Here is a 72089-nt window from a genome sequence, read left to right as displayed (position 1 = left end):
GATAGCATTTTATCTATCAAGAATCTTGGTATTTTAGTAGTTTGCCATTGAAAAGCAAGAAAACAACTGTAGTCTTTAGTTGTTTCTCCTGCACTTTGTGTGCAGCTTATCTGAGGCTGTAATCTTTGCAGGCCAAGAACTGTCTTTCTGTAAGTGAAGATTATTTTGATTGCTACCAGAATTTGAGGAATTAGCAATAATAAAGTTCAACTCTTCAGAAAAATTTGCTTTCACATTCTGTTTCCTAGGACTTCTGGCTTCTGTTAAAAATATCTGAGCTGATAGCTGCTGCACGTATTAAAAAAAATAATAAATAAATATGCACCATATTGAGAAAATCACACCGTGTCACAAAAATTTTCTTCACACTGTACACCAAAATGTGTCTAAGCTTTTACAGGGAAATGTGCTATGTTCACCTCTTCATAAATGTAATATCATTCCAAAGTTTCACTTTCCACAAAGAATGTCAAACTCCTTTGGACAGCAGCAGTTCATTCAGTCTTTGCAGGCTGCAGATACCAGCTGTTTTGCTGAACCATTTTAGGATTAATGAGCTTTGTAAAACTGTACAGAAGTGAGATTTAAGGGCAACTTAATTTGCTATAGTTTTCACTGTACAATTGGGCTTGTTTCAGTTTTTGTGATGTGTTGGAGCCATCAAAATGTTGCTTCACTCTGATGACTGCTGTTTTGGTTAGTACTGATCTAGTAGAACATTACTGAGGTCACAAACATATCGTGAAGAATACACCATTAAAATAAATATATCTCTCCCCTTGCACAACAGGAACCATATTTACATCATTCATTTTGCAAATGCTGCTTTGTAAATCAGAATCATAGGAAAATCTTGCTTGGGGGATATCTGGGCGGCACATAGTGCAGCACCCTGCTCAGCACAGGGCTAAGTGCAAAGTCAGGTCAGGTTGTCCAGGGACTTATCTTGTGAAATCTCCAAGGATGCAGAACCATGGCCTGTCTCTTCACCTTTCTCCAGTTCTCATTGTGAAGGATTTATTTTGATGTACTTTGTAGTAGCATACAGATAAACTGCACAGCTTTCTGTTGAATTCAAGCAGTTTTACATCATGTAAATGAACTGGCAGCAGGACAACATTTCATGTGTAGGCAAATGATCAGTCCTCCAGTCACCTGGATGGCAGAGTTGAGAGATCTGGCAGGCAAAGCAGAGGAGACTGTCTTCACTGCAAGAACACAAGCTGCAGCTTCCTTTGATTTCAACGGAGTTCTTCATATTCATCAGGAACGTGACAGTGAGTAACGGCTCATGTAACCCATCTTTGAAGTTGGATCAAGCTGCTATGCATGTACTCTTCCAGTGAAGCACAGAAGTCAAGGTGCTGATATTAGTTTATTTTCTTCAGTCGTCAGATGTATGTTCCCTTAAGGGAATCTTAAAACAGGAAACGAAGGAAACCTTTCATCCCCGTAATTTTGTATCATCCCAAAGGCCTATGCTTAGTGCTGCCTGGAGCTATAAAAAAAAAAAAAAAAAAAAAAGGTCAAAAGATTAAAATCTTCTGTACACACACAAAAAAGTGCATCTTTTTGAAGGTTTTGTTTCTGAAGTGCAATCAAGTTTCTACATTTGAGGTAAAAAGAGTTTAGGGGATTAAATCTCCACAAAATCCCACTGACTGAAGGCCTTTCAAAGTGATGACATGCATGCAATTAGAGACTTTATGTTTACAGAGTCAGGGAAGGTCCCTCCATCACCCTTAATTACAGGTTATGCTAGAATATGGTTATAAACATTCATCTTTATCCAGACACTTCCCAAATCCCAAGGCCCTATTGCTAAAATATCCTTGGTTTGATAATTGTGATGTTGTACTTGCATGTGATGATGTGACAGGATCACTGCTGAGGCTGTGCTTTTTTGGAGATCGCAGAAGCTGCACAGCAATTCCCAAATGTGTAAACACGCTCTGTGCCACTTCTCAGCTTGATACTCAGCTTCATTTGTAATATAAGCAGAACTGTTATTCTTCTCCAATAAATATCATCTTTTGTACTCCTGTATATCTGAATTTACCACATCCTGCATGAAACAGCTTAAAAATAATATAAGAACTTCTTGTGGTTCTAGTACATTGAGACAAAAATAGCAGTAGCATGAATGAAAGTACTAAGTACACCTCTATATGGCTGAAATGGCACATGAGATTGCAATGGGCTATTAGCAATACTGGGCACTGCTTAAATAGTTCAAGAATTTTACCCAGTGATAATTTACAAGAATATTCTCTGGCTTGAATGTCTATAAACATCTGTTCTTGATTACAGTGTCATCTGAGAGCTGCTAAATCTTGTTGTTTTATTCTGGTCAAATATATGTTTAGGATTTCTGGATCGAACAAAAACTACCTCACAGACGTAGTTTGGATGAACACTGTAATTTGAAAACAGTTAAACTACTCTGGTGCAAGCTTTTCATTTAGCTGATCTAATATCAAAGTTATTCTGTAATTTACCAAACTTTCTAATTTATTGTTTATAGAAAGGTTTTGTGGCATATCTTCAGTGAAAGAGCTTTTTCCGTTATGATCTCTTCCTTGATTTTGTGCCTGAGAAAAATACTAGATATTTTCAGATCAACCTTTTTTCTTTCTATTTCACACATTTTGTCCTGATTTTGTCCTGAAGAATGAAGGTTGTGGGGGTTTGTTTGATTTTTTTTTTTTTTAAGACAATATCATAGAAATATTTTCAGGTGTTCAGTTTTCATTCCTGGCTCAACTTTCACAAAGAAGTTTTGGTAGATTTACAAAATATTTTATATTGGGTATGAGGAAGAATTGTGAAAATCCAGAGTTATTCTGTAATTTTCACTTGTTTTCTTTAATCTAGTTTTCATTAGGAATGCCTGTATTATCTAAAAAATCATCTTTTGTCAAGACATTTTATACTACTGTACTTTACCTTGTTCCTTTAACTTTGAAGTTATCTTGTAACTTTACATGGTAAAATGCTCATTTTAACTTCTCCCTTTAATCTTTGTCTCTTCAGATAAGGTTTCTGTGACTTCATTTGTGATATAATAGTTTTCTAATAGAACTTTTTCCACATTATTTCCATTGTTTTATAATGCCACTCTCAGTATAATGCCCCTCACTTTATTCCACTTCTTCCCAAGTGAACATCTGCATTTTCTCCCAACTGAGAATCTGGTACAAAAGGTCTTACCTTGTAAGACCTTCAGAAAGGCTTTTTCAGTCAGGAAGGAGCAGAGTGCTGTTCTCCATCCCTGTTCCATGGCTGTGTCCTCACTTACTGCTCAGCAGTAGTTTGGCACCCCTAGGTCTTTAATGCATCTTGCCTTGTTACAGGCTAGCACAGAATGGAAATTCCCCTGTAGCACTTTTGTAAGTGGCAATGAATTTTTTGACTGCTGCATGATTGTTTGCTGGAAGGGACTTCAGTTTGGGTTGTTTGCCAAGAAAGAGATTCTTATAAGAACATTTAACTGTGTTTTTATTTCCCTACAATTTCTTTTTACTTTTTTTTTTTTTCATTTTAAAGGAGTTATTGAATTTTATTTATTAACTATATATAGTTTATAAGATGGCAACTAGCTGGAACTCCTCTCTCTCTAGTGAAGTAATCTTTATTATGTTAATCACAGATGTTTAACTGTCCCTTATCATCTTGTTTTCTAGGTATTTTTTTTCTTTCTATGTTAATATAAACTAAGAGCTGTGAACCTACCAAGGAGAGGTAAGGTTTCTGCTGCTCCTGTAAGATAGAGGGAGATTGTTATGACAAAGTTGATTTACACAGATGATAATTATATTTTGTTCAATGTTTTAAGTATCACTAGGATCTTCTGTTGGTTCTGTTTTGAGATGATTATTATGGACAAAAAATAAAATGTTTGTGAGAAGTAAAATTGAGGGAGGAGAGGGGGGGAGTAATGTAAGGTATAGGGGAGCTTGGTTGGATAAAGAATTCAAAGGCAACAAGCCCCAAAGGACATCACTGAGCCATTTTATTTTGAGTTTGTCATTTAGTGACTGATTGTGTTGGAGGAAACTGGAATAGCAGCAGATCTGATGATACAGGATCAGGGATGGGTCTTAACAAATAGGACTCCATTCAGAGAGATGTATGTCATGCACCTGAAGGCCAGAGCAGTATGTTAAGAAGGAAAAGATCTACTCTTGAGTCAACTTCCAAATAGGTGAGGTATGACTTTGTCTTTTAAAACATGTGCCTATGTCCAAATATAAACAAACAAACAAACAAGCTAAAAAACAAAAACAGTAAGCCACTGGGGCCATCTCTCTCACACATGCTATTTTTGTGTGAACATATGCTCACAGTGGTTTTCCCCAGCAAAGCTTCTGTGACTCCATTTTCCTGAACAGTTTTATGTGCTAGAAAAGTGAGAGGTATTTGATTGTGAAAGGCATTAGCTTTTGAGGCATTTGTAAAATTGGAGGTATTCACAAAAAGTAGGAACAGCTTAGGCATTCAATGTCTATGTTTTCTTTTAGAATTTTTCCTCCAAGATTTGTATCAGAGGTATTTTTATTTCCCATCACACGAAAATAATGTACTAATTTAGTCCTGTTAATTCTTCAGTATCTGCTTAACTTTTAAGGTGAATTGTACTAGAGGTTCTCGCGAAGTTTTCTTTTACAAGAGAGCTGTGCATATGCATATGCATGGTGATTTTACTCATCTGGGCAGTTGAACATCACCACAACTGCTTTATCACTCTCCCTTCTCAAATGGAAAGGGGGAAAGTGGATCAAGGGTTGAGATCAGGACAGGGCGATCACTCAACAATTATTGTCCTGGACAAAAGAGACTCAGCATAGGGAGACTGATTTATTACCTATTACTAACAAGTTAGAGCAGTGAGAAACTAAAAGTAAACCATAAACGCCTTTCCCCATACACTCTTTTCCACCTCCTCCCCCCAAGTGGTGCAGAAGAACAGGGAACGGGGGCTGCAGTCAGTCCCCAACGCTTTGTCTCCACTCCTTCACGGTCACTCTCTGCCCCCTGCTCCACGCGGGGTCCCTCCCACGGGATGCCGTCCTTCCCAAAATGAGCCTGCGGGGGCTGCCCACAGGCAGCAGCTCTTCAACAACTGCTCCCACATGGCTCCGTACCACGGGGTCCATCCCCCAGGAGCAAACTGCTCCAGCACGGGTCCCCCACGGGCGGCAGCTCCCCCCAGACCCCTGCTCCTGCGTGGGCTCCTCTCCACGGGCTGCAGCTCCGGCCCAGGGCCTGCTCCTGCGGGGGCTCTCCACGGGCCGCAGCCTCCTCCAGGCCACATCCACCTGCTCCACCGGGGGCTCCTCCACGGGCTGCAGCGTGGAGATCTGCTCCGTGTGGGACCCGTGGGCTGCAGGGGGACAGCCTGCTCCACCAGGGGCCTCTCCACAGGCCGCAGGGGAACTGCTGCTGCCTGCCTGGAGCACCTCCTGCCCTCCTGCTGCACTGACCTGGGGGGCTGCAGGGCTGTTTCTCACTCCTTTCTCCCAGCTGCTGTAGCGCAACAGCGCAGGGCCTCCCTGAGGCTCAACCAACTTCACTCTCTGGCTCATCTCTGGCCAGCAGCAGGTCCCTTTTGGAGCCAGCTGGAGCTGGCTCTGCTCTGACATGGGGCAGCTGCTGGGCTCTGCTTACAGAGGCCAGCCCTGCTGTCCCCCACTACTAAAACCTTGCCACGTAAATCCAATACAATATGCAATTTCAAAATCCCTGTTAACAGATGGGGAATAATTTGTTGGACCTAAATTATTGATTAATGCTTCTAAGCACTATAATGATATAAAGATGTACTTACTACTTGGAAGGGACCTTCAAAGATCATGTAGTCCTACTGCCTGACCAGTTCAGGGCTAACCAAAAGTTAAGGAATAGAGACCAATGCATATCTGAGCCTCCTCTTCTAGAGACTGGACAACCCAGTTGTCCTCAGCTTCTCCTCACAGGACATGCCTTCCAGCATTGTTATGAATGTTGTTGCCCTCCTCTGGACACTTTCAAGGACCTTAACATTCTTTCTGTATTGTGGAGTCCAGAACTGCACACAATATTCAAGGTGAGGCTGTACCAGCACTAAACATAATTGAGAGAATCACTTTGTTTGACCAGAAGACTACGCTGTGTTTAATGAATCCCCAAATACAGTTTGCCTTCTTGGCTGCCAGGTCGCAATGCTGTCTTGCGATGAGAATGCTGTTGACCAGCACCCCCAGATCCCTTTCTGTTGAGCTGCTCCCTAGCCAATTGTCTCCCAGACAGTACCTGTGTCTGGCATTGCTCTGTACCAGATTTAGCACCTAGCATTTTCCTTTGTTGAACTTCATGCTGTTGATGACTGCCCAAACCTCCAATCTAGATCCCTCTGCAAGGCCTCTCATCATTCCAGCAAGTCAACAGCAACTCCCAGTTTAGTACCACCAAAAAACTTTCTGATGATGCATTTAATTCCTGCTCCAGATCATTAATAAAAATGTTGAACAGGACTGGCCCTAGATTTTATCCCTGGGGAACACAGCTAGTGACTGGCCACCAGTCAGGTGTAGCCCCATTCACTATGACACTTTGAGCTCTACCATTGAGTAAGGTCATCACCCAATGTAGCATGAACCTGTTTATTTCACAGTTGGTCCATTTATCCAGAAGGATGCCATGAGGGACAGTATCAAAGGCCTTACTAAAATCCAGAATGATTACATCCACTGCCTTCCCTTCATCCACCAAACGTGAAACCTTATAGAAGCAGATAAATTACTAAGACAGGACTTTCACTTGGTGAACCCATATAGACTATGCCTGATAATAGCTTTGTTCTTTATCTGATTTTCAGTAAGACTCAAGATAATATTTTCTATAACTTTTCCAGGGACTGAGGTTATACTGATAGGTCTGTAGTTTCCTGGGTCTTCTCTCATTCCCTTTTTGTAGATGAGTAGTTCTCTTTGCTTTTGGTCTTCATTAATTCCTAGACACATTTCAATTTCCAATAGTACATTTTGTCATTACTGCAAATAGCCTGTAGAAAATATTAGATCCTTGTATAATTTGATTGTTTTATTTATCTTATTAGCCACCTCTCCTCTTTGCTCTCCATTATCATTTCCAGTCACAGAATCACACAATCACAGAATGGCTGAGGTTGGAAGGGACCTCTGAAGATCATCTGATCCAACCCCCTGCCAAGCAGGATCACTTAGAGCACATTGCACAGGATGGCATTCAAGCAGGTTTTGAATATCTCCAGAGAAGGAGACTCTGGAGACAGCCTCTCTGGGCAGCCTGTTCCAGTGTTCTGTCACCCTCACAGTAAAGAATTGCCCTCTCATATTCAGATGGAACCTCCTGTGCTTCAGTTTTTGCCCATTGCCTCTTGTCCTGTCACTGGGCACAAATGAAAAGAGACCGGCTCCATCCTCTTGACACCCTCCCCTGAGATATTTATACACATTGATGAAGTCTCCCCTCAGTCTTCTCTTTTCCAGGCTAAACAGGCTCAGTTCTCTCAGCCTGTCCTCATACGACAGGTGTGCCAATCCTCTCATCACCTTCGTAGTCCTCCTCTGGACTCACTCCAGTAGCTCCATGTTCCTCTTGTACTGGGGAACCCAGAAGTGGAAATAATACTCCAGGTGTGGCCTCACCAGGGCTAAGGAGAGGGGGAAAGCATATGGAAGGAGGAAATCATGGAAGGGGGAAATCACGGATGAATAGATCCAGAATATGATTGCTTCTTTTCTTCTTACCATCATTGTGAAATCACAGAATCACAGAATGGTTGAGGTTGGAAGAGACCTCCAGAGATCATCTAGTCCAACCCCCCTGCTCAACCAGGGTCACCTAGAGCATGTTACACAGGATCGCATCCAGGCGGGTTTTGAATAGCTCCAAAGAAGGAGACTCCACAACCTCTCTGGGCAGCCTGTTCCAGTGCCCTGTCACCTGAACCGTAAAGAACTTCTTACTCATATGGTGATGAAACCTCCTGTCATTCAATTTATACCCATTACCGTTTGTCCTATGACTGGCCACCACTGAGAAGAGTTTGGCACAATCCTCTTTACATTGTCCCCTCAGGTATTTATAGAGGTCCCCTCAGATATTTATAAGATCCCCTCTCAGTCTCCTCTTCTCTAGGCTAAACAGGCCCAGTTTTCTTAGTCTTTCCTCAAAGAACAGATGATCCAATCCCTTAATCATCTTTGTGACTCTACGCTAGATGCTCTCGAGAAGTTCTACATCCCTTTTGTACTGGGGAGTGCAGAATTGCACGTAATATTCCAGGTGCAGCCTCACCTGAGGTGTGGCTTCTACCTAAGTGGAGGGGGGGGATAACCTCTCTTGAGCTGCTGTCCACACTCCTCCTGATGCAGGCTAGGATCCCATTGGCCTTCTTGGCCATGAGGGCACACTACTGGTTCATGGTTAACTTGTTGTCCACCAGGACTCCCAGTCCCTCCCTGCAGAGCTGCACTCCAGCAGGACAACCCCCGGCTTGTACTGGTGTTTGGGTTTGTTCCTTCCCAGGTGTAGGACCCTGCACTTGTTGAACCTCGTGATGTAGCTCTCTGCCCAACTCTCCAGCCTGTCCAGATCCCTCAGAATGGTCATACAGGCATCTGGTGTGTCAGCAACTGGACCAAGCTTTGTATCATTCACAAGCTTGCTGAGGTATACACTCTCTCCCTTCATCCAGGTCATTGATGAATAAGCTGAACAACACTGGACCCAGTACTGACCCCTGGGGGACACAACTAGCCACAGGCCTCCAACTAGACAGCACTGTTGAGCACAACCCTCTGAGCTCTGCCATCCAGCCAGTCCTTGATCAACCCCACTGTCCACTCATGGATCCCACACTTCCAGAGCTTGCTCTGGAGGTATTATGGGAGACAATGTTGAAAGCCTTGCTGAAGTCAAGGTAGACAACATCCACTGCTCTTCTCTCATCCATCCAGCTAGTCATCCCATTGTAGGAGGCTATTAGGTTGGTTAAACATGACCTCCCCTTGATGAATCCATGTTGACTGTTCCCAATCACTTTCTTTTCCTCCACATGCTTAGGGATGGCCTCAAGGTTGAGCTGCTCCATCACCTTTCCAGGGGTGAAGGTGAGACTGACTGGCCTGTAGTTTCTTGGGTTTTCCTTCTTACCGTTCTTGAAGACTGGAGTAATGTTGGCTTTCTTCCAGTCCTCAGGTACCTCTTCTATTCTCCAAGACCTTTCAAAGATGACAGAGAGTGGCTTAGCAATAACACCTGCCAGTTCCCTCAGCACCTTCTGCTGCATCCCATTGTGGGTGTCCATCTTGCCTAAACAACCCCTAACCCAATCCTCTTTAACCAGGGGAAAGTCTGCCTCTCTCCAGGTTTATTTATTTATTTATTTATTTATTCTTGTTTCTGGGCTCGGTAGTGCATGGGGACCAGCCTTAGCAGTGAAGACTGAAGCAGAGAAGGCATTCTGTAACTCTGCTTTCTCTGTATCCACCACCACCGAGGCACCCACCTCAGTTAGCAGCACACCCACATTTGCCTTAGTCTTCCTTTTGCTGCTGATGTATTTGAAGAAGCCCTTCTTGTTATCCTTGATATCTATTGCTAAATTTAATTCTAACTAGGCCTTGGCCTTCCTCACTGCATCCCTGCACTCTCTGACAATGTTCCTATATTCCACACAAGCAGTCTGTCCCTTCTTCCACATCATGGATGCTTTCTTCTTTTGTTTAAGTTTTCCCAAGAGCTCCTTGCCCATCCACACAGGTCTCCTGCCTCCCTTGCTCAACTTCTTTCTCGTAGGGATGCACTGATCCTGAGCTTGAAGGAAGTGGTACTTGAATATTAGCCAAGTCTCCTGTACCCCCTTTCTTTCTAGGGCCCTGGACCAGGGGATTCCTCCCTGAGGAGGTCAAAGTTAGCTCTCATGAAATCCAGGCTTGCAGTCCTACTTTTTGCCCTGCTTCCTCCTTGGGGATCTTGAACTCCAACATCTCATGATCACTGCTGTCGAGACTGCTCTCAGCCTTCACATTACCAACTAGGCAATCTCTGTTCATTTGTACCAGGTCCAGCAGCACCCCTCTCTTTGTTGGCTCATCTACCACCTGTGTCAAGAAGTTATCCAGCACGTTCTGCAGTAACCTCCTGGACTGTTTGTTCTGAATTGTGTTGTCTTCCCAGCAAATACTGAGGTGGTTAAAGTCCCCCAACAGAACCAGGGCCTGTGAACCTGAGGCAACTTGCAGCTGCCTGTAGAAGGCCTCATCCACTTCCTCTTCCTGATCCAGTGGCCTGTAGTAAACACCCACTACCCCTGTCGGCCTGCCCTTTAATCCTCACTCATAGGCTCTCCACTTGCACTTTGTCACTCCCTAGGCAGAGCTGCACAGATTCCAGTTGCTCACTCTTATGAAGAGCAACTCCACCACCTCACCTTCCTGGCCTGTCCATCCTAAAAAACACAAAGATGTCCATGGCCACATTCCAGTCATGAGAGCTGTCCCATCATGTCTCAGTAATTGTGATGAGATCATAGCCCTGCAACTGCACACACACCTCCAGTTCCCCTTGTTTATTCTCCAAGATAATTTTATATATGTCATCTCATGAAGGACATTTGACCCCAAATTAAACTATTTTCTTAGAGCTAATGAACTTTAAGCAGGAAAGTGCAATTCATATCACACTACTTTAATTTCATCACCTTCCTTTCAAGAGTGATGCTGCCAACTTTTCCTTGGCAGCATCCCAGTTGCTCCCAGTTTCAGCTCTAATTCAGGACTGAGAGTTCTGGAGGTCTGGCCCCTGGCTGGACAATGTCAACCTCCTACTGCCACTGGACAGAAAAAAAAAAAATAATAATAATTTAAAAAAAAATGTAGCTACTTACAGTCTTTGCAAATTCATCAGCTCATGGGTTTTATTGTGATATGAATCTTCTGATTTAATTACATTGGAGTCTACTGAAGAAGATTGGAGTTGAAAAGGTAAGCATTAACACACGCAGATTCTGCCTTCCAAACATTATTGAGCAGTTTTCATCAGGTCGGAGTTGGCTTTCCCTTTGTTCTTTTGGCCAGTATTGACATTCAAACATAGTATCTCCATGGTAATGTATTTTCCGTTTGGCAAACACAGATGCCTCATTCTTCCACCTTGTCTTTCCTTAGATCTCTGCCAGAACTGTGGGAAGAAATATAGTTTAGTGAGAAGGGAAATCAAGGCCATAAGCTAGGCCACAGAATTGCTGTTTGACCTTCCAGACCTTTGACTAGACTTCATCTTTTGGCCATATGGTCAGTGAACACTGCAGTGTAATGTTCTGGTCTTGTTTTCATATGTCTAGTTGATACATAATCCAAACATTAAAAAGTTAGTTGAAGAGGCTGGTTGGGCCGAGTTCTTTTTCATGATTGTTTCTGAAATTTCAGTTCTAGAAAAAAATTAAATCCTTCAAATTTTTTTATTTTATTTTATTTTTTATTTTTTTTCCCAGACAGAATTTCTGATCCTTGGTTAACACGTGGGAAGTTTTCATTCTGGTTTTCTCCCACCCCTAGGTTGGAAAGGCTTAGAGGAGCTATAATATCTTAAACCATCCTATGAAAACCTTTTTGTGCAACAGGTATGTATCATCTATTCAAATTTTACTCTAGCGAAACAGTAAGTTTAGCTGAAAATGCTGTGACCCTGGCTACAGTTGTTAGCTCCCTGTAGTTGAATACTGGGACTTTTTGTCTCCTATAAGAATGACATTATCTTTGTTTTTGAGAATTTTTTTCTTAAAAATGATGTCTAAATGAGGTATCTTTAAACTTAAACTGTATTATAGACTGTTACAACACAGATCTTCTGCAGATGAAGAGCTGGATAAATAACCTTTTCCCAGTTCCAACCAGTCTGACCATCAGTCTGTAACTTTTTCAGAATTTTTTACCAGAAATTTTCTGCGTGAAACAAGTCACTCGGATCTAAGACAGATGAACAAGCAGGTAGTGCAAACCCTATTAAACAGTTCTTGAATTCCTCATTTTCAAGTATTATTATAGCTACTGATCTTTTCACAGCTGTACAGACTGAAATGTGTTTTATTCTCTTATGTGTTTCAGGGTTCCCTTCTGTCATTTTCTTTTTTCTTCATGCCTTCAGACTAGGCTCAGGAATTTACTAAGATATTTAGTAAACACACTAACTTTTACAAAGTACTCTGTACATTTGTAAAGAGATAAGAATGATTTAGATAACCTAGTAATAATGATGCCTAAAAACTGGGAAAAAAAATCATTTTTAAAATAAAATAATTATAAAAGAGGGAATGTAACTGTAAAGGCTGCTGATGCACCTGAAACAGATGGAGGAAAAATAAAATAAATAAATAAATAAAATGAATATCAGATCATTTGTTTCTTTTAAGAGAAGCTTTCATTATTTTTTGCAGGCTTTTACCAGACTGTCAATGGAAACACTAATGCTAGTGATGTAGAGAATGTAAGTAATTACCCTGGACTATTTTAATACAACAACCTTTGTCTTATTCTCATAATAAAAATTCTCTCGGATAAATGTATTTAAGAGTGTAAATAGCATGATGCTACATAGTGGGAAGGGAACCATGGCAACAGTAACAACAGCATTTCCTGCCAAGTTGTAATCAATATAGGTATTTTACCTTGTAGTTGTTGGTAAGCAGCTCTTTAAAACTGTGCAGTGTATCACACAGACATTCACTAATATTTTAGGAATACAGTAAAAGGATTTTGCACACATCTTTGTTTCCAGAGTGACTGCCTTGAACCAGAACTTCCTGTTGCCTCAGTGGATGTTTGGAATACTTTATGGACTGTTGTCCTGAGAGCCAGCAAGTAGTTTGGTTAGGGTAAGTTGCTTCACTCAGACAGGCTTCCCACTCATTTCAGTTTCAAGTCTACACATACTGAGAAGCACTTTTTCTATGTGGTCCAGTATATTCTTATATTCTTATATTTTGCAAGAACATATGCTTTGCCACACTTTGCCATGCATGTGCTTTCCAGATCCATTCTGAAACTCAATGTTATATCATCCTTACTAATCCACAATGCCTAGTGCCTTCCAAAGTCCACAGGATAAGACAGCATCAGGACAGCAAGAAATCTTCAGAGAAGTGATCATCTGGTTGGAGGGAGTTCAGACACTTAGAATCAACTCCTACGCAAAGGCAGAAGCATCCCTCAAATCTTTTGCACAGCTGACTGATGGGCTGAGGTCAACTGTATGAAGTTCATCAAGGCCAAGTGCCGGGTCCTGCATCTGGGGCGTAACCACCCCAAGCAGCGCTACAGGCTGGGAGATGAGTGGTTGGAAAGCTGCCTGGCCAAGAAGGACCTGGGAGTACTGGTTGATAGTCGGCTGAATATGAGCCAGCAGTGTGCTCAGGTGGCCAAGAAGGCCAAGAGCATCCTGGCCTGTATAAGAAGCAGTGTGGCCAACAGGGCTAGGGAGGTGATTGTCCCCCTGTACTCGGCTCTGGTGAGGCCGCACCTCGAGTACTGTGTTCAGTTTTGGGCCCCTCGCTACAAGAAGGACATGGAGGTGCTTGAGAGAGTCCAGAGAAGGGCGACAAAGCTGGTGAGGGGTCTCGAGAACAAGTCTTACGAGGAGCGGCTGAGGGAACTGGGGTTGTTTAGCCTGGAGAAGAGGAGGCTCAGGGGAGACCTCATTGCTCTCTATAGGTACCTTAAAGGAGGCTGTAGAGAGGTGGGGGTTAGTCTATTCTCCCATGTGCCTGGTGACAGGACGAGGGGGAATGGCCTAAAGTTGCACCAGGGGAGGTTTAGGTTGGCTGTTAGGAAGAACTTCTTTACTGAAAGGGTTGTTAGGCATTGGAATGGGCTGCCCAGGGAAGTGGTTGAGTCACCATCCCTGGAGGTCTTTAAAAGATGTTTAGATGTAGCCCTTAGTGATATGGTTTAGTGGAGGTCTTGTTAGTGTTAGGACAGAGGTTGGACTAGATGATCTTGGAGGTCTCTTCCAACCTAGACGATTCTGTGATTCTGTGATTCTGTGATTCTGTGATTCTGTAATTCTGTGATTCTGTGATTCTGTGATTCTGTGACTGTTTTGTAGCGTTTCAATTTCTCCTACCAGAAAGAGATGCAAAGTCCTACATGGAGTTAACATCTAGCTGTCACCCCATTTCAGTTTCTACATAACATAAAGACAAGCAGGAGAAATGTTATGCATTGTTGGCCCATTGTTGTGTTTCTCTTTTGCTGATTTTTTTTGTCACTTCTGAGAGGAATAACAGATTACATGAATGGCATTCTGTTTATGGTGGGAAATTCTTATCAAGTAGGAAGACTTTATATCATTTCCTAGCTATAGCCATTCTAATCTCTGTCTTGTTTGCTTCTCTCTCAGATCCCCTCAAAACAAGCCCTGAAGGCACTGGTCTCCACTGTTCTGAGACATTTTCCAGGCAGTTACTCTTATGTTTCTGTGCAAAATCTTAATGACCCCAATCTGACCAATGTACCAGATGCTTTCAGTGGAATTCAAAATCCAAAGGAGTTAGTCATATTCTCTATTTTGAGTAGCTAATAAATTTATAATTCAGAGGATCAACGCTATATGTTGAAGTTCCTCCTGTGAAGAGAAATTGGTGCCAGTGAAGGTTGGTTTAAAACACTTATATCCAAAGGGCAAAATTAGACAAAAATTGTGCTAAAATACAGGCAAGGCTGATTGAATGTGAATGCAAGAGACTCCCTAACACCATGGTGACAACGTGTTATGGAAGGCAGCAAACCTGTGCCAAGGCTGAAACTTCTTCCCATGTTTCTGTTGTGAAATGGGCTGTGCCTTGACAAAGTCAGAGGAAACACCAGACCCCTTCAGCCCAAAACTAGGCAGGCAGGTCCAGTTTGCAGGGCATTTGGTGAATTGATAATAAAACCATGAATTTTTGAATTCTCTTATAACAAAAATAGTTTAATACTTTCCCAAACTCAACTCCAAACCTTTTAAAATCTTATTCATAACAAGGTAGTTATTGCATCTTGTGAGACTACAGTATCTATATGAAAGCGTTATAGTTCACAGTATAGCTCAAAGAAAAACAAAATGAAACGAAAGGAAAGAAAAGGGTAGGAGCCTAGCACTGCTTTTTATTTCAGCCCTGATTTGGAGATAATTCTTTGATATTTTTCACTTTTAAATTGACCCAAAACTTTTAGAAAGACCACGGGAGGACTTGCTCCTAGATGGATTCTTATTCCAAGGGAAATAGAGAAAATATTGCTGATAAATGTTTCCCAAAAAACTAACAATAAAGAAACCACTGCAAAAATAATGAACGTCAATTAATTGTAGTCAAAGTAAGCTACACTTGCTATGTGCTCTTGCAGGAGAGTCTGTTTGCTTAGACACAATTCCTCTCAGATTGCGTTTGTTATAAAAATACCTCATGGACAACGAGGAGATAATGAAATCTGTTTAAGATAGCCAAACTTAATGCAAAAGCATTAATCTGTTAGGTAAAGTTACCGTTCCGTATGCAATCTTAAGTCATAAATTAATCTGTTTAATAGTTAGAAGTTCAAAATGTGCACAAAAGGAAAACAAGGATAAATTCTGCAAGAAAACTTCCAACGCAGACTAACTACATTTCATGACCTACATTAGAAAGTCAGTTTCTAAGGCGAAATCTATTTTACTAAAATAGCTAACACTAAAAAAGAAACATAGCTTACTCCCATCTCTCCCCTAAATCCAAACAAAATTACTTTTCTATTAGTCATATGTTTTCTGTGGCATTTTTCATAAAATGAATATAAAAGCAATTAATGTGATTGGTGAGGAGAGACATGAGAATTCTCCTTTGTCATTAACTTGCTATAATTTATGGCATAGCAATTTTGACTTCTATTTACTTTGTTACTTCAATTATTTCGTTGTTGTTGTGTGGTTGTGTTTTTGGGTTTAGTTGAATACATTTCTTAGATTTATTCAAAATCCTTCTCAACTGTCTTCAGATAATAATTCTTATTCTGCTGATGGTATACAAATCTGATTGCATATTTTACTTAAAGAACCTACCACTTTCTTCCTTTCAGGGGTTGCATGGGTAGTCAACATTATACAAAAAGTTAGCTATAAAACAGTCAAAGAAGAAGTGAGAGTGGCAAGAATACTGTTGAACTAAACATAAATTTCAGAGAAATTGTTGCAAAATATTTTGCCCATCAGTAATATTTACAAAAAAGCATTGCAGAAGTGTGCATTCATCAGTATTCTGTGAGGATTGTAGGGTTTAAAGTTTTTTTTTTAATCAACAACACAGGAACATGGTAATTTTAACCTTTTGATCCTGACTACATTAAAAACATTGGCATTTGCAGACACAGATGAGAATCACATTGTTCCTTTTAAATATGATGGAAGATGGAAACGTGGCTTCTCATATGTCATGTACCAATGCCATGCCACACCAAATCAAAACCTAATTTTATTTGAAAACATTACCAATTAATAAATGTTAAAGAATCTAGCATTAAGATGAATTTTTATGCCAGGATCACCAACAATGGATTTTGAGAGTCTCCTGAACAGTCATTTTGTATCAGTGTTTATCTAAAACTACCTAGCTCATTTTGGCTTTCACCCATCTATTACATTAATGAAATACATTAGACTGTTGGCCAACCTCAACCAGAAACATGAACCTGGAAATCACATAGGAATGTCATTTTTCAGATTTTCCTTTTCTTTTCTTCTTTCGTTCATGCTAACAGTACAGAAAGTAGGTTATCTTTTAGGTTATCATTTTATCAGTTCATCTTCCAGTCCTGACAAGCAAAAGCAAAGTTCAGGAAAAAGGAAGTTAATTATTCTATATAAATGTACTGAGCTTTTTCAGAACCCCTAAAAGGAACTGTTCGGTTTCACCTTGGACAACAGTTCATACTGATTCTTTAAGATGTTTAATTCACCTGCTGGGTTACAGTGAACACAGACAAGCAGTGGAAACACAAGAGACATGGCTTGAGTTTTGCTTTTTATGTATTCCTTTGAATTTATGATAATGTGTCAGAATATTGCCCCCAAAGGGAATCATTATGATATTCTGAGAGATAGCTGGATACTGTGCTCAAATTTGGATCCTGTCAGGAGTAATCTTTGCTTTAATGAGTGTATTTATAAATATATTACAAACAGTTTATCATCTCAGAAATCAATGGAGGAACTTCCAAATATATTTATGTATATGTGTGTATATATATATATATGTGTATATATATATATACATATATACACATATTTCCCTATCATGTTTTTTAAGTAATTAAAGAAAAAAATCCATTGAGGACTGCAAGACATTGTAGAGTATAAAAGAATAAACTTGATTTTATTAGACTGAGTGAAAAAGTTAGCCAATGTTTTACGATCCAGACTTATAAAAAGGTGTAGTTTTCAAAAATGGTTAAAGGCCATTTGCTTTCCTAAAACTCTCCCAGGACTGACAAGAGATCACTTAAGGAAGTGATTCATTGATGTTGTGTGGCTTTAGTACCTCCTCTTTTTTTCTTTTACTCCCAAACTCACAGAGGAAAGACCTATGCCCTTCAGGACTTACTGACCTGACAGTTCTGCAAGATATTGGAAGAATTAGGGAGGTTGGGAAAGAAAATGTAGTTTAGTGTCTGGACATAAGGGTGGCAGAGACTGCTCCAGCACAGCAGTGCTGAGAGCTCTGTGTCAGCCTGCTGCACTGTACCTCCTGACAAGCCAGCTGGGAGAGCGTGCTGCCGCCTGCCAGCTGGGGCACAGAGCACAGGGGACATCATAACAGTGTTCAAGCAGACCTGTGAGAGCTGAAGTAACTTGTTTAAAATACATGTTTTCAGAAGTTTCTACAAGGTTGTGTCTTTGCATTCATGTTTTTGTTGCTGTTTCAAAATCATAGAAACCACGTTCTCAGCAAAGCTGATAATCCTCATTTCCCAATAAGGGTACTGAACGGGTACTGCATTCTCTGCAGCACAATAGAGGCATCTGAAAAAATATATATATAATCACACCTAATAAATCTACTTTTTTTGTAAAGGTTCTGGATCCAGCTGGCCAGCCTGGTAAATTTATGTAATATTTACATCAAATGCAATCTGAACAAATAGGCAATATTCTGAAAGTTCAAGCAAGAGTTCATAGTATCTAACTCACTAGAAAAAAAAAAAAAAAGGTTCGTATCCAGGCTTCACACGATGCTTCAGCTTCAGGCTTGCAGTCATTCATGAATTACTATCCTATGTGCATTTTAACTTAAACATTAAAACATTTCAGAAGAGGGAGAGAAAACTTCTTGTTGATTCCTGGAAAAAATAGTGTTTTGTTTCATTTTGGTTTGTTTTGTTTTTCACATCATTTAACTTAAATTGTGTTCTCATCACCGTTTTGAAATATGCCTTGCATGTGACTGGAACTTAGCTGTTGTGCATGGTGAACAGGTTATGCAAGAGCACCCCCTGGATAAAGCAAAAAATGAAATCATTTCCTCCTCGTCATTCTTACAGGCTATTTCGGTGGATTCATTGTATTATTTTGAATTGGCTTGTTTCACAGAATTGTTTTGTTTTTCCTGAGGACTGACTTAGAGTACGTGTACGTGTGCTGAGAGGCAGGAGGGAGAGGAGAAAAGGCAGTTTGCTATTCACGTTTACTGCACACACAGACATGATAGCCATTGTGCAGTTTAAAATAAAACAGTCTGGGTGTGGTACTACACAGAGACCAAAGCAGATATGCCTACCCCTACATGGGGAAGTTCCCAATCTAATGTCTTTCCGCAAATCTCTTAGAAGGTTTGTAACTGGTGTAATTGGCTAACATCTACATTAGTGTAGTAAATATAGCCAGGACATTCATTGACCCAAATAGTGTCCCACAATCATTGTTTAACTGTTAGCATGCACCTCAGCAAAGTTTTGACCCACAGCATCTAAAATTCTCACAAACAATGCTAAAGCACAATTAAAGGGTTAGCAAGGAGCCAAGGTTGTTCCCAATGAGCAGTATGGACAGAGCTGCTGTTTTAAGGAAAAAGGGTTTAATGGTATTATCATGAGTTGTGTCTTAGTTTCTGGCTGGAAAAAGACTTCTGAGCTGTTTTACTTACCTGGTTGCCATTTTATGGAATAAAGCATCAGAGTCCCCGGGTTAGGATACTGGTTTACCACTTAAGAAATATGGGTGCATGGCTGCACTGTGCCATGTAATGCTAAGATCTCAAAGGTCTTTTAGATTGCAACAGTATTTCCAACAAAATTGAGATAATTACTTATGTTTACAGATTTCTGTATATCCACTCATAAAAGTGGGGAAAATAGTGACTTCCTAAGCCAATGAGCAGAAACAATAAAAAGTGCAATATGCTGAAATTCCCTGGCATAAAGATATGCTCAAAAGACAAAACTGATGTGCAAATAGATTATTTGTTCTTTAGTCTTCTTTCTTCTTCTTATGTCCTAACCTGATTATCTGCATCTTCTTTCCATATTTCTTTTGTAAATTAATAAAATATAGACTTCTGAGGATGCAAAAAAGAAAGGTATGTTTTAAAATGCAGCAAGAAAATGCATAAATGACTAATCTTGTTTGTTTGTTTATTTAAAAAAAAAAGCTTGTCACATACTCGTTTTATTAAATGTATTGACTAAAATGCTATAAAGAGTTGTGTGAAAAATATAATAAGATTTCAAATGAGAAAAGGGGAAAATGGCCATTTGTATTTTTAATGATTTTAATGATTATGGTATAATGTCTTAACTTCAGGAGAGGTGATAAGGTCTTGCTCCCTAACTTGTGTATTAAGCAGTGGAGAATAAACAGCTTAAATTAAGTTCATGTGTAGTACAAGTTACTCCAGAATCTTTCTGTGCGTCTTTGGCAGCTCAGTGTTAGGCAGACATTGAACTAGTATAGGCTTAGGAGCAACAATTAAAAGTATTTCACAAAGTCGGACTTCTGTTTTTTCAACAATTGAGACAATTGTGTAAGGATAAAGAAGCCAGTAGATTTGTTTTACCTATTCATGTTGTATCCATGATACTCAGTATTATCTAAGAGGTTATTTCCCATTTGTTTTATATGATGGATATAGCTTCATGTACCTGATTTTTAAATCTTTGCATACTATGTGTCTTTGATATCTCAATAAAGTCACAATTGGAAGAGAATACACATCATTGGACACGTACACTCTTTGCTGAGTTAAAAACTGATTGGATGGCCAGGCCTAGAGAGTGGTGGTGAATGGAGTGAAATCCAGCTGGCAACCAGTCACCAGTGGTGTTCGCCAGGGGTTGGTGTTGTGGCCCATCCTCTTTCATAACTTCACTGATGATTTGGATGAGGGAATTGAATGCACTGTCAGTAAGTTTGCAGACAACACCAAGTTGAGGGGAAGGGTTGATCTGCCGGAGGGTAGGGAGGCGCTGCAGAGGGACCTGGACAGGATGGGTCGATGGGCAGAGGCCAATGGGATGAGGTTCAATGTGGCTAAGTGCCGGGTCCTGCACTTTGGTCACAACAAACCCATGCAGCACTACAGGCTTGGGGCAGATTGGATGGAAAGCTGTGCAGAGGAAAAGGATCTGCGGGGTGCTGATTGATGCTCACCTGAACATGAGCCAGCCGTGTGCTCAGGTGGCCAAGAAGGCCAAAGGCATCCTGGTTTGTATCAGGAATAGTGCAGCCAGCAGGACCAGGGAGGTGATCGTCCCCCTGTACTCTGCTCTGGTGAGGCCGCCCCTCGTGTACTGTGTTCAGTTTAGGGCCCCTCACTACAAGAAGGACATCAAGGCCCTGGAGCGTGTCCAGAGAAGGGCTACGAAGCTGGTGAAGGGCCTGGAACACAAGTCCTAGGGGGAGCGGCTGAGGGAACTGGGGTTGTTTAGTCTGGAGAAGGGGAGGCTCAGGGGAGACCTTACTGCTCTCTACAGCTACCTGAAAGGACGGTGTGGGGAGCTGGGGGTCGGCCTCTTCTCACAGGTAACTAGTGATAGGACTAGAGGGAATGGCTTCAAGTTGTAACAGAGGAGGTTTAGGTTGGAAATTAAGAGACATTTCTTCTCAGAAAGAGCAGTCAGGCATTGGAATGGGTTGCCCAGGGAAGTGGTGGAGTCACTGTCCCTGGGGGTGTTTAAGGAAAGTTTGGATGTGGTACTTAGGGACATGATTTAGTGTGCGATGGTTGGACCAGATGATCTTGAAGGTCTTTTCCAACCTTAATGATTCAATGATTTTATTTATTTAGTTATTTATTTATTTTGGCTTATGTTTCCACAGCCAAGGACTCTAGGCTTATCACCCAAGTCACAGAAGGCAAAGACAGAGACCAGGAGAATAAGCTGCCCACTGTAGGAGACGATCAGTTTGGAAACCATCTAAGGAGCCTGGATGTGCAGAAGTCCATGGGACCTCACGAGATGGTCCCTCAGCAGGGAACTTGCTAAGCCACTGTCCATCATATTTGAGAAGTCTTTTCAGTCTCATGAAGTGCCCAGTGACTGGAAAAGGGAAAATATAAAAACATAACTGCGATTTTTAAAAAGGGAGAAAAGGAAGGCAAGAACTACAGGCCACTCAGTCTCACCTCTGTGCCAGGCAAGATCATGGAGCAGATCCTCATAGAAACTCTGCTAAGGCACGTGAAAAATAAGGGGGTGATTCGTGACAGTCAGCATGGCTTCACTAAGGGCAGACCATGCCTGACAAATCTAGTGGCCTTCTATGACAGCATCACAGCTTTAGCGGATAAAGGAAGAGTAACTGACATCACCTATCCAGACTTGTGCAAAGCATTTGACACTGTCCTGCATCACTTTATTGTCTCTAAATGGGAGGGACATGAATATGATAGGTGGACCCCTCAGTGGATAAAGAATTTTCTGGATGGTCACCAATTAAGTGGATAAGTCCACTCAGAGACTGGTGACAAGTGGTGTTCCTCAGAGGTCTGTACTGGGACTGGTATTAACATCTTTGTTGGTGACATGGACAGTGGGATCGAGTGCACCCTCAGCAACTTTGTCACTGACATCAGGATGTGATGTGGTCCACACAATGGAGGGAAGGGATGCCATCCAAAGGCACCTGGACAGACTTGAGAGGTGGGCCTGTGCGAACCTCATGAGGTTCAACAAGGCCAAGCACAAGGTCCTGCACCTGGGCCAGGGCAATCCCAAGCACAAATACAGGCTGGGTGGAAAACAGGTTGAGAGCAGCTCTAAGGAGAAGTACTTGGGGGTACTGGTTAAGGAGAAACTTCACATGAGCCAGCAACGTGTGCTTGCAGCCCAGAAAGTCAATCATATCCTGGGCTACATCAAAAGCAGTGTGGCCAGAAGGCCAAGGGAGGTGATTCTCCCCTTCTACTCTGCTCTTGTGACACCCAGCCTGGAGTCCTGTGTTCAGCTCTGGGGCCCCCAGCACAAGAAGGACGTGGACCTAGAATGAGTCCAGAGGAGGCCACAAAGAAGATCAGAGGGCCTGAGTACCTCTCCTGTGAAGACAGGCTGAGAGAATTGGGTTTCACTCTTAAAATAAAAGGTTCCAGGGGGACCTTATAGGAGCCTTCCAGCAGCACTTAAAGGGGGCCTACAGGAAAGCTGGGGAGGGACTCTTTATCAGGGGGTGTATTGATAGGACAATGGGTAATGATTTTAAAGTAAAAAAGGGTTGATTTATCATATAATAGAATCATAGAATGGCTCAGGTTGGAAGGGATCTTAAAGATCACCCAGTTTAAACCCCCCTGCCATGGACAGGGATGCCACGCACTAGATCAGGTTGCCTAGGGCCTCAGTCCAACCTGATCTCAAACACCTCCAGAGACGGGGCATCCACAACTTCTCTGGGCAAAAAGAATTCTTAGATTATATCTAAGAATCTAATTCTCAGATTATATTTAAGGAAGAAATTCTTTACTGTGAGGGTTGTGGGGCACTGGAACAGGTTGCCCAGAGAAGCTGTGGATACCCGATCATTGCAAGTGTTCAAGGGCAGGTTGGATGGGGCTTTGAGCAACCTGATCTAGTGAGAGGTGTCTCTGCCTATTGCAGGTGGGTTGGAATTAGACAGTCTTTGAAGTTTCTTCCAACACAAACCATTTAGTGATTCTATGATCTATCTTGTAAGGCTTAGCTGGAGTCAGCATATACCAGCATACAAGCCTTATTTTGGGATGGTGGATGAGAAAAATACAGTCCAGAAATAGACTGCAAATAAGACACAATTTTAGCAGAGCAGTTAACTGTTGAGAACTGAAAGTTGAATTTGAAAGTTATCTAGTATTTTATCTAGGTAGCAAGGTCATAATGAAGATGTACATAGTGACAATGTTAACCTTAATGGCCGTAACTCCTAAGTAAAGATTGACTAAGTAAAGATAACTAGCACTACTGGTAACCTAATAACTGTGGTTATCATGTGTTATTCTGGAGCCTCTGGTGGAATTTGCTTTTATTCTGTACCTGTGTTTTCATTTTTTACCATCTTAAATCTCTCTCCATTTCCTTAAATTTACTGTGGTGCTTTAGAGAGGGCTTGATGTCCAATGGCAGTAAAAACAACATTTGATTTTAGATGTAAAATGGCTTTTATTCAAAAAGTTGGGAAAACATAAGGAAAGTTTGTTTAGTATTCTTCTAAATAAAATAAAATCAATGACAGCCCATCCAAAAGTTTTAAGTGCATTCTAAAGTACTTCCAAAACTTTTTTTTAAAGTATTGAGTACTATAAAAAAGCATAGTTTTGAGGATTCTTGTACTCTCTTAGGTCCCTGTTACATCATAAATCACAACGGTCCTGGTGTATATAATCAACAAAATCCTGTTACAGAAATGTAACTTCAGAATTTAGCATTCGCCTGTTTTTAATTACACGCAGTTCTCACATACAGGATCTACCATACTCTCCCAGTATACTCTTCTTGAAAACTCCTTGTTAACACAGACAACAGGGATACATCCAACATTGTCTCTTTCTGGATTGACATTCCCAAACATCTATTGTTTCCCATCTTTAATCTCTCTGTTGTTTCCTCCTAAGTATAAGATTCCTATAATATTTTCTGGCCTTGTCTGCATCCATCTCTTTCCATTTCAAACGTTCCTGGTGATTTATGTTTTCTTACAGTCTGAATAAAGTTGTGGTGTCTTTTTGTGTGTGTGTTTTAATTATTAGTGTTATGGTTTGTTTGTTTTTTTTTCATGTGTTTTAAAATTCCTAGAGGTGAAGTCATTTTCAGGATGGAAGGTATGTGAGAGGTTGCTTTTATAGAATACAACAGTGATGATAACACACTTGATTGCAGATGCCATAAATCACAGAAGCATAGTTACAACCCCTAACTTCTTTTTGAGCTGACAGCAGCTGAGTGGTAAATGTGTGTAGCGGATATTTATTTTGATCCGGCCCACAAATTCTCCTTTAACTGTGGAAAAAAATTGCTATCTAGGCATGCATGTATACACACAATCAAGGACATATTAGCACCTATTATCTGGCAAATAGACACATCACAGCTCATTTACAATAGAGAATTTGGTATGCAATCCCTTGCTTGACAGAAAGCCGCAGACATAGGCAGGTGGCTTAACCAAGAAGTGTTTTGTTGTTTTTCCATGGATAAACAGAGCTACCAGTTCATAAAGTCAAGGTAATCTTTTATTACAGTAAATGCTAGGAGAAATCTTTTTTATTAGTTCAGATCTCCACTGATACAGGTGTGCAAGGGCTCTTCATAATAACATACATTAAGATTATCAAGGACAGATACACTGAATGTCACATTTGCTGTCCCTAATCTCTGAAAAAGTATGATACCCTCTCAGAACTAATGCAAAAATGAGTGTGTCTGTCATTGACTTGAATATTGCAGTACTTGCGCTTCTGTTTTCATCTAAAGGTTCTTCATACAAAAATAATTCACAACTAAAGTGAGCTCTCCCTGGTCAAGGTTTCTTCATCCTGAATGCATACGTAGCCTCTCCGGTCCACATTCATAAATAGCTTGAGGGCTTTCAAGCTTCTGAGGTCATTGTGCTTCACACAATTGTTCTTTGTTGTGCTCTGTGAAGGAGATTACATGAGGGCAAGCTGGAATTCCTGGATATCATATTTCTCACTATTGAAGGGCTATCTCCTTGAATAAAAAAAAAACAATAAGGCTATCTGAAGTGACCTTGCCAATTGTTCATGTACTTTATGGTATTATACCATCAGATGTGATTTCAAATGTAGAAGCCCTGAAAAATCACAGGGATCTCTTTCAGGAAAGATAGTGCCTCTCTGAACTGGTCAAATTTTTTTGGCTGAAGGTTACACTTTCTGAAATATGACTCTGTGCATCAACTAAAGTATTTTATTAGCATTTCCTTGCATGATTTAACCCCATCTGTTATAGTACTTCATTGTCAGCAATTGCTGAGCTGCTAATCCCTGTAAGCATATTAAAGTTAAACACATGTAATAGAAACAAGTTGTTGTACACCAGGGGTAATTCTCAGCAAGCAGAGCCAAAAATAAAAAAAATTAAAAAAAAAATTAAAAAATATAAAAAATAAAATTTACGAGGAATCTCATTATTGCTAAGTGAATATTACTGATGCAACTACTTGCTGGCAAATAATAGATAAAATATTCAACATCATATAATAGAAAAATATGCCAAATTCCTATTCTTTCACTTTAGCTTGATGAAAATGAAACATGCAACTGAGGGCAAGAGAAAGAGTTTGTCTACACACACATACTCACACACAAGTAGGAAAATTCCAAGCTTCCAGATTGCTGGTGTTCAGAAAATAAGATACTGGGTAGTGGAGGGAAACTGTCATACAAGTAGAAAGGATAAGGTCTCACAGATACTGTTATTCATCCTTGAAGCCAAAGAATTCAGTGAGAAGAGGTAGATGTTATGACTGCCACCAGAAAAGTTTCAGTTCAATCTTTGCATAATTAGACACAAATCTAAACACTTTCAGCACACAAGACTCTCATTCAGGCCCCAAAGGGTAAATCTTCACTGGTCTTGGAAGCTGTAGTTTTCAGTGATCTTTTTTTTTTTTTTTTTTTTTTTCTTCCAATACTGCTGAAATCTCAGTTTCTCAAGGTGTGGTAAGGAGGCTGTCACAAAACTGTTGGGTTCCAATGCATATTGTTTCAATTAGAGCAGTTTGGACAGAGCCCCTGAGAAAGCCATGCTTCCATCCTCATTTCAGAAAAGCATGAAAAAGAAAACTTTGTTTTCTAGATGATGTGGGGTTTTTTTGGTGTTGTTTTTGTTTTTGTTTTGATTGATAGTTTGTTTTTTTTTTGTGGAGTGTACCTGTGATAAAGATTTTGTTCTAATATGTGTACAGGGAATTTGCCATGGTACATTCATAAAGGGAACAGTGGTTTCTGTTGGTATTATGTCCTTGTATATCCACCATAAACATTCATTACTTTATATGGTCACCATACTTAGAACACAGTTTAGGCTGTGTGCAGCCCAAAGAAATGGAAGGAATCTTCTGCTTTCCCTCTCCCACCAAGTCCTTCATGACTGTGGAGTCAGGAAAATACTTACAACTATTACCTCAGATACTACATCTTTTCCATGACCCTAAATTAGAACTGAGAAATATCTTTCCAAAAGCTTTCTGACTGAAACAAAACAAAACAGAACAAATAGAAAGAAAAAAAAAAAAAAAGAAACTGGAACAACAAAAAATCCAACACCACAAGTGTTACAAGTGTTGATTAAATGTAAACCTACAAAATGTGACAATTTTGTTTTAGGAAGACAGACTGCAAGGTCAACAGATGTAATTTCAAATTTCAGGAAAACTTCTATTTTAGTTGGTTTTTAAAGCTATTTTTTTTAATAAGATAAAATGTAAAACATTTTAAAAGGAGAATTTATCAAAATGCAGTATTTCAACTGACCAGAAACTGTCAGGAACTTTTTTCATTTTGTGAGATCAGGATTGGGTTTAAACATCCTGAAACTTCTCTGAAAGGGATATAAAATATTTTAGTTGCAGAATTTGCCATAACATGCATCTGGAATTTTAGTAATTTCAGATGACAGTTAGACAGAAGCATAAGTATAAAATAACCTTTATATTATAATTATTATTATTTTATGAAGATATATTTCTTTGTGGTCATTAATGTACAGAAGTGTTGGATGAATTTGCTGTGTTTCTTGAGATTACAGCTGGCAAGAGTGGTTTAGTAATGCATCTGCAGAGACAACATCACTCAAACAGATACTAATTTGATGGGATTTCACATGAATATCTGGTCTGCAGTCTACTGTTCACAGCGCGTATTGGCTTCATAGGAAGGGTAATGAAATCTGAATGCATTTCATTTTATTGTATTTGGTGCTCTTTTTTTCCACGACATAAAATTTTTCCACAGTCATGATAATTTTGCACACTCCTAAACTAAACAAAAGGCAGAAGGAAGCAGCACCTTGATTCCTGTGTGAACACTACCACAGTCAGCATGTTTTAAAAGAATGCTAATTGACATCTGTGAAAGAGGAGAAAATACAATAGCCAAAAAAGTGTCAAGTGCTAAGCTTGTAGAGCATCCAGTAGACAGGGTAAACATAGACATTTAGAACATTTTACAGTGTTGGCTGGATTCAGCAAGAACAAGGGGTTGGTACAAATACCTGCAAACTGATTAAAAGCTTTCTTGGTGATGCTTGTAACTCCAAACTCCAGTAATGGGTACATACAGAGCTCAGAAAGGTCACAGATTTTAGTCTACGTTGATTGTCACTTATAAGCAATGTACGTCTCCTGTTGATTTTGGACTTCTGCCCAAGGAAGTTGGGGGAGGAATTTAAAATGGCCAGAAGTCTCTAAAACCTTCCCTCTTACTAAGAAGGTCCATTGTGTAAAAACATTCATTTTTGCTAAGTTCTATTGTCAAATATTTTTCTAGGTTTTCCCAGTTTTCAACAACTGTTCTTGTTTCCCTCTTCTTTGAAGAAAAATAACATCCTGTCTAACCTTAGGCAGGGAAACCCCCCCACCATGTGTGCGTGCAGTTAAGCATGCAAGCAGTCCTATTCACAACTCTTGGCAAATACTGATGTGGATTTTTAAATAACCATAGCTGGACTTGAAATCTTGGACTCAAGTATCACTGTACCCAGGAATTTATGGTGCACATTTTCAGTGGAGGAAAACACAGAATAAAATCCATTAAAACCAAGATAAGGAGAGAATAGAGACACTGTGAAGCTGTATGGATATGTATGTATGCGTCATTGCTGGAATTACAGAACACGTTTGATTTTTGGTTTAAGTAGGCTTGAGAAATAAGAACAGGAAAAGTCCTGAGAATAGTAAAGCTAGCACCCTTCCATACATAAGACACTGGCCTGCTATCTGTTTCTTTCCATACATATTTTTTTCTGTTCTTTTCATTGTGTCATATGTGTTACTTCTTCTGAGGAAAACACTGTAAGCTGCTCTTGCCACAGACCTGCGTCCTGACAGCAGCAGTGGATATCTCATTGGTACCTTATCAGCTGTCCACGTTTCAAATATCCGGGAGCTGAAACAATTCTGTCAAGGTCATTTGATTATCCCAAGTTTACTAAAACTCCCTTGAGAATTTTCGTGTGATGACTAGACGATTCAAAATTAGTTCATTATCATCATGTTTTCCAGACCTTTATAGCATGGGGAAACATCCTCTTACTTTCTCAACAATAAACACATTGTTACAAATTGATAATCATACCAGCAAGGGCAAATTCAGAACTACATTGACCCTCACAGAAATGTACAGATTTCAGGTGCAGATCCAGCCAACGTAACATTAGGTACCTAGCAGAAATTTATGTCTTAAGATTGTGTCAGGTCTATGCTGTCCTCAGACAGAAAAATAGGTAAAGGACAGCTTCTGTGGGCTACAGAAAGGGCTTAGGTTAAACAGGCTCTTCACCTATATAATCTGTAATTTTGAACTGGATGGATCTAGACCACTGTGCTTTGCTCTTTGGAGGTTACAGTTCTACTGTACAATAAGATTAATTAGTTACAACCTCATGATGTTATTTCCATCACTTCAGAATAAAAAAACAACAATCTTCACCTGTATGCATTGTGAGCAATAACTGAATACAGACAGAAATATGGTGCAAAAGAGACTGTCAGAAGCTCTGAGGAGATTAGTTGGCTATTTCTCCAGCAATGGTGAGGTTCATGACTCTCTGTATCATATAAGTCAGTTTTCCCAAGGTAATAATGCTTATTGGTCACATATACTGTGTTATCATGGTCACAGAAGAGGTACTATGTGGCTGTTTTTAATATCTATTAGGGAATTAAACTTAGAAGATGATGAGGAGGTAACTTTTAGAGAACGCAATATATGTGAGGACACCGCTCTCTAGATTATTAAACCAGGGGAACTCAAGGGAGAGACATGAAAGAATGAGCCCTATAAAGACACAACGCACAAACTATGAAATATATGTAGAAAAATTAGCAGGTGTAGTCAGCAAATACAAAACAGCTTTTCCTGACAGACTTACTCAGCTCTTTAAGCTCACACAACACATATAAAGCAATCTGTATTTTTCCTTCCTAATTGTATTTTAAAAATATAATAAAGCAAATTAAACACAAGAAAAAAATGTATGACTTCAATCATAAACAAATTACAAATCTTTTCACTCATGAAAAATACATCTAGATTTTGTAAGTAATAATTTATTTTCTTTTACTGTTTTTAAATAGCAATTCCTAGTGATCAAGGGGCACTGAACTCTAAATAATTGATGGAAGAGAGGATATAGTCAAGAAATCTGGGATCACAAAAACAAAGATGAAATTTGTAAACACTGGAGGATAGGGTCAGGATTCAAAATGGTTTTGACAAAATGGAAAGTAATTCCAAATCTTAAAACGTGGAATATAGGAGAAAATAATAAAACTCTACCAATAGAAAGGAGAGGCCAATAAATGGCTCCAGTAGATAAAGACAAAAGGATCTGGTGATGCGATTATCACAAACATAGCAGAAGTCTGCTGGAAAGGAAAAAAATGGAAAACAAAACCAAACCAAACAAAACAAAACCACCTCTTCCAGATGAAGTTATGTACATTGCTGTACACATGATGTATATTTCCAAAATAAATTTTGACTAGGATGCTGGCTGAACATGTCCCTCTCAGAAAATCTCTTGGGCTTTTAAAATCCACATAGTCATCAGTATATTCTCTTTGTGTCTTATCCCAAGGGCAGCATCATTTTCAATAACAGAAGGCCTCACAATACCTTAATTAAGCATTCTTTTAGGATTGCTTCTGAAGGGAAAACCTTGCCTTCTTTGTTTAACTTTTTCCTCTCTACACCTGTGGGCAATCCAGGCCAGCCCATTTGTATTACAGCCTGGGTCACCACCTCAACACCTGGCTGCTACCCTCACTGTTAGTTATTTAATGTAAACGAGTACAAGGTGCATGATTCCCGAGACTGCAAAAGGTAAGCAGAAAGTAATCTAATCTGACAAGTGATTGACTGGCCCTTTCTATGTTTTGTCACTTTGGTTACAGAGAGCTGCTGTGGCCCACCAAAGGGTATATGTGGTGACAGGTGGCGGGGGAGGCCTGGTGTGCCCCAGCTGTGACTTGTCCCCAGCCTCACTCCCAGCAATGGGTCTGAGTGATTGCAGCAGGGGATACCTACAGGTGGGAAGCTTATTCCCAATTCAGAGTGTAACAGAGCTGTTGAAACCAAGGAGTACAGATCAATTTTTGTTACTTATATAAAAATATTGTATATTTTTGCCCTTCAGAGTTTTTGATTGGCCTCATAAATGTACATTTTTTTTTCCTCTTCTGGCTTTCTCAGCAGTTGTACTGTAAGTTCTTTCTCTTTGGTGGAGAAAAAGATACTGAGCATGCCATTACACATTTATTATGGAAGTGTTTTGGGGGGGAGAGAGGAAGATTCAGCATTTTTTTTCAAAGGGAGGGGGAGAAATGCTGTGATTAATGCTGTGCTACTTCCTATAAATTACTTCATGCTCCATAATCCTAGCAACTCAGTTTTTGCTTGTGTGGTTTTTAAGTGGAAGGCATGTATGCAAAGGAGCATAGGAAAAACTGTACCACAGATCTGGTTTTGCATGCACGGTGGGGAATCCAGTAGAGCAGACTGCAGGCTTTAACCAGCTTCCTTGTATTTTCTTGCAGAATAAGGGAACAAAGTACATGGCTTTACAGGAGCACTCTATGTATAAAAACTGCTATTTTTTCTAAAGTCAAATACCATAAGATGGAGTTTGTTGCAAGGCTGGGTTTCTAAGACGTCACCTACTGCATCACTGTAGTTTATGTCAAATAAGTTAATCATGATCTCAGCACTTTCTCCAGGGCGAAGCCTTTTATACTGCAAGAACTAGTCTAGCACAGGTACTGACTGTACTTGTATTCTTGATGTGTCAGCAAGCATGAGAAGTTAAACTAGAGAGAACATTTTGACTAAATGAGTTCATTAAAATACATTGCTTTGTTGAAGCTAAAACATCTTAAGTAGAACTTCTGGCTAGGTAGGAATTTTCCACATTATTTTTTTCAGTAAGTAAGTCTTGTTATGCGAGAGCATGACTAGCCTCAAATGCAAGAACTCCTGGCCTTGCTATCTAGATCAAGCAATCTGCTCTGAGCCCAAGAGCCCTCATGCCAAGGAAATGCCATGACAACTCCAGGCTTTTGTGTGCCCTTAACACCTCTATGGCACTGACATGAAAACTCTCAGCTGAAGAACTTGGTGTTTTATTTCCCCTTACTTGCACACCTTGGCTCCAATGAAAAATGCCAGCTTTCCTACTGAATTTTGAATCTGAATTTCCTACTGAATCATAAATATATGATTTTGTATGACCAAAGGGGAGAGCAGTCATTTTACTGTGGAACAAACACCAAACTGGAAAGACATAGGGCTGCCATGGAACAGGATGCTCCTCCTCTGGATCAACAAGCTACAATCTTCTAAGCACACTGAAGCACCTAGGGAAAGCAGTCACTTCTGTTATATTTTTCCCTGCATAAAGTCAGAAGACTTCAGAGATTGGGACAGTGAATTTGAAACCTTTTGTGTACTCAAGGAAAAGTGTAAGGAACTGAATTACTGGACTATAAAATATTTTTTTGTTGGGCTGTGTGGCTCATCAGACAAAAATATATGATTTGAGTGAGTCCAATTTATTTCTTTGGGTACTGCCAATTCTCTTTCCTGCAAAAAGGACAAGATCAAGGGTGCTAAGCAGCAGAAGTGATGCAATAGATCTGATGTCACAATTTTGTAGTAATAACTTAAAGCTGTTCGAGGAAAAAAAAAAAAAAAGCTTGATCTCATCTACACTTGCTGACTCTTTGGAAACAGAAATGTCAGTGGAGGCAGTGTCTCTCCGGAGTTTGCAGGATTCCTTTCCATGTTTCTGCTCAGGGTTTCTCCCTGAGCCCAACAAGCGTATTATGCACGTCTGGACTGCCAGGAGCCCATGGAACCAGAGCAGCTCCAGTATGTTACTGAGCCTGCAGTCTGCAATTCCAGCACTTCGATTTGCAACTCTGTTACTTGAATCTGCCGAGTCTCCCGTATGGGGACCACCAGAGTTTCAAAATGTCAGGTGGAGGCAGATAGTTTTGTGTTCCCTCACTGGGCTGGCTGCCTGTGAAGGTTTCCAAGGAATTTGGGCTGCTGTCCAGTTTTGGTGGGACTTGGCTCTTCAGTCCTGCACAGCAAACAGAATTGTTAATGCTGTGGAACAAGACTCCTAGTCCAGGGTTTGATCTTAATAAAGAATGAGGGGTGGGGACAAATAGCACCAAAAAAATGCTTCTCAGTGAGGCTGTTTAGAAACTTCACTCCTGAAGTACTCAATGTAATGGGTACCTTACTCAGACGAGCTCTTACTTATTCATGACAGCATTTCTAGGTGTTGAGAAGCTCATACTTCAATCACTTGCTGACAAGAGTGCTTTGCTGTTCCCATGAAAGGTTAGTTGGTATGAAGAGGAATTGGCAGATGCAAATCCAGTGCCACTCAGAAAAGAACTTTCTGTATACAGGAGGCTAAATCTAACCACAAGCTAATGGGTGCAAGGAGGTAATAGCAGATTATCTGTGAAATATATTATCAGCATTTAAATAAGTAATGTCTGATGCTATTACTTGATTTGACAGACTTTGGAACTGTTGTTATGTATGGGATGAAGCACTAAGAAGCCAGGAAGTTGGTTAGACAATCTATCTTGTAGCTATCTTGCTGTTCAGTTTTTAAAACTGAACACTTGCAGCCATGCATAGGAACAGCAGGAGTATTTCCCATCTGTGGTGTAATTGCTGTTTTCATTTTGTTTCAAAGGAAAAAGGTGCTGCTGTTTCACAGTAAATTTGTTCAGGAAGGCTCCTTCAAGGCAACAGCTAACCACTGATGTCCTGCCAAAGCTGTAACGGAAAGCATTGCCTCTTTAATTTGCAATAACTTGCCAGGATCGTGTACTTGTGAAAGAAGGGAAGAGGGGAAGTAGGGTGAAGAACCTAAATCAAATAATTAGCCACTAAACTTGCTTTGCTTTAAGCTAAAACAGTCTCACCCCTATCCCTCTACCCTCCCTGGATTTTCAGTACATGAAAAAAGCTTTCTCCAACTTAAAACTGCCTCTGTTAATTCGTTCTTTTTGTTAGATTTAGGTTTGTTTAATGCAAAGACCTGTTTTTAAATGGAATCATTTAAATTTAAATGTTATGTGCCTTTTTTCAAGCTCTAGTTCATGAGTGATTCTAGTCTTGAAATTTAGTGTTTTTTTTTTTTTTTCTCTGAAGTAATTTTTTTTTAGTCATTGAAAAATTATTTAAATGATTGTTAGAGCTCAGAGATGGGAAAACCAGTGGTTTTTTTGTTCTGGATTTTGGGTAAGTGATCGTTTACAAACTTAGTCCTTCATTATTCTTTCAGATATTCACTGTGAAGTCTCAAAGAGTGATATCCACCTTACACACTGTTGCATACTGGATTAGGACCATTGGCAATGTTGCTGCTTCTGCTCCTGCTGGCTTCTCAAGGCTGTCCTTCCAAACAGCAGCTGGTGTTTACATGCTAAAAAAGGGAGGAGAAAGTGTTAAGACTAGAGTATGTTTTGGTACATGCTCTGTGAGCAAGGAGAGCTATCTTAATAAAAATAAAAAAAATCTCTAGTCAGAGACTGCATGTGTTTCAAAATAATAATTAAAAAGAAAATAGCAGAAATTCTTGGCTAACTTACATGGTGATAAGCTGGTGCTTTGTGCTCAGCTCCTGCCACCCCTTTCCACAATCCTGATGCTTTGTTACAACTGGTGAGGTTACAATATGATGAAAAACTGAGACCTGTTGAAGGAATAAATATGAAAGGTCTAACTTGTTGGAAATATTTGCTGATGTAGTGGCATTAATAGTACCATGTTCTGGCCAAGGAATTTGAAGGATATGGCAAACTGCAAACACTAGGTCAAATTTTGAGGCCACTGCAATGCTTTCAGTTTCAGTTCTATCCTCTGCTGGAGAGAGTTCAAACTCACATCCATCATCCTGCCCTAGGTACCAGGGTATAGACTTCTCTGCATATTACTGTAGTTTGTGCAAAGGTCAGTAGATAAAATGCCTAAATCATTCTTAGGAATTAGGACTCTTCCCCTCTATGAAGTGTTATGATTACCTGGCTATCAGATCAGGTTGCCACTTGTTTTCTCTTTAAGGCCAAATGAATCTTTAGTCCATTCTCTGTGCAGCAGAACAGCTTAAACAGGATGAAGCGCAGATTTCTCATACAGAGTAGCTAATAGTAGTCAGGCTGTTTGCATATGGAGATGTAAGCTTTGAAACCTCTCAAGCAAGGAAAAGTAGTTGAACTTGGGTTTCCTGCTTCCTTGCAAATATGCTTTGGATACAATGTAAAATAAGATACCAGCACTGACTGTGTTCAGTAACAAGAATTGAACTTGCTCAGTGCTTTGAGGGGAAGGAGAAGGGTTCTGGGTTGCAGATCTGACTTGGCAGAGGCAGTACCTTACAGACTGCCTAAAGTGAGCTGACCTGACATGAGATTTATTTGTATAGACAGATTTTCCTACTGACTATCTCTAGACAGACTTGTGATGAGCGCTTTGTTCATGAAAAGCTTTTTATAACATCTCTGATGTCTACTGCTCAAACAGTATGACACTCAACTTGCAGTCTTTAAGGACTTCCACTGGAGTTGATACAGAGTCTTTAGTACCATGTGCAGCATGGTAGACCATAGTGCTCTGTGCTGTCCCGCTTTCACTCCCCCCCAAAATAATACATAAATACACACACACACAGATATAGATATAGATATACATGTAAGCCTTCCAGAACTGAGGAAACTTTTCATCAAAAGCTGTGTTAGGATTTCACAAATATATTGTTTGATTGTAAAAATGTTAGTCTCAAAGTACTTTGGAAAAACAGGGTATCCTTTGGCAAAATTCTCACTGAATTTAGGAATGTTGTACAGGGAAACAGTCTCTGGAACGCTGATGGACAGGGTCATATTTGCTCGTTCTAGTGTATTTCAACCAATATGACTAAACATTACTCTTGTGGCTTTTTTTCCTCCTCTGATGATTCATAGACTGGAGTCTATTGTTAACATTGGATACATGCCACTTTCACAGCTGAACATATTGCAGAAATCTAAAAACATTTTTGAAAGGACTAAATGACAAAATTATTAAAAGCTCTTAATGGTATGCAGTTTATTTGTAGCTCATGAGTGGGAGAATCCACTGCATACTAACCATTGTTCAGAAACGATACATTATGAGATCTTTTGGTTACTGAGGAAAAGTTTTGTGCTATGTATATTTCTGCAGATTTGAAGTTAAGTAGGTAAGTCACTTGCCTCAAGTGGGAGACAGATGTGTGGTAGAAATGTCTGTCTCTTTAATGAAGAAAGAATGTCAATAAGGCTTTGTTGTCATAGTAAATGTATATGGTACTTCACAAATGCCTATTGTCCCTAACTAGCATAATATTCCCCTCTGGATTTCTCTGTCTGCTCTAGATTTAATTCTTATCCTGATAACCAAGTTCAGTCAGGTTCCCCAGACAGGGCCCATGATGGAGTGTCTGCTTCCTTACAGTCAGCTGGGCAGGAGTGTTCCCCTTTGCTTTTTAACCTTTCCCACAGTAAGGAGGCTCCACTTCACCTAGCAAAACAATTACAATTTCCCCTTCCCCATGAATAAAACCTCCTCCCAACATGTTTCTGCCTGACGACTCTAAATGCAAATTCATATAAGTCAGATGTCTGCTCTCTTGTATGAAAGACTGCTGTATTTGTTTAATTTCAAGGTTTTCATGCTCCATAAATTGACTGTAATATCTGAGTGCCTTCTACCTGACCCACTGTTAAAAACGCAAAGCTATGCTGTATTTCATGGAGTGTATGTGGTATCTTCAGTGGGATTGTTAGAGAATGCTACTTTCATGATGGTGTTAGCAGATGTTGGTCCTTATCCCTCTGATTGGTGACCTTCATGAACCACTGTAAGTGAGAATGGTCTTTTGACTGCTCTGTAGTCAAAGGGTGCAGTTGCAGCTTTGATGTGCATAGCCTAGAGAAGCCCCAGTAGCTCTATAGTTCTGTCTGTGAGCCTGGAGTGTACTTGCTTGCTGAAAGCTAAGCTTCCACTGCATTGTTTCTATTGGTTTCTTGACTGACCAGATCACAACAGGTATAAGCAGGAGTTGCTTGTGCAGTTGCATCTTGTAAAAGGCCTCAGTTTCCCTCTGTCTTTGATTTAATCTTTGATATCTTGTTACTAAAGGTCTGATTATTTTCCTAAAAGTATCCCTGGGGCATGATGTCATTCTTTGTTACTGAGGAAAGGATCATGAGAAAAGATGGGTCTTGCATTATGCTCTAAAAATAGAGAGGTCACTCCCATTAACAAAAGATAAGATTTTCAAGTTAAGGAAAACCTCATGTAATCTCACACAGACAGAGCACACAAAAACAAGGCAAAGTGCAAGGAAATGTTCCAATGCAGTCTAATTGAAGGGGGAAAAATCCAAATTACTTAATGCTAGGTTAATTAAAATGTATTTTCCAGAAAACATTAACCAGAAATGAAAGTTTTCTGAGAAAAGCTTTAAAATAAATCTGTGGAAAAGCAGGGAGGTATCCTGAGCTCCCAGCTCTGGAAAGGTTGAAATGAGCTAGAGCCAAAGAAGCATTTCTTGAAGTTGTATCAGAGCAAATCGGAGTTCCATCAGAGTTCCTCTCCTATAATGCATATCACTGTTTCAATTTTATTTCCAACAAAACAAAACTTCTGTCAAGTTTTGGTATCAACAATTCCCCAGAATGTAGTGCAACAAAACATGTACGTGTAATGAAATAATAATAAAACTAGAACAAATGTTTATTTTAACTTCTATGGACTCCTTGGAGCCCTAAAGATAAATGAATTTCAGGTAAGAAATGAGAGAAACATCATGTAAATGAATGTTAGAAACAGTGGAATATTAACGCTAAATTTGGGCTTAATAAACTCAGTAAGACAATGCAATTCAACCACTCCTTATGGCAAGACATGTGGAGAGCAGTAGTATCAAGACCAAACTCACTGAAATATTGCAATAGCCATGGATAGGGGAAAAAAAGTACCTGCAACATTCATGTATGGGGTGTTCTGAAAAAGAAAACACATGGATAGTGGGAAGGTGGATGAAGGATTGCAATAGGAGCATTTGGACCTGCTGCTGGAGTCCAAACCTAGATCTCAATTTAGCGGAAGTGGCATTCTGCATGCTACATGGAGACAGAGTTCGGTAACAATAACTTACAAGAAGGTCATATGCCAGCATTAATATGGGCCCAAGTTAATATCTGAAGAGATCAGATATGTGGGTGGTATAGGGGGTCTACTTGCATTAGTGGAATGAACCATGTACCATTCCACTTGTGCAAATTGTCCTATATTTAGGCTTGTTTTATCCTCAAAGTGTACAAACTTACTTTAAGTACAATAAGCTTCCAATAAATGTTTATTGGACATACCTATCAAATAAACTATTGTAGGGGATAAAGATGAAAGAAGAAAAGTTTTACAGATAGTTTAAAATATCTTGAAGTAAACACTATAGTGAAAACAATAATAATAAAATCTAGCCTTACAGACCCTTTTCAATAATTCCAATATTTTGTATGACTGGGAAATCAGTAAAAGTTGAATGTTCTTCTGGATTTAGAATTTGATAGTGAAAGCATTCTAAAAGAATTATTGCTAATTTTCAGTCCTAGGTTCTCTCTGATGGGGCTTGAAGGTAGTGACAGCTTATGACAACTACTGCTGACTTCTGTGTATATGGCTCTCCTATAATTCACGTATTTGGGTAAGAAGGATGGTGGATTTTTGCTTTTCTTCGAAAGCTGTTTAAGTCTGCATGGTACTAAGGCTGATTTCAGTGCAAATGGCTCACTATTTTTGTCTTCAGAATTCCAGGTTAATACTGAATCTGATGGATATGTTGCCACTGTGTTAACGCTCTGAGGTTTATAGAGAGGTTTCTGTACTAACATGTTCTCCCTCTAATCTCTCAGACTCCAGATGAGTTTACCTCGTAAAAAGCTTGTCTTGACTTAAACTTTGAACAATGCAGCTCCTAGCAAAACAATTCAAGAGATTAAATCCTGGATTTGTCTTTGTTATGAACATAAGACATACACTACTATTAGTTTCCTGGGATTCCACAGGCTGGAAACAGCAAGTTGGAAATTCAAGACTTAGCTTCTTCTGAAATTATTTGCCATGAAAAGTGTCCCAAAGTCTTTTCTGTCAGTGCCTCAGCCAAACTTTGAACAGATTCATAACCTAACCTATCACTGACAGAAAATAGGAATGCTTATTTCTCTGTAAAATCAGGTTTTAAAACATTTCATATCAGCTACTAAAATGCTTTGGCGGCTTTTGAAAATGCATGCAAATGTGTAGACTTCTGACAGTCATCAGGCTGGGACCAACCTCTGCTAACTTTAAATGTTATTTCTAGACTAGTTTCTTTCAGGTTCCTCTTTGGTTAAAGGAAAAAATTTCGACACTTCTGAATTGATGTTCATCTCTTTCTAAAAAAGACACCTGAGATAGGTTGGGCAACCAACCCATCCATCACTCCCCATTTACTGCAAAGGTTGTTTAGGTGGAGATGGTGATGTGAAAATTAACCCCACCAACATAGCCTTTTATTCTTTTGTACCTCTGACTGTCATAAAGCTCATGTTCTGTGCTGTAATTATTGCTAGGATGCTGAGAACATTTGACTGGGGGTTTTATACTACCAATTTCCAAGGAAAATATATGCTTGAGGTCTCTGAAATTGGAATTCTGCTTCTTTTTACTGATGGAAATAAAAAAGCTAGGAGTAGAGAGACGGTGATGGATGAAGGCAAAATTTAACCCAGGCAAATTGATTGTATTAACTGGAAAAACAGAATGGCATGAATAATTTAAGAAATAACTCTGTTCTAGGTTTTCAAATTTCCTTAGAAATATAACTGCCTCTATTTCTTTTCTGTTTTCAGTATTCCTTCACAGGCTAAATGTACTATGCTCTTTTATGAGCCAAAAATATGTGCTTACAGAAATGAAAAAGATGATAAAGTCACGAAAAATATGTATAATATTTTCACGTTAACAAGTGTTCTGAACCAGCTGGTACAACCTTACACAGGAATTTTCGTGGTGATCATTTTAAAAATCTCCAACTAGTGCATAGTTACATAACAGGTTAAAATCTTTAACAGCTGAAAAAAAAAATGAGATGGTTTTCTTGAGATTTTAAACAGGCAAAAAATATAAGGGGAAACTAAAGAATGTTTTTCCATGGGTCACAGGAAATTTATCTATAAATAGAATACCCATTTATTTCATACCTGGCACATAGCAGAAATGAGCTCTTAGTGCAGAATTGCTGTAGAAAAAAAGGCGGAGAGAGCTGCACTGTTAAAAGTTGTATACATCTACACCAAAATATTGCTGCTGGGGCTGGAAGACTTAAACTAGAGAAGGCTTTACCTCTTAAGGTTTTTCTTCTCATCAGTGACCACTGATGAGTGGTTCTCAGACAGCTCAAAACAATTTTTTTTTTCTGCAGGCAGCTCAAAACAATTACTCAAAAGCCTGAAGTGTTCTAGTTATGTCAATAAGCTGTTGGCCTAGGAGCAATAACATGATCCCCTATGGCCTAAATGTCTTTCCATTACTTCCAGAATACCAAAAGTGGCAGTTTAACCCAATGCTGAAATCCTTGTTTTAGTCTTGGTTATGTATATGAAAATAGATTTGAGATAAACATCTATTGAATATTAAAAAAAAAAAAAAGTAAATAAGTACCATCTCAGATATATCATAGTCTGTGTAACTCTTATACAGATTTCATCTAAGAAAAAATCTGTTACTACAGAAATTCAGAATCAAGGAGCTATAACTTTCTGGCAAGCTGAACTCAACATTGTATATGGGAACTCATAAATGTACCAGGTTTTTGGCATCTACTCTGTGGCTTTTATATAGAAGAACAAAGGGATGCTTCTAGTAGTCTAATATTAATGTAACTGGCCCTCATACAAGTTACATGCAATTCTTCCAGTCAGTCTGCTAACATCCTGGTAGAAGCAGAATAAGCACCTGGTGATTTTCTTGCTATACTGACATGTTAATGTGTTGACTCCGAATTCTCTCAAATGACATGTAAAACCCATCTTTGGGGTATAAAAAATAAATAAATAAAATGTGATCTTCTCATTTCTTAAATGGCTCAACTGAAAAAGCAGTGGCAATAATTTAGTTAAAACATGTTTCTGAACCCTAGCCTTGCTGGGGCCTGGTAGGACAATGTTCATCACCCTGTTCATAGGTTGCCATTCTGTTCAGTCCTTCCAGAACTGTGGAAAGGGGAGTAACTGCTGTTGTGCAAGACTATAAAACACACAGCTGAAACAAGCCTGTCCTCTCCTGTATAACATCTGCTTCTCTATCTTGACACTGTCTTTTTACACACTTTAACTCATTGCTTATTTCCAAGAAAAAAAAGAAAATATATATATATAGTAGTTTATGCAGTATCATTTAGCTCATGTAATTAGGTCTTTCAGATTACCTTATGTGACCTTTGGGAGGAAGAGCTTGTTTCAGAAAGTCACTCCCCATTTCAGATGTATCTGAGAAAAAAATGTCTTCCAGGCTCCCGTTTAGCTTTTGGGCTGTGGATGTGATCTACCTTGACTTCAGTAAGGCTTTTGACACCGTTTCCCACAATATTCTCCTCAAGAAACTGGCTGCTCGTGGCTTGGACTGGCGTACGCTTTGTTGGGTTAAAAACTGGCTGGATGGCTGGGCCCAAAGAGTTGTGGTGAATGGAGTCAAATCCAGTTGGAGGCCGGTCACTAGTGGAGTCCCCCAGGGCTCAGTACCACGGCCAGTCCTCTTTAATATCTTTATCGTTGACCTGGATGAGGGCGTCCAGTGCACCCTCAGTAAGTTTGCAGATGACACCAAGTTAGGTGTGTGTGTCGATCTGCTCGAGGGAAGGAAGGCTCTGCAGGAGGATCTGGATAGGCTGGACCGATGGGCTGAGGTCAACTGTATGAAGTTCATCAAGGCCAAGTGCTGGGTCCTGCACCTGGGGCACAACAACCCCAAGCAGCGCTACAGGCTGGGAGATGAGTGGTTGGAAAGCTGCCTGGCCAAGAAGGACCTGGGAGTATTGGTTGATAGGCAGCTTAATATGAGCCAGCAGTGTGCTCAGGTGGCCAAGAAGGCCAACAGCATCCTGGCCTGTATAAGAAGCAGTGTGGCCAGCAGGTCTAGGGAGGTGATTGTCCCCCTGTACTCGGCTCTGGTGAGGCCGCACCTCGAGTACTGTGTTCAGTTTTGGGCCCCTCGCTACAAGAAGGACATGGAGGTGCTTGAGAGAGTCCAGAGAAGGGCGACAAAGCTGGTGAGGGGTCTCGAGAACAAGTCTTACGAGGAGCGGCTGAGGGAACTGGGGTTGTTTACTGGAGAAGAGGAGGCTCAGGGGAGACCTCATTGCTCTCTATAGGTACCTTAAAGGAGGCTGTAAAGAGGTGGGGGTTGGTCTATTCTCCCACGTGCCTGGTGACAGGACGAGGGGGAATGGCCTAAAGTTGCACCAGGGGAGGTTTAGGTTGGCTGTTAGGAAGAACTTCTTTACTGAAAGGGTTGTTAGGCATTGGAATGGACTGCCCAGGGAGGTGGTGGAGTCACCATCCCTGGAGGTCTTTAAAAGACATTTAGATGTAGCCCTTAGTGATATGGTTTAGTGGAGGTCTTGTTAGTGTTAGGACAGAGGTTGGACTAGATGATCTTGGAGGTCTCTTCCAACCTAGACGGTTCTGTGGTTCTGTGATTTGTGACTCATAAAACTCTGTTCACACTACTGCATTCACATGCTACACAAGAAAATACTTTTCTTGTATGGTAGGTTACTGCAAACAGCAATTACATGTTGTGGATTCTTTATAATGCAGTAATTGACTGAACAACCATAACTGTTTGTTCAGAGTCCAGTTCAATTTATGGCCTTTATCCACAAAAAATAAATAAATAAATAAATAAAAATGGATATCTTAAAGCTTGTTTCCTAATAAAATCCATGCAGGGAAGTGAAAGTCAGGAAGGTGAAGGTTTTTCTCTACCCAACATATAGCTCTTCTCTCCAAAGGGTGCATCTAGGAAGATCAAGAAGGACCACCTCAGCAGGAGGTATTTCCTCAGCTGCTCTTCTGGGGAACTGGTAGTCACATAGTTAATGACCATAACAGATCAGAACCCAGATCTGGCAGCTGCACTCAGGAGAGTCCTATGTGTTGATAGCATCCAATTGTAGTATGCATACATGCATCCATGACTGTTTATTCATCTTAGGAAGAAGCTGCCTTAATCAGCCAAGTGTTCTCTCAGCATAATGCAAAATAGGAATATTTTTGGTGATCCATCTTGTAAATAGTGGATTTCTCTGGCCTGGTCTCCAAGAAAAAAAACTTCAATAGAGACAGAGATAATAAAGTTGGCTTATAGTAATCGTGTCCAGGTGTATCCTGAAACTGTTAATTCCTTTGGCAAAGTAAATAATTACATAATTTTTATATCAGTTTCAACTGCTTGGAGTCTTTTGTTACTTTGATAGGTCTTACTATCTTAGTCCTCTTCAGTCATGGAATATCCTGAGCTGGAAGGGACGCATGAGGATCATCAAGTCCAACTCTCCACTCTGAGTTAAGTGACTGAAATCCATTCTTACTCTGTTCCTAGCACAGCCCAGGCAATGTACAATACTTGATAGATGACTTAAGAGTCATCAGTGTACAAATCAATCCAAATCATAAAAAAATAAAAAATTTAAAAAAAAAAAAAAATTACTGCCTTGGAGGGGTAGAATCAGAGTTAGAAACTGTATTTTCGGTTGGATGTCAAAAGGCAAAGAGGGAAATAGATCATGTATCCAGAATGCTGATAGTGTCCAAATGTTATCTGAAGGAAATGCAAAACGTAAGGTAGTGCTATTCTGCCTTCCTTTTGTTCTTCTAGTACTAATTTTAGCTTTTTTGAAGGGAAGTCTTTCATCGTTTCAGATCACCTTCCATATGCTTCATTTATCTTGGTCAGAAGTGTTTTAAGTGTCTCTTGTCTTTATTCTATGTTACATCTCTTATGTAAAAAGTTGTTTGTTATTTTCCTCTCCCAGGTTCACAGAAAGACTTATCTTAATTTAGTCTTACATTAAAACATCCACTATGTCATCTATCTTTATCTTAGAATTAACAACATATTTCATTACTATTTGTAAGACCTGTGGACAGGAATTGATTAATGCCTATTACTTCTTATTAATTTATATGAGATACACAAATACTATACTAGAAAACTAATTTTTTGATTTTGATCTCTTCAGAAATTATTTTTTTCCCTAGGTTCTTATTGTCTGTCTTACCAATGTTTCTCTATGTTACTTGCAGCTTTCTGTTTGTTTTTCCCTCTTATTTCTCAGTATATAATTAGTATTCCACAAAGTTTCCTGAGACAGTGTTAGTCAGGTGTTAGGAAATGCACCCAAACCTATCCCAACAGATGAATTGCATCTGGTTTAGGTGTATATACAAACTCACTCACTTTCATCTTAAAACTGATATGATACTGACCAAAGATTGTATTCCAGTTCTCATAAAACAAACATAGGAGTATCAAAACTTCACATTTTTGTTAAATATTTTAAATTATACATTAGATGTACTTAAATTGTGAATGAAAGATCCAAATTCATGAAACCTTAAATTCAGTTTTGCAGTATTACCAGAGTTGGTCTCAGACTCTTTAGTTCCTCTCCTTTTTCAGTCTCTTTAGCTCCTCTCCTGAGGATGGGATTTAGCTGCATGCGTATCTTTCTCAGTGCTGCTTGTTGTGTGTATTCTGTCAGAAACGCTTTGTGCTGAATCATTTTCATTCTGTGTAATACTGATGATACCTTCAAACGTGATAGAGGTATGGGCTCTATGGAGTCAGATCATTTCAACACCATGGTGTTAACAAAGTCGTGCCATGTGGTGTGTCTAGGGTTATGCAAACTTGATCTAGGGACCTGTGCCAGCTTCTACAAGGGGGCTTTAATTTACCATTTCCTGACCTTCCTGTTCCCTGCCTGCATATCCACAGATGCTCAGATTCCTTGAGGACAGAGTTTTCTGGATGGATTTCATCCAATATGATGTGCTAGACTGCTTTTCCTCTTTGATCTGCTCTAGTGCAACATGAGAGTATGCATCCATGGCTAATCATGGGAGACAGGTTAATCAGGGAGCCTGGGAAAGAAAATCAAACCTTAGCACACTTTTATTCAGAGGGTTAACTTTGAATTAATAAAGAATTTTGGTAGAAACTGGTAACATTTTTTTTCTTTTTCCATTTTTAGTGGTTGTTGTCAGAAGCTGGGTGTATTTCAATTCCTTTCATCACCCAAGAAGGGAGGCAGTGTCAGTATAAGAGGTATCTTGTTCATTTTGTTAGGTTTCTTTCAGCATCTCTTGGAAGAACTTCTAGTTCAATATCTCACTTGGTAATTATTTCTTCCCAATTTTTTAATTTATTCTTTCTCCTAATGAAGTTCTTGAGAATCTTCAGCTGCCTGTGACAAGATGGGTTTTCTGAATGCTAACCTGAGGCTGTGTCCTTTTGTGGATCATGGTAATTGTGAGATGATTTACAAGAATGTTGAGTAGCTGCATTTTGCTTTAGGAAACATACCAGGCTGTCAATTCAAATTGGCGAGAAGACATAGGTATGTTACGGTTCACCTCCTGTGCTTTATTTCACTACTTCCTACTGAGTGTCTGTGACTGACAGTTTACAAAACTACCCCTCCTCTGTGGGAAAGAAGACAAACCTAGCAAAAGCAGTTGAAGTATTTCCCTGCCTTTAGAAGAAAATGCATGGCCACAAAATTAAAAAGACAAAACTTGTTGATCAAGAGGGGTCACAGTGTTCTGGCACCAGTCTACAGTCTCATCTTTGATGTTCTTTCCAGTGATGAGTTCAAGTTGATAGGCATGATCACAACTTAGATTAGGTTATCTTGTTAGGTTAGTTTACTAGACAAAATGGAGGAAGGAGAGGGATGATCAGGATTTGCATCATGGTACAAGTGCAAAATACTCCATATCAAACATCTTGTCCAAAGTAGAGGTCTCTAACCATTTCTGTCAACTAATGTGATATTAAACTGCATGTGCCCCATAATGTGGCTTTTGTTCTGATTTGCACTCATTTTGTGAATGCAAGAAAAAAAAATGAATCTTTAAAAAGAGGTTCTTTCTCATAGCTCCTGAAATATATTCTGAAAAGTACAAAAGGATACATTCAATGTATATTTGGAAAGGTCATCAAAGGAGAGGAAAAACATTTTCTGAAATACAAAAGTGTCTTTGTCTTGAGAACTGTTGAAGTGTAAAGGAAAAGTAGCTGACAATAATGTTCTGGAGAAAATAAACAGAAATTGGCCCACTGGGCTGGAGTCCTCAATCTTGACTGCTCAAGAAACTCCAGGGAAAAGAAAAGACAGGAATTATGGCACACCTGTTTCCACAAAATACACATAAGAGCACTTTACAATACTTTTCACTGGTAGAAAATACAGTCTATATTTGACTTTTTCAGCTGAGACCCTATTAAGATCTGCTAATCAGGTAAAAATCCAGATCTTTATCAATAAATGCAAGCTATACTGATTTTTATTTTTATTTATTTATTTATTTAGAATCATATCTTAAAAGCTGTCTCAGGAGCTCATAACCTTGTTTTACAGGCTTGTATTCCTCTAAGTCTGTGCTTTAATTTAACTGATCAGGTCATCAGGGCACCAGTGAGGAAAGGCACACTGGCTATCAGACTCTTCTACAGTAATAAAAGTTGTTTGAATCTGAGCAGTTCTCTCCTTTTATATCAAGACTAAATTGGATTCTTACAGATGAAACACATATTTTAAATTGGATAAAATATTTTAGTCCCAGTGAAGCAGATGAGTTAATCCAGCGGCTATGTGGGGAATGCAGGGAAGCATACGTCACAGCACCATGGAATGGTTGAGGTTGGAAGGGATTTCTTGAAATTGTATAGTTCACCCCCTGGCTCAAAGAGGGTTCAACTACAGCATGTCACTGAGGGTGATGTCCAGTCAGATTTTGAATATTTCCAGGAATGGAGATTACAACCCCCATAGACAACTTGTTCCAGTGTTTCCTTCCATTCTGAAGGGCTGCTCCCTGGGGCCATGAGAGCAGCCTGTCTTTCAGCAGAATTTCACCACTTGAAAACCAACACTCCCCACCATGAGCCTGCCCCTAGCACATACCTGTGCTGGTGCTGACAGTGGCAGGTGCCAAGAGACCTACACCTACTTCTTGTCTCTAACTGTCTTTTGATGTCTTCCAAACAAAGAAGTAGAAAGGTCAACAACACATGATTTGTGTAGGATACATAGGTAGATGGATGAGTTTGAACTGCGGCCTCCCAGGCTTGGTAGCTGGAGCTCATGATGCAATCTGTTCTGTGAAACATCCTTTTTCATGTTATTTCTGGCTGTTTCTGCAATGTGTCATCAAATGCTATTCATACTATGAAGCACAATGATAGCACTGCCTTTTCATTTTTATTTTTTTTTCCCAAGCTTGCTGTGACTGATTAAATAGTATGTGGGCTAGAATTAGCTTCAATGTAAAATGCGAAACTGACTCCTGTCTGTACAAGGGAACCACCATAACAGGCAATGTTTTATTTGTTTATTTATGGTCACTTGCACAAGGCTATTAGTTTTAGGGTCCAATAATGTAAAAATCATACAAATAGAAACATGAACAACTCAAAAGAGTTTTCTTTTCAGTCAAAACCATGAAATATAAAAAGATTTTAGTATTTTATCTCAAATTTTAAAACTATTCAGATTTCATACCTGTGGCTATTTTAATGATCTTCCATTCCCTAGACCCCCATATTCAACAATTCTCTGTTCTACTTTGTCCTCAGAGAAGAAGAGCACCAGATAGGTGTAGCTAAACAAGTTGTGCTGTGACTTTCTTGCTCACAATAGCTTTGGCCTTTGAATATTTCTAATAACTAGTTCATGGTAATAATTCCCTAATAAGGTGTCTCAATTAGCATTTAGATCTCATGATATCTGTAGGATCTGTCACTGAGACTCCTATAAATTCTCAGTAAATTGTAAATTTGGTTAAAATTGGCCAGAGGGTTCTGAGGTTATTAGAGAAAGAGGCAGGAGAGGTAGCTTGTTCTCATTAATTTAGTTTTCCAAGGAAACATGATGAATAATTCAGATGCTCGTCTTACTGCTGTACTGAGGGAAGAAAAGCAAAAGAGCAGAAACATAATAATAAAAACAGCAAAGTAAAAACAGTTAGGATGAAATATGCCATCATAGGTTCAGTGAATACATAAGTGATCAGGACTGAATCTAGTTTACTAGGTTTTCTCAGGGGAGGTGTAGATTTTGCTATGGAATTCCATGAATAATGCTACTCCATTGTTTTCCTCCCATAAATTTGGATGAGAAACTGCACAGCTTGCCTAAAAACTGAGTTTGTCTAACTTTTGAAACATACAGATTCGCTGTAATTTAAACTTGTAGGGTTTTTAAAGGTTTTAGTTTCAGATTCTCAAAATTACAAATCCCTTTTGCTTCAAAATGACATCACTGACCCAGATGGCTCTTCAGAGCAATTACTTTTTCCTCTGAATCTCACCTCTTTGTTCTGTTTCTCAGTATCTTGTTTAGTTTCGTCAGAGGTTTTAAACTTCGGATCTCTTTTCCAGATGGAATACTAGATATTCTGATATTTTACATGTACATTTCAGTGCTATATTGTGTTGCACAATTACAGTGTTGCATCTGAAGTAGTGACAATATTCCCATTCTGTTTTCAGGTGGAGCTGGGTCTTGACTTGAAATGTTTGCAAGCCACTTCTCACCCTTAGGTGTAGAGGGACAACCACTGGTGACCAGCCCCATGGCAGTCTGTTGCTCTGGGCTTCGCTCTGAATGTGTGTGCTGCTCCCAGAGGACTGCAAGGCTGCTTTCACCTGCTTTCCCGTCTTCTCACAGACCCTGCTTCTTCTTGAAAACATTTTCTTTCTGTTACTTGCTCTTTAGTTAAACTTGATTATTTTCAACTGATTATAGTGCTTCTCACAGACATGCCTAAAAATCTCAACATCAGCTAGTTTCTTTTTGTATGGAATAAACATTTTTGACTAGTTTTGAAATACCCTGCATACAATGAGTATATAACTCATGATGGTCACTTCAGAGACATTTATTTCCTTCCTGGTGTTCTTGTCAGGATTTCATGAAAAAGACCTTTCCCAATCTGAAACTCAAAGTTGCCCTGTCCAAAATAAAAAAGCTTTGAACATTCGTCAATTAGGATTATATTCATGTTGCACTGAGCCTTTTCATTCTTCAGCTTTTTTCTTATTGTTTGTTCCGCGATACTGGAAGCCCTAAGCACACAAATCAGACCTATTGTGTCTTACAGCACCAGTGACAAACAAAATGGGTGCTACCTATAGGAGCTTACAAATTTTATGTGAGAGTAAATAGCTCAGATAAAGAAAAATGTTTGAAGCGGAAGAAGAACGCAGGAAAAGGGAAACAGAAAGAGTTGGCATGACCTCTGGGGCAGGCTAACAGGAAGATTTTTGCAGTAATATGTCCTGGTGAATACTGGCATTGGGATAACATATGGTCTAAACCAGGAAAAAGTCACTTTTTGCAAGATAGCCTGATAGAAAAAGTCTCAAGTAAATGTGCCTTACAAAGAATCCAGAAGTCTTAGGAAACACATTAATGAGTACTTTAAGTTTTGGATGGTGGCAAGGAAAAAGATCTGTTTTGAATTTAAGTGTATACATTTGTCCACAATGATTGAAAAATTGGTTACTAGGTCTCCTTTTGAGCTTCCTGTGAGATCTTTACAAGGAGGTACCAGAGTAAGGCTGAGATAGTTAGTTGGAGAAGAAAGGGACAGAAAAGGCTGAAATTAATTTATCATGCATTTGTTCTTTCTTTGTGACCTAATGGATACAGAATATTTCGTAGCCACAGACGTGTTGACTTCCAAAGGTCCCTTCTAACCATCCAGTCCTACCTTCAGCTTGAAGCAAGGTTGTTTTCAACACCGGGTCAGTTCAGCCAAGGCTCTATCTAGATGGGGTGGCAATTCCACAAAATCTCTAGGTAAACCTGTTTCAGAGATGCACTAACCTCCTACACAGATAGGAGAATGATGTAAGGGAAACCAGTGGCTGGGGGGTGAACTCAAGGAAACTGCAGTTAAGACACATTTTTAGATGTTGAACTCATCTTTTAAACAGTGAGAATGTTTAATCACTGGAGCAACATTTCAAGGGAAGTGATAAATACTCCATTTCTTGTTATCTTTAAGCACAGACTGCATTTCAGGCATATGTTTTAACACATACAAGGTATATGTCACTGAGGTGCAAGTTATCAGGCTCTGAGCAGGAACAAGCGAGAGAAATTTCAGTTATAGGGGAGATTGGGGAAAATGATGTTCATTCTTCTTTCTTCCGTTCTATGATTTAATGTAGTATGTGTAAAGGGATTGTATGCACTCAGATGAGCACCAGTATGTCTGACCTGGTCAGTTTTATACTGAGGTTCTTATTTATGAGAGCATGTTGTGAGAGCATGAGGGATCTTCACAGAATAGTATACTATCTATAATAGTTTCTGTGTCTTTAGAAACAAAATATTCTGAATCATAAGCTCATCCTAGTGCTGGAAAGTCATTACTGATTTCTTGTTTATCTTAATGACTCACCACCTTCCTCATCACTGAAAAACGTCCTTCCAAAATAATGTACAGCCTTGCTGGCTGAGCACTGCGGAGTAGCCTATATTTCTATCCAGTTTGCTATGTCAATTTTTAAACATGACTTCTGAGATCCTGAAAAATACCAGAAGCAACTGCCCAATGATGTTTTTCTAGCAATATACACTAACTCTGAAGTATTGTTTAAAATAATAATTAATAATAAAGGGAATTTGTTCACTGTACCATATTCCATGCTAGAATCCTATATTTTCCACACAGGACAGTAACAAATGGTAGCACAGAAGTAACTTGTTAGGCTAGTAGTTTCCAGTAAAGCTTGATTTTTTTTTTTCATCTTTTCTCTTAAGTTGGAACAAAACATACCCTACAAAAAAAAATAAACAAATAAATAACAATATTAATTTTTAAGTGGGAGGGGGAATGGGCAATATATGTTCTGAAAAATTAAGTCAGATGTCTAAATCCCATGTTAAAAAAAGACACTTCAGCTTTTCACTGAGAGCAACTATATTCACAGTTGATACTTCATTGTAATTAGAAATTAGAAAGCAAAGCTCTGAAAAACCTTGAACATGACTTTGACTTTCATGAGAAATGGACATTTCAAAGAAGTTTAATAAAGAACTAAATCAGGTTTGCATTATCCTCTTAGGTTAATTTTGCTAAAGATCAAATAGTTTCCTTCAACCAAAAAGATTTTATTTTATTATTTTATTTTATTTTTTTGTACAGACAAAAGAGGAAACAACAATAAGTCAGATTTTAAGCTGGTGTAAATTTTTTTTGATGTCAATGGATTTATTTCAGTTTGCAGTATCCAAGAATGAAGTGCAACTATCCACTACAATAACCGCTTTCTAACTTACCACTGTTATGTGGCAGGAGTTGCTTGGTAAGCATCATCTTGTATTACTCTACAGCACAGCTTTTTTTCTTTTTTTCCCCTTCCCTCAGTGGGATATTCCACCAATGATGTGGGTTATATGTCCAGCATCTGTCTGAATGTGCTTCCTGCTTTTGATTATTTCTAACAGTAGCTCTTCACCATCCCTCCTCTTAGCCTTAAAAGGAGACTTTGTAGCAGATAAAGCACTTGTGGGCTTCAGAAACTTCCTGTATGAGATGAAAGGAGCTCTTAAATCTCAAGAATGGGGGGAAGCTACAAAGGAGTTACCGTATTTCTCTGGACTACATCTTATCTCATGATGTGTGTACACAAGGGGACAATGTGTCGGCTAAAAAACCACTTCTGTGAGGCATCTCATGACTTCACTTTTAATGTTTTCTTAACTTTCCTTTTTTTTCTTTGATTATACTTCTATGTATTTCATATAGTTCCTGTTTCTAAAGGTTTTCAACTCCTGAAAGAACGTTAACCCTTCAACAACATGTGTTTGAAGAGCTGCAAAGGGAATTATTTTTCAGCAGGAGTTGATATGAACTGTCCATTTAGGGGCACTAAGAGCAGGGAGTTGCTAAAAGTGAAAGTATAATTTGATTTTCCACCTTTTCCTATTATCAAAAAGGAGCACTTGTCTCTCTGATGGAAACTCTTCAAAAAGGTGCCAGTTTCTAATGCAGAAGAAAGTGGATGAAGCAAAAAAAGAAACTTGGTGGCTCCTCTGTAATGCGTTCAATGCACTTCAGACACTTCTGCACTTCACGAGGCAAGCAATAGTTTCATCTCAGGAGACTAGATAACCACAATCCTTTCCAACTGGCATCAGCAGTTAAGAGAGAAACTCAGCAAGACCCTGCTTTCGGATGGATGACAAAATCTGCCAGCCAGTCATCTCACTGACAGCAGGTATCTCTGTAGAAGATGCACACCACAAGCAGATTTCTTGTAAATAAATGAGACTTGAGTAGCATATTCTTTTGAGTTATGCCAATCCCATTTGTCAGAGTACTGACTTTAATACATGTCCTATAACCAACCTGCATTATAAATGAAACTCACGGCCCCTTCCTTAAAGAGGACTTTAACCAAAAGATCTGAAGGAAGAGAAGTGTGGGGAGGTTGCAGTATAGCGGCCAGGCCACGCTTGCTGGTAACTATACTTCTAAGCGTGTGTTCTTACTTCTCTCTTTAGGGAAGATACAATATTTACAATAGTAAATAAAGTGCACAATAAATGCTGTGAATGACGTGCCACTTATTTCTTTCAAGAAACTTGTCCCTACACTTGCAGTGTTTCAGTGTGAGTTCTCAGCCTCCCAATCTCTGAAATAAATCCTGCAGAAACGTTATATCTGGAGTGTCTGTTTCCTGCTAAGCAATGCCCTGTGACCCTTACAGCAGGAGCCTCTTTCCCTTCAGTTTGACTCTGTGACTTTGTGTCCTCTCTCTGTGAGAGTCAAGAGTGCTGCTCCCTTGGAAGGTCTTGGACTGAAACACCAGGTAGGAAGGAAGTGACATGCAGCATCTTTTGTCAAAGAGAAAAAAGTTCATTAGCCTGGAGGATATGCGAGTAAAGGAAGCTTACAGGAAAAAAAGAATCATGTGACTCAAGCGTTTAAAGGCACTTGTTGCAAAAATAAAGTAAGTTACAATGCAGGAAAATTGGAGGCCTTAGACATAGTTCTTCAGTTGTAGCCCAGGTCTCAAGACCTGACAAAGTTTACCTTTGTCCTCCATGAAGCACCACTGAGATGTAAACATCACCACTGTGAGGTTTTTATTGTCTAACTCCTCTTACTTATGCAGTTCTTTTGCATTTGAAATGTTTTAATTTTCTATATTGGTAAAAAAAAAATCAAGGTAACATTTTTTTTTTTTTAGAATAAAAACTAGAATAAGAACCTGTGCCAAACTAGGAAAGTTTTGTCTTGGCAGCTTTTCATGTGGTTTTGGCAGTATTAAGTATGTGATTCAACCTATTTTAACAGAAAATGACACTGTAGGTAGATAAGACATTTCACATTGGAATAAGAACTTAACAAAAAGTCAGGGGAGAAGGAGGATGGAGTAAATTCAAAATGACTTATATTAAAGTGACTTTCCCAGAGTGTCAGCTTACTGAGTTCATTTCACAAGGGATATTTTTAGCAACTCGGAAATTTCATTTAGTACAACCGGCTTAGATGTAACACAAAAATTAGAAGTAAAGGGTACAGCTTTGTAAACAGGAAAAGTCTGGTTTAATATCACATAACACAATTTAGGTTAATTATGCCAAAAAGCGAACTGAAATTTGGCTACCTAAATTGAAAAATACATAGCAATTAAAGATAACAAAGTGAATTTAAAATGTGCTGTTTTTATCTAGTAAGATCTATGTTAGCTTAAGTTAGTGTAAAGTGATCTTAGCTCTACTCTCTCTTTGCTGCAGAGTCAAAGAACTGTTGATAAAAATACCTCTCAGCAGTGGGTGAAAGGTGCAATAGACATTTCAGGGATTTTCCGATTTCAGTACTGTCCAGAAATATATTTACCACACTTGCCTGAATGTATGAGGAAAGGTATATGAAATTTCTGTGGGATTATTTATGAGAACGAAGTAGACCAGTGTTACTCCCGGTGGACCCCTGTTTCCTCTGCATGTTGAAGCTATGCTTAGTGCAAGGCTGAAGAGCAGCCATCGTCACAGTTTCAGGAAACTGAGACGAACAGCCATTGACTGAGGGCCACTTTCCCTCACAGCAGATCAAGGGCCATTCTGGTTTGCTCCTGGCTTCCTCATCAGGATGCAGTGGTACATCCAAGCTGTGAGCTGTTTCCTTTGAGTGCACCGTCTCTGCCCTTGGTTGGTTAGATAAGGAATATTATAAAGCTTCCCAGTCTCTTTGATGGACACAGTTTATCAAAGGGATGTCCTATCCTTCCTTGTGTGACTAGGACTATGTGGTACTGTGTACGTGCTCCCGGTCATGGGACATCACGGCAGTTGACTGGCTCTCCTTCTGCTGATGCTTTGGGGCACCGGTGGTAAAGCGTTGGCACAGGTCCCAGACTTGGTACTAATGCAGCTCCCCAAACACTTTTGTAATTTCTAACATAGATACCTTAGACTTACGACTGCTTATTCACAGCAGCTATTAAGTTATCTTCATTAGTGATCACAATCAGTAGTTTAAAAAGATCTAACCAAAGTCAAAGGTGGCAAATAGCCACAGATACCACTGTGTGTGATAACATATGTGGAAGATAATCTGTCCACAAAATCTACAAATTAAAATCAGTGGCTCCTGAATTTCTCTTTGCAGGCAGCTCCCACTTCCATTAGTAGCTGAGTGTTCACAGCTTCATTTCAGCCCTACCATTTTTTAAAGTAACTTTTGGAGTGACCCTGTGGGATTCTCATCTCCAAACCTCTTTCTCTCCTCATCCAGGAGAAGGCACCCAGTAATGCAGGTGGGGGATGCTTCAACGTATAGGTAAGAGTCAACCAATCTGTTGTGGCTAAATGATACAGGGAAGCCACAGCTGCTGAGAAGGATAGAAAATGATGAGTAGATAAGAATTCCTGTTTAATCAACTAAGAAGCTGACTACCTTGTAATAAAAATGAATACTACAGGAAGAGCAAGTGGAGGCACTCAGCATTTAGACTGGAACAAGAAGCTTTTTCAGTTTACGCAAGAGAATGCATTAGGAGTTTGCAAGATTTAATTGGTAGCACTTAAAGAATTAAATGCTTTCCATCCTTGTTTATACTGTTAGTGAAAAAAAAAAAGTATTAAATACACTTTTTGTTTAACCCTTCCATATGTGCTGAAAAACACACCAAGCAAACAGAAATAAAGCATAAAATAAAAATACTGCATTGCAACACTTCAGAAATTGATGATAAACACTTAATCCTCAAACTAAAAGGAGGCAGATGGTCTCCCATGCAACTGCTGAAACAACTTTTTTAGGTACTGTAAGACTAATAATACTTCCATAAATTATGCAAACTGTCTACTATAAAGCAGAAATAGAATTATTTTTTTTCTATAGTGAATGCAAATTTGATCAAACATTAAGCATATCATAAGATTTGCTGACCATATATTCATCTCTGTTACTTGAAGGAAAAAAAGAAAACAGACTTATTCTTAAATTTCAAGATTTAATATTGTTCCTCTCTATATTCATAATATTAGTTTCTGTCTTTTTTTTTCCTTTTTTTTTTTCCGCTCAGCAAGATATATATATATCTTATATAAAAATGTTTCTTGGGATTTACACTTAATATTTCCTAAAGTTGATAATATGTTAAAAATCAGCACATCTTATTAAATTATAGTAATTTAAAAATGGAACAAGCTACAATTAGAAGATAATTAATTCAGAATTTGAGAGTTTATTTTACTTTAATTTCCTTTATCTATATTTCTGTACACTGGAAAAATCTTCCGATTATTGCTACAAAGGTGTTCATGATAAAATCCTTGAGAAGATTTGGCAAATAGCCTGCATATCAAGGAAACTCATGTAACTAGTATCATAGAGATTTGTTTCCTCTTTCTTTTCAAAACAACAAAGTGTTTAGAAGGGGCTTTGACCTGGCATGGTAAGATGGAAAGGGTAGGATGCTGAAAAAGCAGTTCCAGCCCAACAAAGCCCTTGGATATATACTTAATGTTAAATTTTGGGATTACACCAGAGCCAATGGCACCACTGATTCAGCAAAAATAAGTGTGCTTAAGTGACCTGCTGGATTACAGTCAATATTTTCTGCCTACTACAGGACAGAGTTCGTTAGATAGGTATTTAACAGTGTCCTCAGATAAAGAGGCTAAAATTTCCATCCTAAAATGACTACACCTTCCCCAACAATTTATTTTTATTCTTCTGTCCCAGCTAGAGATTAACAAAGGCAAGGTATTCAACATTTTAAAGTTATATATAATTGCAGCAGAGGATTTGTGATTCACAGCCTTCCTGCTTGTTTTCCTGCCTGGAAAAAAATACTTTCCCTTCAAAAAAAAAAAAAAAAAAAAAACCTACCACAAACTTTTCCTTGTCCATTTATTTATTTGTTTGTTTGTTTATTAATACACTGCCACAAACCCTCTATATTCTTAGGTCCTGCAGCTAGAAAGAATGAAACTGTAAGAAACTAGCTAATTTTCACTGCTGCATGGGGCTGGTGAGGATTTTCTGTTCCCAGCACAGCCCTCCCGGGCATGGTCTCGCAGCCAGTGGCTCGGTGCTGGCTGCATTGGTGACTGGGCAGACATTTGGGCTCTGACTTGCTGTGCCTTATGTCCTGTCAACAGACACCTGAGCCTGAACAGTGGAGCATGCTGAAGTCCACTCCAGGCAGATTTTTCTTTACCATCCTGAAAACGTAATTTTTAAGACTTAAGGACTATACAAATTGGATCTGGAAATCTTGCTCTGTGCAGCTCCAAACTGGAGGCATCTGTGAGTGTATGTGTTCTGTAAGTGCAGCAGTCTTTGCCCCTGCACTGTCCAGATGGAGAAGTTACTTGGAATTTCTCTGAAAACAACTAGATGTTAATTTAGGGCTCTTCAGATGTATTGAGAAACGGAAACAGGAGAATATGAGATTCCCTTTCAGCAGTCTGGTCCCCTTTTCCACATTTGAGGAGATGGCCCATAGGCTGGGTAGATATAAATATTGAATTGATTGGAATGATCATGCAGCTAGTACCTAATTTATTGTACTCTCTGACTGCATGGGATATTGGTTAACATCCCACACAATTAAATACTTAGGTATATGAAGATGTTCCCCTCTAACTAGTATGAAGGGCAGTAGATTTGCCTAGGATGTGACAAACTTAGATTAAAATCTCTGTGGCACCTGATCCTGTTAATGTGATGGCTGTTCAGTTATAAGCCACTCTCAAACTGTCCTCCTCAGACACACTCCTTTACACACAAATATTCATCATAGCAGGATCCTCCATTTCCCAAAGCCAGTGCCTCTTTCTCTCTAGCCAAATATTGCTAACATATTTCAACATAACAAAACAATTCCAGTTGAAGAGACCCATCAATAAACATATTAATTTATGCAGAAGATACTTTTGAATCTTCCACATATTACTTGGATGCCCTAACCCTTACGCCATCAATTATTTGTGGAGAGAAGGCGCTGTTCATCCTTTTTCCACTGAAGTGAAATGGAGTGCCTCCCACTGGAAAAAATACAACATTAACAACATTGATACTGCTGTTTACTGCAGTCTACATATGTTTCACTGCTCAATTAAGTCATGAACCTCTTTCTGGAGAAGACAACTTTCTCTGGGCGTTATCAGCAACTTAGCTCTGAACTGGGGCTATGATGGGGTGAGCACTCTATAGCAGAAGTGCACACCATTGTCATAGCTATAAGAGCCTGAGAACGCCGATAAGCCTGTGGATATGCATTATAAACTTTAATTGATATCCCCTTGTAAGCAGATGAATTTTATGGGTTAGGTATGTTATTCCAAGATGTTTGAGGGTTAAACTGCATGCATGGTAAAGGAAACCTATGACAGATACAAGAAAGAAATATCACACATCCCCAGGTCCAAGCTGGAAGATCAGTCTCTGATTTATGTCACCTCGGTGTGTAACACATCTGCATTTTGACAATGTGAGTTTTAGCTTTACCAGTGCATACATCAGTAAGCTTTACAAGAGCTTACTGATTTGATTTGCAGTGGCAGTGGGGCCTTGCCTGCCCTGTTTTTAACCATCTCCCCCACTGTTTAATATTTTTCTTTCCTTCTGATTCCAAGTGAATATGAAAATAAAAAAAAAAAAAAAAAAAGGATAAGTCAAGGAAACAAATACTTGTTACAGCCTCCTTGGTTTTCCACTACAGCTGACAACCCTGACCAGTGCAGATTTCCCGACTTCTGGCTTAGAGAGGGTGTAAAGGCAACTAAAGTGTTTGTGTGGTGGCTGTTTTGCACAGAACTTGTGTAACTGTGCTAAAATGTGTCACAACTAGCACGTGTTTCCTTCCTTGTGATCAACACCAGATGGACTGTAGGTTTTACTCAGTGAAGTCAATTCATCTCCTTGTTAATCCCTCGTGTATCAAATCAACTCTTGAACTTCTACTCTGTGAGAAAAAAAAAATGAGAGTGAAGGAAATGTTTACTTAGGCCTCATTAAACTTTTGCTTCCAGGCACTGTAAGATCATGGATAAAGAAGGCCTCTTCACTTTTCAAGATGTTGAGTATTTTAGTCTTTCTACACTGCCTGTTTGCGGACTGGTGTGTTACCCTTCTGACGATTTTTTAGATGCCTATCACAACTCCATGTGTCCTCTTTTACTTTCAGACTAGCTTACAACCTTTATTTTTATCCATATATTTATAAATAAAGTTATGGTTTCTTTTTCTTGGCCAGTACTTGTCTGGACTGCTGTATCTGGGCTTTATTATTTCTAGCATATAGCTCACATGGAGATCACAGCTGCTGCAATACATTGCTCTTGCTCACCCATGGCTGGAGGCATATATATTTTTTATTTATGGTTATTAACCTCTACCTATCAATTTTTGTTCTGAAGTGCTTGAAAGATGCAGATTCCCTGTCTGTCTTCTTACTCCTTTATCTAGCATATCTTTCCACTGTGCCTCAAATACAGGTGTTTGTCTCTCTTATCCATTAAATCAACTATGAACAAGTACTGAGACATGTTTGACTTAAACGTCTTAAAACAAAAACAAAAATAAACAAACAAAAAAAAGATTTTAAAACAAATTGAAGGAAATGTTGAGATGATCTACTCACCATCTATAGGCATTTGTCATTAGGAGAAGAAAAGACCTATTGGGACTTAATTGTAGCAATAGTTGAACATATTAAGGCTTAGCATCAGCTTTTAAATGTGAGTGCCAGCAATGAACAAAAAAATGTGAGTCCACCTTCCTGGAAGCCTGGCACTGGACGACTTTCCACATGTTGTGGTTTGACACAGGATTTAGTTGGTGAAGGTTCCAGAAGTGTTTTCTCACTGCAAGATCATTACAAATGAATCAATCAATAAGTATTCTGACACTGGTGTCAAAATACAATAATATTATTTAGGTAAATCAAAAACTGTTTTTTTTTTTCCTCCATTCTCAGCCTTTCTAGATAATACAGCTTTGTCAATATCCACAATGTTGCTCAGAGGCCTGTTTAAGACTTTTCACATGGAGTTCTGTGTACCAGAGTATTTCAGAGGTGCTGGAATTTGCTAATAGCTTATTCAGTTGCATTTCATCTAAACAGTTATTCCTGGCCTACTGCTGTAAAATAAGAAGGAAGAGAACATACATAGACATTTTTGGAAGTTCCACCTTTTCTACTCTCAGTGTCTACAATCTGGATTTACAAATCTTGACATGTAATCCTTAAAATAACAATCCTCTTTTGAGATGTCTGAATACTTAATTATTTGAAAAATAAATGAAATGAATTTTGAGAAATAAAAAAATAGCTAGAAGGAGTGACTTACCAGGAAAGATTAAAGTGCTAAATGACAGTAACAGAGAAGAGGATGAGCACTCCTTCCAGATAGAGGAAGATCTTGGAGCAAGAAGCTGTCCAAATAGGTACAATTTTGAACAAAAACAAAAGGTCCCTTCAGGTCACCAAATCCAATTCCCTGTTTTAATAAGTTGAGAATAATAACTTAAAAGCTTTTGCAAGGCTCATGCCAGAGATCAGAGGAATAGTGCCTATACCAAATGCAGCATGCAGCTCTGTGGATATAACACAACCATTCATGTCAAGCTCTGTTACTGTATATTTTGTGCATTTTCATATTTAACAGCATGGTTTAATACACTGTGCATTGAAACATTCCACAGTAATGTTAATGACAGACTCCAGCACTGCAATGTTTATTTCTAAAAACAACGATGTTGGCATGGTAATTTTCTATTATTTCAGCTGCAAGGCTAATCAGAATTAGTCTGATGATTACTTTCAACTTCTCTCCCTTCTTCTCCTCCTCCTCCTCCTCCTCCCCACTCACAGTGATTCATTTCTGATTGTCACACACTAGGAAGAAAACTTCAGTATTCACTTGGAGAGGACTTTTGTTTGCTTGATGAGATGTTTTATTAACACACAGTGTGCTTAGCATTCAGTAGTAGTAGATGGTCACAATTAAGCAACAGAAAAATTACATCCACAGACCATTTAGAAGCTGATAAATTTCCTATAGAGTTTTTTGGAAAACTCTTACATATATTAGGTTTGGAAAATCACAGACACGTAGAACATATTGATCATAATGAAAGAGGAATCTAGCAAAAACTGGCTCTTCAACAAACAATTTCAGGACAAAAAAAGCTGAAGGTAAAAAAATGTATAAAGAAAGAAAGAACATCTGGTAACCACAAATACAAATTTGGGAAAAAATAAAAAAATATAAAATAATTGAAATCTGGGAACAAATATTAAAACGACCAGGAGGAATCATTTAAAGACGATGAGGCCATGCTTTTTTCATTGGTGTCCAGTAGCAGGACAAGAGACACTGTGTAGAAGCCAAAACATGGGTTTTGTTTGAACGTAATGAGAAACATTTTTTATGGTGAGGGTGACTGAGTGCTGACACAGGTTGTACAGAAAGGCTGTACAGTTTTGATGCCTGGAGACATATAGAAACTGCCTGGGTGTGGTCCATGGCAACCTGTTCTGTGTTGCCTTGCTTGAGCAGAGGGGTTGGACTGGATGACCTCCAGAGGTCCCCTCTAACCTCAACCATTCTGGGATTCTGTGACTGGGTGCATAAAGGTGCTACAGCAGAATGAAAAATTTGAAAGTAGTAAAAGACTTCTGATGTTCATTTTTTATTTTCACTCACTCAGATTTGTGAGCCGAGCTGTCCCTTAGAATTGTGCTTGACAGTTATTTAGTTAGAGATAATTTCTATACTATGTATTGATGTGAAAAACACTGAGTAGTTGTATAGAATAAGCAGTAGTAGTTTTAGTTTACAGTACAGAATCATCTGTGCAGTAAGATAATGGTAATATCTGGTAGTGCATTGTTTATTTTGATCCACAGAAAATTAATTCTGTTCATTCAATGTATCTGCCAACAATTTTTATTTTGAATGAGACCTGATATACTCAGCTCCTCACAGGTCATTTTGGGGATGCAGTCCATATTTGGCTAAGTTTTGCATCTATTTATATTTTAAAGATCTGAATTTTCAATGTGGCATTTTATTAATATTAGCTTTATTCCTCTTTCTTCTCCAACTTTCTTCCAAAAACTTTCTCTTCAATGCACAAAACAGTTAGATCTATTAATGTTTGATATCTTCTGTGCACAAGAAAGTTAGGTCCTTTCCTTTCCCCCATGATGCATCTGGAGCCACAGAACACTCTTAGAACTTCAACAAGCAGTTGGGTATACAGGCAAACTATTTTTTCCTTTAGAAGTCACTTGCATGTTGTCTGTCCTCTTTCCTTCACTTCACCCTTTTTAATCCCAGAGATCTCTGACTCAAACTATCAATCTCCACAGTTTTCCTCTAGTTTATTTTTAAAATAAATTACTTGTTCACTTTCCTTCTGCTATTTCAGCAGTAAAAAAAGGAAACATATGAAACAAAATTGCCTTTCTTCTTGATCTCATCTTCTAACCCATCTCTCTTAGTGAGTGACTGTGATTTTTTTCTAAAATTCATTATGACTCTCCTCTACCTTAATGGCCTTCTCTCCACTCAATTTATTTATGTTTTCTCTTTATTCTAAGGACCCTTCCAATATGCACCCTCATCCAGTGAATACTAATTTGCAAAAGGATAAAGAGAATAAAACTGCTGAGCTGCCCTTTTTCCCATTGAAGGCTCTGTTGTCCCTTGAGCCCACAGGGACACAATAACAGAAGAGTTAAATGTTTAGCAAGTTCTGCACAGAAAGTCTTAGGGAGTCATAGTCCTGAATTGGATTTTGATAATGCAAATACTAGAGTATTTCGCTGTTGTTGTTTTACTTTTTTACTGTAATGGTTAAGGTGATCTGTTGTTCCTGATCTGCAGGGAGACCTTCCTGAGGTTGCTTTTGTGGGGAAAGGAGTTTGAAGTATAAGATTTATTGCAGGTACCAATGAGAAAATGAGCCTCTCACCTGAAACTGTCCTATGTCCTCAGACATACATAAAACTTTGAAAATTTGAGGAGTGGAGGTGTTGAGATTTTGGATGTATTTCAGTTTTGTGTTTCTCTTTCAAATTACAGAACTTCAACTTTCCCTTCTGATCAACAATTTGTAGTTTTCATTTTTATGTCAGTCAGTTTTGGAGCTTAAAGAACACTAATTCTCAAAATACACATTGCTATTGGTCTTCCAAATTGTAGCTCTTAAAGAACAAGCAAGCAACAGAAAAGCACAGATTGGAATCACATTGCCTACAGATGTAAGTATGCCTGTCTAATATCATTAACAGTAATGTTAATGATCCCTAGATCAGTCAGAAGTGAACACACAATGGCTCAGAAAATATTTCCCAGCATTGTCAAGTTTCACTTTGCTTGCAGGTTTCACATACTATGTGTATTAATTTAAATAAATGGATTCCTAGCACTGCACTATTTTTATCCACATAATATGTGGATATTTTTAGCAAAATGTTTCTGTTGAAGCATGTTATTTCATTCAAGCCAAAATGTTTTGCTTATATATACTGATTTATAAGCTTTTTACAGAATGATTTCTGCAACTGACTTTCTGGATGCTTCAGGAAAGGGAGTCTATTTTCAGACTTTTAAATCCAAGAAAAGGGTTATATTTTTTTGCAATTGGTTCATGAAATACACGATAATTTCTGTACTTACTACAGGCTGTAGGGAGGTAAACAAAACAAAACAAAAAACAAGGATTATGAAGAGAGGGAACAGATATTTCCTTGCTCATTTATACTGATATGAAATGATCTTAAGATGATCTGCAACTCCAAGAATCATGTGGAAAATGAGAAGAACAAATAAAGCATAGAATAGGTACTGATAAATCAGCTAATATAGTTTGCTCTGGTCGAGACAGCACCCCCGCAGAAAGGGATCTGGGGGTTTTGATCAACAACAAGCTGCACATGAGCCACCAGTGTGCCTTAGTGGCCAGGAGGGTCAATCGTATCCTGGTGTCCATCAGGCACAGCATTTATAGCCAGCTGAGGGAAGGGATTGTCCTGGTCTGTTCTGCACTGGTGCAGCCTCACCTTGAGTACTGTGGGCAGTATGGGGCACCTCAGTAAAAGAAAGACATGAAACTATTAGTGCCCAAAGGAGGGCTACAAAGATGATGAAGGATCTGGAAGGAAAGATAGGAGCAGCTGAAGCCACTTAGATTTTTCAGTCTGGAGAAGAGGAGACTGAGGGGAGGCCACATGGTAGCCTACAGCTTCCTCATGAGGGGAGCAGAGAGGCAAGGACTGATCTCTGCTCTCTGGTGACTAGCGGTAGGACCCAAGGTAATGGCTTGAAGCTGCAACAGGGGAGGGTTAGGCTGGGTGTTAGGGAAAGGTTCTTCACCCAGAGGGTGGTCGGGCACTGGGACAGGCTCCCCAGGGCAGTGGTCACAGCACCATGCTGCCGGAGCTCAAGCAGCGTTTGGACAATGCTTTCAGACATGTGATCTGCTTTTTTTGTTGTTGTTTTTGTTTTTTTTTGGGGGGCGGGGAGGGGGGTAGGAAGGGATCCCATGTGGAACCCAGGAGTTGGGCTTGATGATTCTTGTGGGTGCCTTCCAACTCAGATGTTCTAAGATTCTAAGATATTCCAATGCAAATCTATATAGAGTTATTATAGGATACAACAGCAATGTGGATTTTTTGCTGAAACAAATCTAAATAAACAATTGCAGGCTACCAGTGAACACAAATGTCAAAATACAATATAAAACTTAAGAGTTTTCCCTCCAGAAAGCCATACCATAGTATATACTATGCCATTGGTATAGTATGATTTACATTGTTTATAGTTAGATCTGTCTTTGATTTGTAGCATGAAGTTCAAGCACTGCCCTGCTTAAGGAACCATGAAGTATGTGGCCTGAGAGGAGAATCAGTAAAGGAAAACAGGGGTTGGCTACATGACCTGAATTTGACTAACATTCATTCAAAACTCTTAAGGTTACTGGAAGTGGAAATTTCATTAAAACATTCTGAAAAGAAGAGAAACCTGTTTGATTGCTACTGACTACCTGGATTTTGACATAAAAATATTAAAGGTTCTGATTAGATTAATAACAAAGAAAATGTGTTTCTTCACACAGTTTCCCTGCTTCCTGAACTTGAGTTATTATGTTCATTTTGTCTTCTCCCCCTCAAGATAGTTCTTCATATTAATCTGCCTTCTGGTGTGTCCTTTCTGCTCACATCACAGATCTGCTCTAAATAATAACCATTCGCTCAACCTACCCAAACAACATGAAACTATAAATCACTAAAGTAAAATAGAGAGAGTCTGTACTTTAGAAGAAAAAAGTGAGTCCTGGCAACGTAGCCTGGATAAGAGAATGTGTGTGTGTCTATGATGGGGCTTATAGCTCTGCTGTCATCCAAAACAGCTGGTCAACATCCTGATCAAGTTGGGCTATGCTGAAGGAAAAATAAGTATATTTTACTTAAAATACATTGAAGGAGGTTTGGAAGTACATTGAAGCAGCAGTAATTAATCTGATCCTACACATTTGTAACTTATTGTAGGACATTGTTCTAAAACAGATGATTTAGTGGACAAAAAGCAATAAGTTCCTCAAGAAAATCCTGGATAGGAGATCAGACCACACAATGGAGTCTCCAAGCTATAAAATCAGAGCTATATTTTAAAGGAATCCCTCAGACAGTGTTAATAAGACATGCTGAATAAGACTTTGCAGGATTGTTTTTTGAGCATAAGGTTTTTGAAAGCTGTCAAACACTTGGAAATGTAGGAATAAATATACTCCTCCATTATTTTCTGCCATTTCTCACATTTTTATGTAATAAAAAGTATGTGCCATGGTGTGTGCTCAGTCTGTGCCAAGTATTGTATCAGGCAATGACAGAGCATGTCCTTACACAATAAATGGGCGAGTCACATGCAATTATTTCAAATGAGCTGACAGAATGTAAAATCATTAGAAAAAAATAAAAAATAAAAAATCTGATCCACACCATTAATGGCTTGAATTGCTGCAATGTGAGAAATTCAGCAAATAGCTTTCACACCTGGTCATGTTCTCTCTCTCTCTCTCTTTTTTTTTTTTTTTTTTTTTAAGGAACATTTGCAATGCAATTGGCATTAGGTGACTATTTCAGAATGCCTGTGGGTATTCATCCCAACAAAAAAAATGAATTCAGACATATTTGTTTTTTATAAATATACTGAATTTATATATTCTGCATATATTCATATATACTGAATATATATATTCTGCAATATAGGGCAGAAATATTTGCAAAATGTAGTGCTTTAAGTGGAGATCATTTACAGGAAACTGTTGATTTTAGCTGCAGTTTGTTTATTTATTTATTTATTTATTTATTTACTTTAAACCTGATCCGTTCAGTGAACAGCAAAAAAAGTAGTTATTTCCAAGCAAATTTCAGTTTTTCAGTATCAGTTACTTGCTGCAAATTGCTCATGACTATTTACAGAAGTTATTCAATATAAAATCTTGGATTAATGACAAGATTCTCTAAGCCAGCTGTTAATTTGGTGATGAGGAGCATGTGCTTTGAATATCATAAGTTCCCAAAGAACCTTTTCTGTTTATGAATTATTAAATCAAGTTGCATTTAATGGGATTAAAAGTAACATTTCTTTTATTAACTGACAAATCTGTCTCTCATTTTATCTTGATTTGTCATTGCAGGGATCAAAGGCAGGTTGTTGTGTATGAACAGAGGACATGTCCTCAAAAAGAATGCAGAAGTGGGACAAAATAGACACTTAGTATTTTCTCCTTCATATCGACAGCAGAATAACAACAAAAAAAAGTACTTTAACTCTGTTTGTTAATGACAAGGCAAGGATAATTCTTCAAGTTGATCCTAAATTTCTCTCTACTGTGGTGAGTGGAAGTTTGGTTTCTTTTGTTTCTTTAGTGAGTTAAAAGGGACAAGAATTTAAGTTGGAGTACCTCTCTGTGGAATTTTCCTCATTTTTTTTCACTGACACTTTTCCTCTCTTCATTCTTCTTCTCTCCGATAATTTTTATTTTTGTCCCTTCATTATCTGTTCACACTTTCCTCTCCTTTGTAAAAGCATTCCATGAGCCTTGAGGTAAACAATATCACTACAAGATTGAATCTTCTCTGGAGACAGCTACTTCTGGACATTGGGAAATCCTTCCCTAAAACTTACAGCATGAGCTAGTAGCGCCTTCCCCTGTCCTGTCCATTCAGACGCTGGCTGTGAAAATTGCATTGCTTAATTGTATTCATTAAGGCTAGCAGTCTCTCTAAAATACCTGTGCATGTCCTGGGCTATACCTGCTTCTCTCAACTCAGCTCACAAACATAGCTTACTGGTTTCACCCTCATTCACCCTGTACCACAACATTGTACATAACACATATGTTTAAACATATCTATAGTAAAAGTTATATGTGTTACAAGGAGCGAGAGGGTTGGAGGGTAAATAAACCTAAACTTATCTCCAACCTCTATTTTGCAGGGTTCTTCCTGAGCTGTTAGCTTGCAGAGCTCCTTCTCACCCTATGATGTACACCAGCCAGGGCCATTGTTGTTGGCGTTTCTATGGTGGGACAGGCATTTTTTTAAAGTCCTTTTCAATATTATGGAAATGGAGTTCAAAAAGAAAGGTCTATCTGTAATCCAGTCTCCCACTAGCAAGCACACAACCTCTCCAAAGAGTGGTGCTATCTTATGCACATACAAGTAACATTATTTTTGCACCACTAATTCAGTCTGAAAAGGGTACCACTAGCTTCTCCTCTTGTAAAAATTAGATTCTACCTACGCTCTTCTGCAACGAACTTATTTTTATGCCATTTAAATATAGTTAAGGTGAAATAGGGTTTCAGTTATTTATCAAAAACAGAGTGTAATTCGCCCTGGCAGTCCCTGAACTGCCACAGTTATTGATGGTATTCATTCAAATAAATTCCCAATAAGGTATTTAATTTTATAAAATCTAAAAATTAGTCTAGAAAGACAGCTTTTCTCTGTATAATAAAGGACAGATTAATGACAAATTTTTAAGTCACCGTGCGATGATAATGGATAAGGTCACTCATGATTGTACTATGAAATCTCAGACATTGTTGTGTAGTTGTTACCTAATTCCAACAGCCAAAGATCGCACTTCACTGACACTGTCAAATCTAAGAAATTCTGTTATTGGTAATCCTCCAGTTCATCAATCAATAAGACACCTATCATTTTATTTTCTTTTCAAATGTTAAAATCAGTTTCAACAACCCCTGTAAAAGGTTGTTGTGTCACTCTGCATTCATAAAAAATAATATTCAAAGCCTGACTTCCAAAGAGCTGTGTCTCTGTGCATTCATAAATAAATAAATAAATAAATCACCTTGAAGATACATTTATTGAAAATTCTGATTCCCAAGAGAACCATGTTTTTTTAGTGTTCCTACTTCATTATCAACTTCAAAAAGTTTGAAGCTTAATTACATTTGTTATGTTTTATTTACTAAAGGTGAAATACCATAGGATTACAAAATTTACACTTCAAGGTGAACTTCTAATTCAGAGTTTTTGTTGGAACTCATCTTTATCTTCGAGCACACGTTCAAACGCTGGAAGCTCCGTTCAAGCTGAATTACCTTTCCTGTGTTTGTTCCTGGCTCTTCAGAGAGTATCTCTTCTACTTGTAGTCATCTACAGGTTAACTACCCTACTGCCCCTTCTTTCTCCTTACTTGTTACCCATCATGCTTTGAGAACTTTGCTGCTTTAGCTCCAATTGGAAGTTTCTTTTCTCCTCCTTGCCATGACAAAAACAAACAAATAACAAAACAAAACTGAAACCAGATTTGAAATTTCAAATCAAATGATAATTGCACACTTGCATTTTTCCTAGAATTTAACTACATTCCTCTAAGTATATTGGTTGGAAATAAAATAAAAGGAAGAAAAAAAATAGTACACTGATACCTTGTAAGATAGCAGAAGAATTATATCTTTTTGGTAGCGATTGTCTTTTGGACTTATCAGTGATAGACTGAAGAGGAAAATGTACAAGCAACTACCTTGAGTTGTGATAATCTATAACTTTTCAGCTCTTTGCTTTCTCACCGTATTCATATTGTCATCCTTATTACAAAGTACAATGTACTGTGGAACTGTGAAGCCAAGGTCTGCAGTTCCTAGTTTTTCCGTATGCTTGAGAAAAACAATATCAACATCATACAGGAGGAGTAGAAGAAAACTTGTTATTATTGATAATAAAAGCCAATTTCCTTAATCCATGCATTCATTTATGGAAGTTCACGGTCTGTAGTTATAGAATCACAGAATGGTTTGAGTTGGAAGATTTTAAAGATCATCTAGTTCCAATCCTTCTGCAAGGACACCTCCCACCAGACCAGGCTGCCCAAAGCACCATCCAGCCTGGCCTTGAGCACCTCCAGGGATGGGGCATCCACAGCTTCTCTGGGCAAACTGTGCCAGTGCCTCACCACCCTCTGAGTAAAGAACTTCTTCCTAAAGTCTAATCTAAATTTACCCTTTTTAAAATTTAAAGCCATTGCTTCTTGTCCTACCACTACACTCCCTGACAAAGAGTCCCTCCCCAGCTTTCCTGTAGGCCCCCTTTAGGTACTGGAAGGCCACTATAAGGTCTCCCAGGAGCCTTCCCTTCTCCAGACTGGACAACCCCAGCTCTCTCAGCCTGTGGTTGTAGGAGAGGTACTCCAGCCTCTTGATCATCTTTGTGGCCCTCCTCTGGACTTATTCTAATAATTCAATGTCTTGTGCTGGAGGACTCAGAGCTGACCACCAGACTCCATGTGGGGTCTCACAAGAGCCCTCTCACAGAGGGTTAGAATCCTCTCCCTCTACCTGCTGGCCACACTGCTTTTGATGCAGCCCAGCATACGGTTAGCTTTCTGGGCTGCAAGTGCACATTGCCGGCTCATGTCAAGCTTCCCATCAACTAATATCCCCAGGTCCTTCTCATCAGGGCTGCTTTGATTTTTCATCCAGCCTGCTTCCTACTAGCTCCTGCTACTCATTTCTACTCTGCTCAGAATTTGTTTCTGACAAAGACTACAGCTCTTTGGTTACATATGTAGAGACAAAACAAAGGAGAGAACGTTAGGTAAAATGAAGCAAAACTGCAGTTGTTTAAAACAAACCGCACAACATGAACGAATTTCAGCCATCATAAAATCAAATCTGTGATAGGGCAAAACTGGCTCTCTAGTCCTTAATATCTGATCCAAAACACAATAGTTAGGTTTAGTCTGGGAAAGAACTCAAAAATAGATAAATAAATACATACATAAATAGTGCAATTAAAGCCTTTTCATGGTTTTTCCTTCTTAATAAAAGTCAAATCCTATCTCTAAAACCTCCTTTTTTTTTTTTTTCTATTAGAAAGTAATTAAATGCAGAAGATGTATTTACTGTTGTGTGTGTGCTTGTAGGCACGGAGTTAAACACAAAAGCCAGTAACTTGAAATGAAGTAATTTTCAAGAATAATGTTATTAAGTTTTCAGTGAGAACTGTGAGAAATAAATGCAGAAAAGATGAAATCTTGGTAAAATAACCCTCACAGAAACCCGTTAACTCTGCTGCTCTAGAGAAGACTTTCATATGAGTTGTACATTGTCATACTCAATGAATCTTTCTTTTTAGATCTCTTTTTAGATCTCCATAAGGGAAGATTAATTGATGCTGCAGAAGCAGTGTGATATATATATGTGTGACAGATATATGACAATGTCAAGTATAGTTTCATTTGCACCCAAAATGCTTGACAGAAAAGGTGACATTACATGAAATAACTTGCTTTGATCAACTCTTGTTGAAATTGTGCAAGATGAAAGGAAACAAATGCAACTAGAACAAATTTACATCACTCACAGGGAACAGAAGTTAGGTGTCTTAACCAGGTGTTTGTGTTTTTCACCCCAATGTGGTAGATTGACTTGATTCAAAAATTGCTAATTGCATTTCAGTTCTGACAAGCTTCCGGCTTGCAGAAAAATAAATAAATAAATAGATTAGGAGAAATTTCTTCTCAGAAAGAGTGGTTAGGCATTGTAACGGGTTGCCCAGGGGGTTGGTGGAGTCACCATCCCTGGGGGTGATTAAGGAAAGGCTGGATGTGGTGCTTAGGGACATGGTTTAGTGGGTAATATTGGTGGTAGGGGGATGGTTGGACCAGATGACCTTGGAGATCTTTTCCAACCTTAATGATTCTGTGACTCTATGATTCTACATATATATATATACTTAGTGATAGCAAGGGCAGAAAGCTGACCTTATATATTTATCCAGTTACTTTTGTGTCTATTTGGAAAGTCAGTTGCATATGTGTAGGAGAAGTTGTTAAAATAGGGATGCTTTACAGACCAGAAACCTGAGAGTGAATATCTAGGAACACTGGCATCTGCATTCAGGTTTCCAAGTCAGCCATGATACTGATATAATGCATTCAGTTTCAAAAATCTTTATACAGTTGGTGAGACTATATATGGATTCCCTTGCTCAGAGACATCAGATACTGGTTAAATTTAGAAAAGATTTTTTTTATTATTTATTGGTATTATTTTTAATATATATATTTCATTGCTCTGACTGGTTAAGAGGGTAAAGAGAGTGGCAAATCATGGATAAAAACACTTCAGACCAAGAGGATTGGGCGTGTTGTGGTGATGATAGGAAAATAAATCCAGATGAATATGACACATTTTAAATGAAAGAGCCTCTTTTTATAAAGAAAAAGGCTGAAATGTGTTGTTTTATGAAAAACAAAACAAAACAAGAAAACTCATCCAAAAGCGTCACTGAGTTGACCCATATTTACAAATTGTTTCAACTTTTCCAGAACAATTGGTCTTTTAATTTGCTATGTAAAAGTATGACTGTCAGTTTTTGTACTGATCACTTGCTACAGTAATATATTAATTCTATTTATAGTCTGCTAGTGTGGTAGTTCATGTCTTGCCATTGACCGAACCATTTTATATACTAAAATCCACACTTTGTTTAAAATATTTTTTAATCTAAAAGTGATTTAGGATTTGGAGGATTATCCCTATTGGTTGGGACTTCTGTTGTTTAACTAGGCCTTTTCCTATTGATTTTTACTTTTATTTTTTATTTTTTCCCAGTAACTACCATAAAATTATCAAATTAACCCAGAAAGGTACAGGGACTTCCGAGTACGGATACAGCTGTGCACCTTACAGGATTCATACCCTGTGGTTCACAACAGACATTAGATTAAACTGCTCACAGGACAAATTTATGGTGAATTATTAAAACATATTGTACTAGACATAGTGAGTAGATCCAATACAGTAATTAATGGTGGCAAAAGGTGAATGCCAAGGATCTTAACATTTCTATGAATATTACACACACCTCCGTTTACTGTATTGCATGGCAGCAAGTCATTAAGAGCTGTGGGATGATGAAGGGAAACAACTGTGAAGAGAAGCTATCCTCA

General features: G+C 38.9%; 1 long non-coding RNA gene across 1 annotated transcript; it reads left to right on the top strand.

The window, feature by feature from the left end:
- The first annotated feature begins 30780 nt into the window (after nucleotides 1–30780).
- Nucleotides 30781–37501, top strand: LOC308185534. Its single transcript, XR_013943445.1, has 3 exons — nucleotides 30781–30941; nucleotides 31276–33194; nucleotides 34047–37501. It is a non-coding gene; the product is annotated as an uncharacterized lncRNA (long non-coding RNA).
- The last annotated feature ends 34588 nt before the right edge of the window (nucleotides 37502–72089 follow it).

Source organism: Anser brachyrhynchus (genome assembly GCF_964034855.1).
Source record: "Anser brachyrhynchus genome assembly, chromosome: Z".
Lineage (NCBI taxonomy): Eukaryota > Metazoa > Chordata > Aves > Anseriformes > Anatidae > Anser > Anser brachyrhynchus.
The sequence above is the reverse complement of the archived record's forward strand: the minus strand, read 5'-3'. Positions and strand labels throughout refer to the sequence as shown.